This window comes from Heteronotia binoei, chromosome 14 (genome assembly GCF_032191835.1).
Source record: "Heteronotia binoei isolate CCM8104 ecotype False Entrance Well chromosome 14, APGP_CSIRO_Hbin_v1, whole genome shotgun sequence".
Classification (NCBI taxonomy): Eukaryota; Metazoa; Chordata; class Lepidosauria; order Squamata; family Gekkonidae; genus Heteronotia; species Heteronotia binoei.
This window is the reverse complement of record NC_083236.1, coordinates 51,947,353-52,019,441: the sequence shown is the minus strand read 5'-3', so window position 1 is coordinate 52,019,441 and position 72,089 is coordinate 51,947,353.

Sequence of the window (72,089 nt, the reverse complement as noted above, 5' to 3'; positions counted from 1 at the left end):
TCACCTATAAAGGCATCTGCCTATGTATATGAAACATTAACTTCCATTTCAATGTATCTGAGGAAGTGTGCTTGTACGCGAAAACTTGTATCTTGCATAAACTTTCATTTATTCAGCATAAGAAACTTAAAGGTGCCACTGGACTCAAAATTTGTTTTTCTGTTTCAGACCTACACGGTTGCCCATCTGAAGTTTCACTGGTCAGAGGGTGCGTTCACACGCACACACACCAAATAACACACTTTGCAACCAGTGTTCCCTCTGAGCTGAGTTGTTGTGAGTTAGCTCACAGTTTTTTAACCTCCGGCTCACCCATTTTTGTTTTAGCTCAGGAAAAATGGCCCAGAGCAAACTAATTTATGCCGTAGCCCACAGCTTCGATGCCAGTAGCTCACAAAGTGGAATTTTCGCTCACAAGATTTCAAAGCATAGAGGGAATATTGTTTCCAACTGGGTTTTTACTGAGTAAGAACAGCAAAATCCACTTGCTAACAATTGCTGTGTGAAAATACCCAGAGTCTAGCACTTCATCCATTGCACCACACACTCTCTCAGTGTCAATGCAAAGACCCTGAATGTTGCTTATTCTCCCTTCCCTTCCCCTCCCCTCCCCATTTCCCTTTTCCTTCTAGACCTTCCTTCCAAGTCCCAGGCCAAGCAATCCATCACTGTGTCACCTGGTGTACAAGGCCAAGGCCCTACACAACCGCTTAGGCCAGCATTTGAGCATTGCCCGGGTCGCAACAACCTGCAATCAGAGCCTTCAAACGGTAAGCTGCCATTTCAAAGCGGCCGGAACAGCCAGGCAAGCTCTCTCAAACCCTGAATCAGCAGCCGGCGATCGGATTTTACCCTTCATGCCACTTAGTGGGGGAGACCGAAGCAGCTGAAGGTGTCAATCTCATAAATTAATTACAGCCAGCTCGGTGACCCGTAACCGAGATCCTTTCTTCAATCATTGTCAATCGACTGTTTTCCAATTGCACTAGAGCCAGTATCTGACCTGCCTTCCACCACGGGGAGCCTTCCGATGGCAGACGTTGACCCGTTGACACCAGATATGAACACCTGATTAGAATGCCGTTCCGGTTGCCTCTAAGCCTTGGAAGGGGTCCAGCCCCTATGACAGATCCTTCCCGATGTTGCGCAAAGGAGGCTGCACAGAAGGTATGTAGCCAACAGGCAACTTTTTTGAAACTGCAAAGATGTATCAGGAGGAATCCTCGAATGAAAGCAGCCGCTAACGAGAGTCGATCTGAACAGGGAGAGGAGAAGTGCTCTGGCTAAAAAGCTGGATTCCAGCCATTCCTACTATCGGAGCCATTAAAACGGCTGTACAGCAAACAGCTTCAAATGCTCTCTGTGTAAGGTTTCGCCCAAGTTCAGTCACAAGGCTCCTTAGGTTGGTTCAAAAGAAGCTTTTAATGATGAGGCTTGGAGCACACCTAACGACATGCATTGCAAGCTCAGGTCTTGCCAGACCAAATTGAACCAGCAGACCCTTGGCACTTAGAGCAGGGGTCTCAGACATGTAGTTCAGGGGCTGAATCAGGCACCTGGAGGGCTTCTATCAGCCCCCCACACCAAGCAACTGGCTGTCATCTGCTTCCTTCTCCCTATATCTTGCTTCCTTCTGCATAACAGCTTGCTTTGCAAGGCTTGCTCAGTTGCTACAGAGCAAAACCTCTATTTTCTCCATTGGCTTAGGCTCTTCCCTTGGGGAGGAAGGTGTGTGTGTGGGGGAGGAATAGCCTGCTTTGCCAGGCTCTCTCAATTCCACAGCGGAGCTACTGAGACAAGCCTCTCTTCCTTCTATTAGCTGAGGTTCCCCCCTGTCCCCTGGGGAAGGAAGGAAAGAGCCAGAGCTTTCTTTGCCCAGTTCCCTGGATCCCATGGGAGAGATACAAAGAAAGCATCTTTAAGACCAAGGCGTGCTAATGTTTTTAGCATGTTTTAAGTTTTTTTTAAAAAAGATATATTTGTGTTTGTCTGTGTTCTTTATAAAATTTGTATCTTTGCTACTTTATCTTAAATAGGTACATGCATGGCCCGTCCCAACATTGCCTGGCCTAACCCGACATGACCTGGCCCAACAAGGTCTCATTTATGTCAGATTCAGCCCTCATAACAAATGAGTTCGACACCCCTGATTTAGAAGTTACAGCATAACGGCTCCCCTTTTTCCCATGCCCAATAAAAGTCTTTTGAATTAATTCTTTTATGGCCTGGGACCTGTTTGCCTTTCCCCTTACGTACCCCGGAGAGCACTACGTTCAGGGTCCTTAAGATCCCTGGACTGAAAGAAGCTCGATTGACCAGCATTAGAACCAGAGCGTTCTCGGAAATAGCCCCCGCTTTGTGGAATGCCCTCTTGCAAAACATCAGGGCCCCGTGGGTCCTGCAACAGTGCCGCAGGGCCTGTAGGACCAAACTATTCAAACTCACCTTTAATGGTTAGGGGAAGGTGGCGATTACCTTCAGCACCGACAATCTCACTGAACTAATATAACGGAAATCAGAAGTTTGCCGTCTTGGATTTTCAATATGTATGAAAATGTTTTTTATATATTTAATTTTAACGTGTTTGTAAATTGCTAATGCTTTTAAACTGTTGTCAGCTCCCCTGGGGGAGGGCGGGATATAAATCTGATAAATAAAAAATAAAATAAAATAATAAAATCGAAAGTTCTTTTCCCCGGCCTCAGTGTTGCTCCCAGTCAAGGTCACGTCCCACATGCTCTAGTTCTGTTGGTTCCTATCAGCGTTACCCTGGGAGACTAGATTCGTGGTGTCTCCTTCCACCTGCAGGCCTGGAACATCTCATAGAATACAAAATACCAAATGCCTCCAACAATCAATGGGGTTAGTCTTCATGGATACACTTGCAGTATGGAGTTAGTCCGTCATATAAATGCAATGGCCATAACATGGGAAAAATGGAGCATTAACAAGCAAAGGAAATAATACCAGTAGAAGCAACAGTCATAACTGTCAGGGACTTGTTCCTGACACCCTGCAGTGTTAGTGACACTGTAGAGACCACGGAGTTCTGGCCCATTCCGCGGCACTGATAGCAATAGGAGTAAGGCTTGGCAGGGACAAGCCAGCCCAGGAACTATCACCATCATCACAACAATGTGTCTGAGCCATGTAGGGCCACAAGGGGGCGTTTGGATCTGCTTCCTCCTGGGAGCCAATGGGAGCAGCTCTCCGGGAACTTTCCCGGTAGGTTAAAAGGCCAGTCCACCCTGGGGTTGCCAATCCCCAGTTGGGTAAGTAGTCGAAACAATGGACTGCGGTGTGGAGAATACAAATCAAAAATACACTGCTCCAGGCACAACAATATAATGATAATTTAGTGGTAGCCAGTCATATGCAACAAAAACATACAAATTCCAAATATAAATTCCAAAGATATGGACAACAGTCGATCCAAAGTGCACCGTTTCAAATCTTCATCGGGTCCAAGAATGAACGGATGAACATTTTTGGTATCACTTTGAAAGGGGCTTTTAATCTGAACTGCAGACAGCTTCCAATCTTAATGATCGTTATCACTTTTGGAGTGGGGCCAAAGTAGGTTCTGAAGAACCTGCAGTCTTATATACAAGAACTTGTATTTGTATGGGAATCACTGCAAACATTCACCCGTAGCTGAACCCTACAATAATTACACAGGGGAGGTGGAGGAGATTGGATTTATATCCCACCCTTCGCCACCCAAAGGAGTCTCAGACCAGTTTACAATCTCCTTCCCCTGAGAGAGCTGAGAGAGCTCTGACAGAAACTTCTCTTCAGAGGATCAGCTCTGCAAGAACTTGTGACTGACTCAAGGGCACCCAGCTGGCTCCATGCGGAGGAGTGGGGAATGAAACATGGTTCTCCCAGATAAGAATCCACACACTTAACCACTACACCAAACTGGCTCTCAGTTCAGTTCCACTGGAGAAAATGGATCCTTTGGAGCAGGGCTTTGTTTTTTAGCAGGAACGTACAAGAACGCAGTTCCGGTTGGCTTGGCACCAGGGTGTGTGGCCTAATATGCAAATGAATCCCTGCTGGGCTTTTACCTAAAAAAAAAAGGTCTTATATGAAACATTGGTGACATCAGGGGTGTGGCCTAATATGCAAAGGAGTTCCTGCTGGGCTTTTTCTACACAAAGAAAAGCCCTGCTTTGGAGGGTGGACTTTATGGCATTGTACTTCACTCAGGTTCCTCTCTGCCTCAGGCTCCATCCCCAAATCTCCAGGAGTTTCCCAACCTGGAACTGGCAACCCTACCCCTCCAACACCCAACCAGTGTCCAGGGAGCACTGACTTGTGGCAGTCTGGACCAAAGAGAATACACTTGACCTGGCAATTTTTAACACGGTCATTTTTTTAACGCTGCTTGAAATATATTTTAGTTGCTACTCTTAATTATGTGATTTTAAGTGGTTTTCTTATGGTTTAACGGAGTTCCTGCAACAAAAAAAGCCCTGCATTTTTTTAAAAAAAACATCCTTAAAATTGTCATATGACCCAGGTATTTCCTGGATGCCGTTGGGCCAATTGCTCTTTCTCAACCTAACTCCAGGGCTTTTTTTGAGCAGGAACGCACAGGAACACAGTTCCGGCTGGCTTGGTGACAGGGGGTGTGGCCTAATATGCAAATGAGGTCCTGCTGAGCTTTTCCCACAAAAAGCCCTATGTAAAACAATGGTGACACCAGGGGGTGTGGCCTAATATGCAAATGAGTTCCTGCTGGGCTTTTTCTACAAAGAAAGCCCTGCCTAACTCATTTTCCTTGTGATGACAAAATCGCGAAGGGGGAAAATAAACGAAGAGTTGCTAGGCTATTAAATGCCCCTACCTCCTCCCTTTTGCCACAGCTATAGATTAGAACCAGTTAATCACCTTCTTTTGTTAAAGAAATAAGTTTCTAATGGGGAGAAAAACTGTCCCCCATCTTAGGTCTTCATCTGAGAATCCCAAAGCTCGAAAAGCCCCATTGTTGCACTTGGCAAAATCTTTTTTGGGGGGAAAGGCAGGGAAAAAGATGTGTTGTTGCAGCTGTTGTTCAAAGAGAGCAACCTGGGTCTTCCGTACATCAAAGATGGCAGCTGTAATGAAAAAAGTGAGACGGGGGAACCTTACGGCAGGCTTAAACCTCTTAAACGACAAACCTATAATTTGCAGGAGAAAAATGATTCCCTGAATGCACGTTATATCTCTGAGTTCCAAATTGCTGAGTTCTTGTAGAAATTGGTTTCTGCCCAGGAGGAGATAATGTCAGTCAAGTCACTTGCTTTCCAGGGTGCCTCTGGGGAGGAGGGGGGGAAGGCGGAAGAAGGGAGTCCTCCCCATTCATGTAACAGCAGTTGTCGGGAAGCTAAACATTAAATTCAATTTCAGCTCTTTAGCTGGGGCTTCACCGTCACTTCAGAGCACAAAGCTCGGCTACAAAGCAAGAAGTCGGGTTGAAGGGACGCTCTGATGGATTGGAGGAGCCGAATGCAGCATCTCACTGGGCAGGAGGCTAAGAGTTGGCTCGAGCAAGGATGCTCTCCGCCTTCAAATCTCAATTTTGCAAGGGCTCTCAAAGCAGACGTTCTAGCCAGCAGGGCCGGCCCTGCCACTAGGCCAACTCGGCGGTTGCCTAGGACGCCGGCCTTCTGGGTGCGCCAAATTGGGCACCTCCCATGTGACTCGCTGACATTATCAGTGTGCAGGGGGGCAGAAGTTTGTCTTGTTTGGTGTAGTGGTTAAGTGTGTGGACTGGGAGAACAGGGTTTGATTCCCCACTCCTCCACCTGCAGCTGCTGGAATGACCTTAGGTCAGCCATAGGTTCTTGAAAAGGCAGCTTCTGGGAAAGCTCTCTCAGCCCCATCCACCTCACAGGGTGTTTGTTGTGGGGGAGATAAAGGAGACTGTGAGCCACTCTGAGACTCTGATTCAGAGAGAAGAGCGGGGTATAAATCCAATGTCGTCGTTGTCTTCTTCTTCTGTTCCAGAAGGTCTAGGGCCAGTCCTGCTAGTCAGACCGTTACAGGAGGGATGTTTCAATGCCTGATCTGAACTGATTCCCATACGTATGTCTGTCACTTGACAATGGGCAGACCCAACCGTACTGGTCTCCCGTTTATAGACGTGAGCAGCTGGATAAATAGCAATGACTGGAATGAAAAAAGCCTAGTCCTAAGTAGAGTTACTCCATGTTGGGATGTCAGCCTCCAGGTGGTACCCGGGGCTCCCCCAGAATTACAGCTCGTCCACAGATTGTAGAGATTCTAGAAAAATCAGATGCTCTGGAGGGCGGGCTCTGTGGCACTGTCCCCTACTGAGGTCCCTGTCTTCCCCAGGTTTCATCTCCAAATCTCCTGGAGTTTCCCAACCTGGTATTGGCAACCTTAACCTCCATCCCCGCTGATGGCTGGGGGAACCTGACAAGCCTGCATTCCAGCCTAATAAGCAGAGTGACTACAGCCTAAGTCAGGGGTGTCAAACTCATTTGTTATGAGGGCCGGAACTGACATAAATGAGATGTCGGGCCGGGCCAGGCTGTGTCGGGCTGGGCCATGTGGGTACCTATTTAAGATTAGCTAGCAGAAATACGAACTTTTAAAAGGACACAGACAAGCACGACTAAAGGTTTTTTTATTTTTTTTTAAAAAACCCCTTAAATAAAATATGCTTAAAACATTAGCACTCGTTGGTCTTAAAGGTGCTTTCTTTGTATTTCTCCCGTGGGATCCTGGGAACTGGACAAAGGAAGCTCCGGCTCTTTCCCTCCCTCCCCAGGGGACCAGGAACAGGAGAAGCTTCAACCAATGGAGAAAATGGAGGTTTTGCTGTGTAGCTCCTGTGCGATTGAGAGAGCCCGGCAAAGCAAGCTGAGATGCAAAAGGAAGCAAGAGAGAGGGAGAAGGAAGCAGACAAGAACCTGTTGCTCGGGGGCCTGATAGGAGCCCTCTGAGGGCCTTTTTGAAACTTGGAGGGTGTTTTGAGGAGAGGTAGTGGATGCTATGCTGAAAATTTGGTGCCTCTTTCGCAAGAAATAGGGCGGGCCCCAGAGCCCCAGATTCCTGCAGATCAATTCTCCATTATAGCCTACGGGAATTGGTCTCCATAGGGACTAATGGAGTGCCCAGCCAACATTTCCCTCCCTTTCGCTTTTTGATGACCCTGAAGCATGGGGAGGGCCTGCAAACCAGGGGATCCCCTGCCCCCAGCTGGGGTTTGGCAACTCTAGTTCTCCCCAGACTCCACCCCCAAAATCTCCAGGAGTTTCCCTACCTGTATCAGGGAACCCTACCAGCCCATCATCTTGCTGGTTGCCAGGGGCGCTGACAATCCTATTGCAGGAGGGGTGATTGGTTAGTTTCAATTAGCAAAACCCCATAGGGGCATGGCTGGTGCGTGGGAGTAGGCCAAGTAGGCAGCTGCCTAGAGTGCCACCTGGCCTAGGGGGCACCCCAAGGTGCCCCCTCTCCCTACAAGAAGCATGTGTGCTCCTTGGAGCCTGCCTTCCCCAAGAGATAGCAGGCTCCATGGAGCACGGATGCTGCCCAGCTGGCTTCGCATTCCCTGCGTCTTTTACAAACCTGGGAAATGCAAAAGCGGATTGTGCCTGCGCAGTGCCAAAGATGCTAAAAACAACAAAAAGGGTTCTTTTCTTATGTTCAGAGTAAGAAAAAGAGCAAGGACATGGTAGGCCCATTGCGAGGGCAAGAAAGTGAAATTGTAACAGGTAATGAAGAGAGGGCGGAACTGCTCGATTCCTACTTTTCCTCAGTCTTCTCTTCTGTTGCTCAACATGGCAAAAACAGAATATGTAAGGAGGGTATGAAGTTCCAACCTAGGATCAGCATAGGGGTAGTACATAAGCAGTTAGTTTCTTTAAATGAAACTAAGTCCTCAGAGCCAGATGAATTGCATCCAAGGGTTCTAAAAAAGCTTGCAGATGTAATTTCTGAGCCTCTGGCTATTATTTTTGAGAATTCTTGGAGAACAGGAGAGGTGCCGGAAGATTGGAGGTGGACGAATGTTGTCCCAATCTTCAAGAAGGGGAAAAAAGATGATCCGGGTAACTACCGACCCATCAGCTTGACGTCTATACCTGGAAAAGTTTTAGAACAAATAATCAAACAGTCAGTCCTGGAACATTTAGAAAGAATGGATGTGATTACTAAGAGCCAGCATGGTTTTCTCAAGAACAAGTCATGTCAGACTAACCTGATCTCTTTTTTTTTTGAGAAATTGACTACCTTGCTGGATCAGGGGAATGCTGTAGACATTGTTTATCTTGATTTCAGTAAGGCTTGTGATAAAGTTCCACATACTCTCCTTGTTGACAAGTTGGTAAAATGTGGTTTGGATCCTGTTACCGTTAGATGGATCTGTAACTGATTGACAGATCGCACCCAAAGAGCGCTTGTGAATGGTTCCCCATCCTCTTGGAGAGGAGTGACAAGTGGAGTGCCTCAAGGATCTGTCCTGATACCTGCATTGTTCAACATCTTTATAAATGATTTGGATGAAGGAATAGAGGGAATGCTTATTAAATTTGCAGATGATACTAAATTGGGAGGGGTTGCAAACACAGAAGAAGACAGAAACAGGATACAGGATGACCTTGACAGGCTGGAAAACTGGGCTAAAATCAATAAAATTAATTTTAACAGGAATAAATGTAAAGTTCTGCATTTAGATAGGAAAAATCCAATGCATGGTTATAGGATGGGGGAGACTTGTCTTAGCAGTAGTATGTGTGAAAAGGATCTAGGGGTCTTAGTGGATCATACGCTGAACATGAGTCAACAGTATGAGGTGGTAGCTAAAAGGGCAAATGCAGTTTGGGGCTGTATCAACAGAACTATAGTGTCCAGATACGTGATGTGATGGTATCGCTTTAATCTGCTCTGGTAAGATCTCACCTGGAGTATTGTGTTCAGTTTTGGGCACCACATTTTAAGAAGGATATAGACAAGCTGGAACGGGTCCAGAGGAGGGCGACAAAGATGGTGAGGGGTCTGGAGACCAAGTCCTATGAGGAAAGGTTGAAGGAGCTGGGGATGTTTAGCCTGGAGAAGAGGCGGCTGAGAGGTGATATGATCACCTCTAGTACTTGAAGGGCTGTCATATAGAGGATGGTGTGGAATTGTTTTCTGTGGCCCCAGAAGGTAGGACCAGAACCAATGGGTTGAAATTAAATCAAAAGAGTTTCCTGCTCAATATTAGGAAGAAATTCCTGACTGTTAGCGCGATTCCTCAGTGGAACAGGCTTCCTCGGGAGATGGTGGGCTCTCCTTCCTTGGAGGTTTTTAAACAGAGGCTAGATGGCCATCTGACAGCAGTGAAGATCCTGTGAATTTAGGGGGAAGTGTTTGTGAGTTTCCTGCATTGTGCAGGGGGTTGGACTAGATGACCCTAGAGGTCCCTTCCAACTCTATGATTCTATGACTCCTCGGAGCCTGGCGGGGATAAATTAACCAATTGTAAAAGCTGAAGATGAGCCAATTATAGTTTCTAAAAACTGGCTCCAGTTGACGTATGCTGCCACTGGTCCTTCCTTCTCCACTTTAACAGAGCCATGGGGTGGGAGCCATAACTCAGTGGTAGAGCATCTTTCTCGCATGCCCAAGGTCTTGTCCCTGGCACCTCCAACTAAAAGGATCAAGTAGAAATGGTCATGTGAAGGTCTTATTCCTGGCACCTCCAGCTAAAAGGATCAGGTAGTATTCTCACAATTTGTATTGCTTAATCTCACTTTAAAAAAAATAATATAAGAAACTGTTTCAAGTTTCTTCATTTCTCCTACAATTATCTGTTTTAAAAATTTTGGGGGGGACGCAAGTGGGCAGCTTGCCTAGGACACCAAAAACGCTAGCACCGGCCCTGCATAGGGGAGGAAGGACGAAAGCTCCTCTCAACTCCTCACGCAGCCCTTATCCAAAGCTGGATTGCCTTTCAGCTTTAAAAGATTCCAGGAAGATCTGAATGTGGATTGCTCTGAGCTTCATTGGTTTTGAGCTTTGCTGTAAGCCGCTCTCTTTTTCAAGCCGGCTCGAGATATTTTTTTTGCATGCATTGAACCCTCCAAAGCAATCTCTCGGATTTGGGTAGCATTTCCCTCTAAATTTTGCCACCTCTAGCCCAGCCAGAACGGTTACGTTTTCATCACTTTGATATTTCAGGAGTGGGTGAACTCAATTGACCTTACAGGGGAGGAAAAATCTAGTGAAAATCCCAACAGACCCCCTTTTTTATTGCAAAGTGATAAGAGCCTTATGGGAAGAGGCAGCGCACGCCACGCTGGGAAGAATTCGTAACATCGGAGAGGCTGTCTAGCAATATGCGAGTGGAGGGGAGTGCATATTAATGCGTACAGACGCATGCCTCATTTGTACCGTCGTAGTGCGTAGTGATAACAAAGGGAACATTAACACTGAAAAACGATTTGATAACTAAAACTTGTGGGAAAGATAAACGAGTGGATTAAAGCAACAGTTCTAGCGGGAATTGGCTCTTTCTTAAATGCGCTGTGTTTGATCCTACAAAGCGATGCTTTTCAACCGGTGTTTTGTGGAACCCTGGGACTTCCTGGAAACATATCAGGGCTTTGTGAAGGAGAAGATCTACTATTTCTTGAAAAAGTTGCCTACTCTTTGGTTATTACGTGACGTGGGATTGTGGCTTGGGGGCTGTGCCTCTGCTTTACATGCTGCAGGTCTCCAGGTTCAGTCCCTGACATTTCCAGATAAAAAGGATCCACTAGTAGGTGATATAAAGAGCCCTGTGGCGCAGAGTGGTAAAGCTGCAGTACTGCAGTTGGAGCCCTCTGCTCACGACCTGAGTTTGATCCTAGCGGAAGCTGGTTCAGGTAGCTGGCTCCAGGTTGACTCAGCCTTCCATCTGTCCGAGGTCAGTAAAATGAGTCCCCAGCTTGCTGGGGGGAAAGTGTAGGTGACTGGGGAAGGCAGTGGCAAACCACCCTGTAAAAAGTCTGCCGTGAAAACGTTGTGAAAGCAACGTCACCCCAGAGTCGAAAACGACTGGTGCTTGCACAGGGGACTAACATTTTTCCTTTTACTAGTAAATGATAAGATAGATTCGCTAGTAAGTGATAAGGTGGCCAAAGTTGCTTCATGTAAGAGCCACATAGAGCAAATGTCAGATGTTTGAGAGCTGCAAGACATGGATGTCAGATGTTTGAGAGCAGGAAGGAAGGGAGGAAGAAAAATAGATGGGGAGGGAGAGGTGAAAAGAAAGCAACTTTAACCTTAAATCCTTTTTCCAAGATGCTGGCTGTCTTGGCTTGGAGAAGAGGAAGATATTGGATTTATATCTTGCCCTATACTCTGAATCTCAGAGTGGTCACAATCTTCTTTACCTCCCCCTCTCCCCCGCAACAGACACCCTGTGAAGTAGGTGGGGCTGAGAGAGCTGTTACAGCAGCTGCCCTTTCAAGGACAACCTCTGCCAGAGCTATGGCTGACCCAAGGCCATTCCAGCAGGTGCAAGTGGAGGAGTGGGGAATCAAACCTGTTTCTCTCAGATAAGAGTCCGCACACTTAACCACTAAACCAAACTGGCTCTTTAAAGGTTAAAAGAGAGAAATGCCTTCCCCAAGCCAGCCGACAGGGTGGTGGGGGCTTCAAGAGCTGCAGTTCGGCCACCCCTGCTCTTTGACAGCTTATATGGTGCTGGTGATGGAGGAAAGTTCTGTCAAGAGACAGCTGACTTACAGTGACCCTGTAGAGTTTTCAAGGCAACAGGCAAACAGGTGGTTTCCATTGCTTGCTTCTACATCACAACCAGGCTTTTTTTTTTTTTGTAGCAGGATCTCCTTTGCATATTAGGCCACATCCCCCTGAAGTAGCCAATTCTTCAAGAGCTTACAGGGCTCTTATTACAGGGCCCACTGTAAGCTCCAGGAAGATTGGTTACATCAGGGGGGTGCGGCCTAATATGCAAAGGAGTTCCTGCTACAAAAAAAAAGCCCTGATCACAACCTTGGGCTTCCTTAGCATTGTTCCATCCAGATACCAAACAGGGCTGACCCTGTTTATCTTCTGAGATGTGATATGATTGGGCTAACCTGGGCCATCCAAGTTGGCAATTGTGTGGCTTCAAGTCACAGCTGGCTTATGGTGACCCTGTAGAGTTGTCAAGGAGGTGGTGGCAGTTACAAGCATAGATGGCTTCAAGAGGAGCAGAGGTTCATCAGTGGCTATTAGCCACAAGGTATAGATGGAACTCTCTGTCTGGGGCAAGTGATGCTCTGTATTCTTGGTGCTTGGGGGGGCAACAGTGGAAGGGCTTCTAGTGTCCTGGCCCCACTGGTGGAGCTCCTGATGGCACCTGGGGCTTTATTTTTTCCCACTGTGTGACACAGAGTGTTGGACTGGATGGGCCACTGGTTCAATCCAGCATGACTTCTCTTAGGTTCTTATGTTCAAGGCAAGACATTCAGAGATGATTTGCCAGTTCCTGGGTCTGGACTTCCTTGGTGGTCTCCTATCCAAATACTAACCTGGGCTGACCCTGGGTGCCTTAAAGTCACAACTGATCTATTGTGTCAACGCAGGTGACATTCAGAGGTGATTTGCCATTTCTTGCCTCTCTGTAGCCACCCTGGACTTCCTTGGTGGTCTCCTATCCATGTCCTAAACAGGCCTGATCCTGCTTAGCTTTTGAGATCTGGAGAGACTGGGCTAACCTGGGCCAGTCAGGCAGGTCTTAGATCAGGGATGTCAAACATGCAGCCCAGGGGCTGAATCAGGCCCCCAGGCTCCTATCAGGCCCCTGAGCAACTGGCTATCATCTGCTTTCTTCTCCATCTCTCCTCCATCTCTCTTGCTTCCTGCTGCATAACAGCTTGCTTTGAAAGGCTTACTCAATTGCACAGAAGCTACAGAGTAAAGCCTCTATTTTCTCCATTGGCTGGAAGGGGGGAGGAATAGCTTGCTCTCAATCACACAGCAGAGCTAGTGAGCCAAGCCTCTCTTCCTTCTGTTGGCTGAGGCTCCTCCCCCTCCTGGTCCCCTTGGGGAGGAAGGAAAGAGCCAGAGCTTCCTTTGCCCAGTTCCGTGGATCCCATGGGAGAAATACAAAGAAAGCACCTTTAAGACCAACGAGTTCTAATGTTTTAAGGATGTGTTGTTATTATTTTTTAAAAATATTTAATTGTGTTTGTCTGTGTCCTTCATAAAGTTTATATCTTTGCTATCTAGTCTTAAATAGGAACACACATGACCCGGCCTGATGCGGCCTAGCCCGACAACATCTCATTTATGTCAGATCCAGCCCTCATAACAAATGAGTTTGACACCCCTGTCTTAGATTGTGAGTTGCATCCTGTGACAAGTGAGCACCCTTGGGCTCTGCAGGAAGGAATAATGAAGACTCCTCACTTTGAGGAAGGGAGTCATAGCCTCCAGGAGAATGCAGTGGGAGCTTGATCCTACTATCTGGTGAGTTATTTCTTGCTTTATATAGAAGAAATTCAAACACCAGGAACGGTTCCATGCTTTGCTTGTCTTTCTCTCCACTATCAATTTTTCTATTGCAACTTCTACTTTATTTCCATGACTTTCTTAAGAGCCCACCTTTCTCATTACAAACAAACAATACTCCAATTGCACTATGAGCCCGTCTGCCTTTGTTATACAGCACTGTGCCGTGTCAGTGTTTTAATTGTATTTTAATGGTTTTATTTGGATGTAACCTGCCCTAAGCCCACCTGGGAAAGAGCAGAATATAAATTTACCAAAATAAATAAATAAATAATAAACAAAAATGCAATCTGATTATTTCACTCTTCCCTTTGTCCCCTGGTGTCCATAAGGTGTAAACATTTGTCTGGAGTTCTGCCAGGAACGAAGCTCTTCAGTGACGGGATTTGGAATAGACAAGCTTTAGAAGAAGATGATATTGGATTTATATCCCACCCTATACTCTGAATCTCAGAGTGGTCACAATCTCCTTTACCTTCCCCCCTCCCACAACAGACACCCTGTGAAGTAGGTGGGGCTGAGAGAACTCTTACAGCAGCTGACTTTTCAAGGACAACTCCTGTGAGAGCTATGGCTGACCCAAGGCTATTCCAGCAGTTGCAAGTGGAGGAGTGGGGAATCAAACCCGGTTCTCCCAGATAACAGTCTGTGCACTTAACCACTACACCAAACTGGCTCTCAAAATGAGGAATGGATTAAGAAACTTGGCCCTTTCTTTTCCCCAGGCCTTTTTTTGTATACAAAGTCCAGCAGGAACTCATTTGTATATTAGGCCACAGCCCTTGACACCACCATTGTTTCACACAGGGCTTTTTGGCCGACAAAGCCCAACAGGGACTCATTTGCATATTAGGCCATACCCCCTGATGCCAAGCCAGCCGGAACTGCCTTCCAGTGCGTTCTTGCTCAAAAAAAAGCCCTGCTTTCCCCCTAAAGTCAGTTTTTTCTCAGAAAAGCCATGGGTGTGGTTTTGTCCCTGCTATTGGCAGCTACCATTTTAATTCTGCCCTGAAACCCATTATAACCGAAGGAACGCCTTAATCGCGGCTCTGTCCCTTTCAGTGGCTCTTCCCGTGCTTCATCGAAGTAGAACATCATTATTCCCTCGTGAGGTGATATTTCTTGCATTAGATGTTTACAAGTGGGGGCCCCAAGAGACTTGTGTGTGATAGTGGGGGGAAATTCCATCTCCCTCCCAATCTCTCACTGAGCCCAAGTGCAGCTCCCAGGCTCTCTGGCAGCAGCTGCTGGGCCCAGTGTGGAGTCTTGGTCCCTGCCAGCTCTCCCTTACTGAACTGTTGCTGACAAGAACAGCACCTGGGCTGCACTGCCACCACCACTAGGCCTGGTGCAGATCTCCGGGGTGCGCTGCTGCCGAGCCTGGCGCAGCCCTTTGGGTATTTTAGGCTTCCCAGGTCTGTGTTGGAAAATCCCTGAAGACTTTGAGGGGTTGGATCTGGGAGAGAGTGGGGTTTGGGGAGGAGAGGGGCCTCAGCATGAAACAATTTGGAGTACTGTGTGCAATTCTGGTCACCACACCTCAAAAAAGATATTATAGCATTGGAAAAGGTCCAGAAAAGGCAACTAGAATGATTAAAGGGTTGGAACCCTTTCCCTCTGAAGAAAGGTTAAAGCACTTGGGGCTCTTTAGCTTGGAGAAATGTCGTCCGAGGGGTGACATGACAGAGGTTTACAGGATTATGCAAGGATAGAGAAGGCAGAGAAAGAAGTACTTTTCTCCCTTTCTCACAATACAAGAACTCGTGGACACTCAATGAAATTGCTGAGCGGTCAGGTTAAAATGGATAAAAGGAAGTACTTCTTCACCCAAAGGGTGATTAACACATGGAATTCACTGCCACAGGAGGTGGTGACAGCTACAAGAATAGACAGCTTCAGGAGGGGATTAGATAAATTTATGGAGCAGAAGTCCATCAATGGCTATTAGCCACAAGGTACAGATGGAACTCTCTGTCTGGGGGAGTGATGCTCTGTATTTTTGGTGCTTGGTGGGGGGGCAGCAGTAGGAGGGCTTCTAGTGTCCTGGCCCCACTGATGGACCTTCTGATGGCACCTGACTTTTTGGCCACTATGTGACACAGAATGTTGGACCGGATGGGCAATTAGCTTGATCCAACATGGCTTCTCTTTCGTTCTTAGTTAGGGTTGCCTGGTCTGTGTTGGAAAATACTTTGGGGATGGATCCAGGAGAGGACGGGGATTGGGGAGGGGAGGAGCCTCAGCATGGTACAATGCCATAGAGTTAGTGTTGCCAAGTCTGTGTTGGAAAATCCCTGGAGACTTTGCATCCCAGAGAGGGCGGGGTTTGGGGAGGGGAGGGGCCTCAACAGGGTACAATGCCATTGAGATATTATTTGGCACCTGCCACTGGGTCTGCTGTGGCCCTCATAGTAGCCCAGGTTGCTTTGCCACTGCAAAGACCAGTGTGGCTCCCCGGTTCTGTGGTTGCTACTACCTAGGGTTGCCAATCCCCAGGTGGGGGCAGGGGATCCCCCGGTTTGGAGGCCCTCCCCCTGCTTCAGAGTCATCAGAAAGTGGGGGGGGGGAGGGAAATGTCTGCTGGGAATAGGGTTGCCAAGTCCAACCCCAGAAATATCTGGGGACTTTGGGGGTGGAGCCAGGAGACACTGGGGTGGAGCTAGGGGGGAGGGGGAAAACGGCGCCGGGGAGCGTGGCGAGCCGCCCCGCAGCTGCCGCCTCTTCTCCGCTCGCTGTGGCTGCTCCTCCTAGATGGGCTCAGCCTGAGCCCATCTCGGAGGAGCAGCCACGGCGAGCGGAGAAGAGGCGGCAGTGGCGTGGCGGCCTCGCCCGCTCCGCCTCTCGGGTGGAAGTGGAGGGGGGGTGTGGAGGCGGGCCGGGGGTGTGGCGAGCCGCAAGTCTGGGTCCTAGAAGGGCCCGGATTCGCGGCTCGCCATGCTCCTGGCCTGCCTCGCCCTCCCCTTCTCTGGTTTTGCCTGCGCTGCTCTTGGCTGCTCCTCCGAGATGGGCTCAGCCTGGGCCCATCTCGGAGGAGCAGCCACGGCGAGCAGAGAAGAGGTGGCAGCGGCGCGGCGGCCTCTTCTCCGCTTGCCATGGCTGCTCCTCCGTTTCCCCCTCCCCCCGCTTCCATTTTTTTGGGGAGCAGGGGAAGAGGGTGGAAAACCTGGGGTCCCCCGCCAGGGCGGGAGGGTTGAGAAGCCTAGCTGGGAACTCTGTTATTTCCTAGGGAGATTTATTCCCATAGAAAATAATAGAGAATTGATCTGCGGATATCTGGGGCTCTGGGGGGGGGCTGTTTTTTGAGGTAGATGCACCAAATCTTCAGTACAGTATCTAGTGCCTCCCCCCAAAATATTCCCCAAGTTTCAAAACGATCGGACAAGGGGGTACAATTCTATGAGCCCCAAAAGAAGGTGCCCTTATCCATTACTTCCTATGGAAGGAAGGCATTGAAAAGGTGTGCCGTCCCTTTAAACGTGATGACCAGAACTCCCTTTGGAGTTCAATTATGCTTGTCACAGCCTTGATCTTGGCTCCACCCCCAAAGTCCCCAGATATTTCTTAAATTGGACTTGGCAACCCTACTACTACCAGGCCCGGCATGGAGCTCTGGCCCTGGACAGCTCCTGGCCTCCTCCTACTGCTGAGCACAGAGAATGCTGTTTCACTTTGGGTGGAATTTACCCTCCCATGTATTTTTATTTGAAGATCGAAGATTTTTCTTCCAATCAAGGGGTCCCAAGTATGCAGGAAATCTCTTTAGCGTCCATGTGGCCCTGATCTGTTGGCTTAGGTATCTGCAGATGGAGGCTGTAGGAGCCAAACTGTACAGATTTTAATGTATATTTTAATCCTAGCCTTCCCATAAGGAGTTTGGTAGATGGTTCCTCCCTTCCTCATCCTATCTTTGCGTAGTCTTATCCTTCCGCAGGCAAGCCCTGTTGCTTTCCGCAGATCCAAGCAGCTGAAGGGGTAAACAAAATAAAAAAAACCCAGCAACATAAAAGTACAGTATTTCGGGGGATTCCTAGAGCTCCCTATGCTTTTATCTGGTTTTACCTGGAAGTGACATAGCGATAGGGTTGTCAGACCCCTGTTCTAGGCAGGAGTTTCCCCCAATTTCAGAGTCTCCAATCCACTGCTGGCCAGCTGGCTTGTAGGGGAAGCCCCACCCCCAAACAGCCCCTTTCCAAATTGACATTGTTGGTGTGACAATGTCATGAGGAAGTGATGTCATCACACCAGGCACGTTGCATGGTGACGGTCTAGCATTTTGGCCAAAACTCTATGGCAAGCGTAGAGTTTTGACCAAAATGCAAGAATGTTGCTGTGCAATGTGCCTGACGTGATGGTGTCACTTCCATGTGAAGTCATCACATTGACAACATCGCCTGCAGCAATGATGACCCACCCTCCCCACTCCCCGAAGGCTCCCTCCGACCCCCTGCTGGCTGGGTAAGTAGACCAGGCAACCCTACATAGTGATATCAAGGGCACTGGTGAGGCCACATACACCCCTATGACCCTGCCACCAGTAGGGTTACCGAGCTCCAAGTGGTGGCTGGAAATTCCCCCCTATTCAGGGGTGGAATTCTAGCAGGAGCTCCTTTGCATATTAGGGCACACTCCCTGATGTAGGCAATCCTTCAAGAGCTTACAAAAAAGAGCCTTTAAAGCTCTTGATTGGCTTCATTAGGGGGTGTGGCCTAATATGCAAAGGAGCTCCTGCTAGAATTCCACCCCTGCCCCATTACATCTGTTCTCCAGGTGTCAGAGATCAGTCCACCTTGAGAAAATGGCTGCTATGGAGGGTTGGACTGTATGACATTGAAGTCCCTCCTCTTTCCTAAACCCCACCCTCCTCAGGTTTCACCCCCAAATCTCCAAGTATTTCCCAACCCAGAGACAGCAACCCTATCCCGCCCCCAGCCATCCTACTGATTGCCATGTTCAGTCTGGCAAGCCACTGGACCTCACCACAATCCTGTGAAGTTGACTAGGCTGAGTGACTGCCTGGATTCACCCAGTGAGCTTCCAGGGCATAATGGAGATCTGAACCTGGGCCTCTTAGATCTTATTCAAACTACTCTAACCCAGGGATGTTGAGCTCACTTGTTATGGGGCCGGATCTGAAATAAGGGCCAGGCCATGTTGTGCCGGGCCATGTGTGTACCTATTTAAGATTAGGCAGAAGAAGAAGGAAAAGAAGAAGATATTGGATTTATAGCCCGCCCTCCACTCAGAATCTCAGAGTCTCAGAGAGGCTCACAATCTCCTTTATCTTCATCCCCCACAACAGACACCCTGTGAGGTGGGTGGGGCTGAGAGGACTCTCACAGCAGCTGCCCTTTCAAGGACATAAGGAGATATACGCTTTGTAAAGGATACAGACAAACACAATTTTTTAAAAATAAAATAAAATAAAACATGCTTAAAATGTTAGCATTTGTTGGTCTTAAAGGTGCTTTCTTTGTATTTTTCCCATGGGATCTAGGGAACTGTGCAAAAGGAGCTCTGGCTCTTTCCTTGCTTTCCCAGCGGACCAGGAGGGAGAGGAGCCTCAGCCAATAGAAGGAAAAGAGGCTTGGCTCAGTAGCTCTGCTGTGTGATTGAGAGAGCCTGGAAAAGCAAGCTCTCCCTTCCTCCTCAAGGGAGGAGCCTCAGCCAGTGAAGAAAATAGAGGCTTTGCTCTGTAGCTCCTGTGCGATTGAGCAAGCCTTGCAAAGCAAGCTATTATGCAGAAGGAAGCAAGAGAGATGGAGAAGGAAGCAGATGACAGCCAGTTGCTCCAGGGCCTGATTCGGTTCCCGGGCCGCATGTTTGATACCCCTGCTCTAACCGCTTCACCGCATTGGTTCAGAAATCCCACTTGTACCTGGTGTGTGTTTGGCCAAAACATCCTACTTTGCTTTGGGCGCATCGAGGGGCCATAGGGGTAACGCAACAATCAGACTTCCTTAAGAGACTAAGGGGTTGGGGGGAGGGAACGACAACCCAACAACTTTAGAAGAGCCAGATCATGAGCAGAAAAAAAATATTCTTAATTCCCATTTCAATGGATTTAATTGTTGCAGTCGCCTCAGCAGAAAGCAGCGCCATAAATAAAGTGCCTTCCGGAATTCCGTAGCGTTCAGCAGACCTGCCTGACAGGGTAATGGAGCTATATTTTGTGGGAAATGCGAATTAGTGATGGGCTGTATGCTTCATTTTCGACTAATAAGCAAACAACTTTTAAAGATATATAATTGGCGTGCCAGGTGCCCTTGAAAAGCTCAGTGCTTGAGGGACTGCGAGCGGAAAAGGCAGCCAGAGAGATGCGCGTCGAGGGGCCGTAGGGGTAACACAACAATCTGATATAAAAATTTTAATGAGCTCTCGCTTGACACCCTCATTTGTCTTAGCAAGTTACGTTAGCGAGCGAGGCCAGAAGCCATATGCAGATGAGTTTCTGCTTGTGACTGGGGCTTGCCAGCCGGCTGCAGCTGGGAGAAGGATTTGGGTGATGAAGTGATATTACCCGTAATGGGGGTTGAAGAAAGCTACCCTTCTTCTCCTTCAGGGGAATGCACCGGGCTCATTTTTTAAAGCTCTGGCTCGCGCGGAGCGTCGGAGGTTCCGATTTTTCTTGGAGTGTTGTAAGAAAAAAAAAAATCTAATTCAGTTTCAGGAGGCAAGGAAAACAAACAACGATGCTGGGGTTTCCAGTCAGGCTGTGGTGATTCTTGATGAATGATTGCGGGGTTGCCAACCTCCAGGCAGGGCTGGATGAGCCGTTAGGTAAACTAGGTGATTGCCTAGGGCGCCAGCCTTCTGGGGCGGGTCAAATTGGGTGCCTTGCATGTGACTCAGTGATGTTATCAGTGTAGGGTTGCCAAGTCTAATTCAAGAAACATCTGGGGACTTTGGGGGTGGAGCCAGGAGACTTTGGGGGGGGGGTAGAGCCAGTAGCAAGGTTGCAACAAGCATAATTGAACTCCAAAGGGAGTTCTGGCCATCAAATTTAAAGGGACCACAGACCTTTTCAATGCCTTCCTTCCATAGGAAATAATGAAGGAAGGGGCACCTTCTTTGGGGGCTCATACAATTGGACCCCCTGGTCCAATCCTTTTGAAACTTGGAGGGTTATTTGAGGAGAGGCACTGGATGCTATGCTGCAAATTTGGTGCCTCTACCTCAAAAAAAGCTCCCCCCCTGAGCCCCAGATACTCACAGATCAGTTCTCCATTATACCCTACGGGAATCGTTCTCCTTAGGGAATACTGGAATGCCCAGCAGACATTTCCCTCTCCCCCTTTCTGATGACCCTGAAGCAGGGGGAAGGCCTCCAAGCCAGGGGATCCCCTGCCCCCTCCTGGGGATTGGCAACCCTATATCAGTGCAGGGGGGTGGTTTGCCAGAAGTTAGCCTTGACTAGGGTGCCAGATAGTTTAGGGCCGTCCTTGCCTCCAGGTGGAAACTGGAAGACTCCCAGAATGACGGTGGATCTCTAGGCTACTGAGATCAGCTCCCTTTGAGAAAAGGGGAGCTTTGGAGGGTGGAATCGATGGGATTGTATTTTGCTGTGGTCCTTTGCCTCCCTAGGGTTGCCAAGTCCAATTCAAGAAATATCTGGGGACTTTGGGGGTGGAGCCAGGAGACATTAGGGGTGGAGCCAAGATCAAGGCTGTGACAAGCATAATTGAACTCCAAAGGAAGTTCTGGCCATCACATTTAAAGGGATGGCACACCTTTTCAATTCCTTCCTTCCATAGGAAATAATGGATAGGGGCACCTTCTTTTGGGGCTCGTAGAATTGGACCTCTTGGTCCAATCTTTTTGAAACTTGGGAGGTATTTTGGGGAGACGCACTAAATGCTATACGGAAAATTTGGTGCCTCTACCCCAAAAAACAGTCCTCCCAGATACCCATGGATCAATTCTCCATGATTTTCTATGGGAATAAATCTCCATAGGGAATAACAGAGTTCCCAGCAGAGATTTCCCTCCCCTCCCCCCGCTTTCTGACGACCCTGAAGCGGGGGGAGGGCCTCCAAACCGGGGGATCCCCTGTCCCTACCTGGGGATTGGCAACTCTATGCCTCCCCAAGCCCCCACCCTTCCCAGGCGCCACCCCCCAAGTCTCTAGGAATTTCCCAACATGAAATGGGCAGCCTTGCTGCTATGTATGGGGCAGCATGATGGGGAGGATTTTTGGGTGTCCCCGCAGATGCGGCATAGACAGCATGTGTAGGTCTGCCCTCCACTCCACATTCACAACAACAGTATGAGGGAGGTTAGGCTTAGAAAATGTGACTGGCCCACAGTCACCCAGTCAGTTTCAAGGCAGAGTGGGGGCTTGAACCTGGATCTCCCAGGGGTGGCCAGACTTGCTTAACACAAGAACCACGTAGAATAAATGTCAGATGTTTGAGAGCCACAAGACATGGACATCAAATGTTTGAGAGAAGGAAGGAAGGAAAATAGATTGGGGGAGGGAGAGGTGGAAAGAAAGGAGCTTTAACTTTAAATGTGAACTCCAAGCCAGCCAATGGGGCACTTGGGGCTTTGAGAGCCACACAATATGTGTGAAAGAGCCACATGTGGCTCCCGAACCGCAGTTTGACCACCCCTGCTCTAACCACTATGTCACACTAGTCCTATTCACACATTACACATTACATCCTGCATGTACATACATGCATCTGTTCATAAGAAAGGCTTAAGATACATTCTCTTTACAAACAAAACTGGGGAAGCATGTATAAAGGGAAACCAACTGTACACTGTACCTGGGTTGTATGTGTGTTGACTGTAATGTGTGAACAGGGCTACTGGTTCATCTTCTTCCACTGCTCAAAAATCTGTTGGGAAAGTAGCCATTATTCTATGGCAGGGGTGGCCAAGGGTAGCTCTCCAGATGTTTTTTGCCTACAACTCCCATCAGCCCCAGCCAGCATGGCCAATGGATGGGGCTGATGGGAGTTGTAGGCAAAAAACATCTGGAGAACTACCCTTGACCACCCCTGTTCTATGGGGGGGGGGGGAAATTGTCATAAAATCCCAGTAAATTGGAGCCCAAATGTTCACTTTTCCCATGGATTTCTGCTCCCCCACAGCCCACCTGATGCTCAGTGCAGTTCCTTGGGAGAAGCCTTGGGGAAGGGGAAAATGTAGGGTTGCCAGCCTCCAGGCAGGTCCTGAAGATCTCCTAGTATTACAGTGGATCTCCAGGCTACAGAAATCAGTTTCCCTGGAGAACATGGTTGCTTTGGAGGGTTGACTCTGGCACTGAACCCTGATGAGGTCTCTCCCCTCCCCAAAGCCCACGCTCCCCAAGCTCCACCTCCAAAATCTTCTGGTATTTCCCAACTCAGAACTGGCAATAGGGTTGCTAATCCCCAGGGGTCAGGAGATCCCCCGGTTTGGAGGAACTCCCTCTGCTTCAGCATCATTAGAAAGTGGGGCGGCGGGGGGGGGGGGGAGGGAAATGTCTGCTGGGCACATCATTATTCCCTATGGAAATCAATTCCCATAGGGTATAATGGAGAACTGATCTGCAGGTATCTGGGGCTTTGGGGGGCTGTTTTTTGAGGTAGAGGCATCAAATTCATAACATAGCATCTGATGTCTCTCCTCAAAACACCCTCCAAGTTTCAAAAGAATTGGACCAGGGGTTCCAATTCTATGAGCCCTCAAAAAAATTACCCCTATCCTTCATTATTTCCAATGGGGGGAAGGCATTTAAGAGGTGTGCAGTCCCTTTAAATGTGATGGCCAGAACTCACTTTGGAGTTCAATGATGCTTGTCACACCCTTGCTCCTGGCTCCACCCCCAAAGTCTCCTGGCTTCACTCCCAAGGTCCCCAGATATTTCTTGAATTGAACTTGGCAACCCTAGCCAGCAGCCCTATAGTGGGCTGCAGCAGAAGGGTGGGAAAATGCCATCATTTGTCAATAAAAGATGAAAAGAAGGAAATGGAAAAAGCCTTTGACAGGGTTTCCTGCTCTGTGTTGGGAAATACTGGGAATTTTGTGAGGTGGAGTCTAAGGAGGAGCTGTTGGGAAGGGATGGACCTCAGCAGAGTATAATGCCATAATGTCCACCTCCCAAAGTGGCCATTTTTTCCATGAGAACCTTGAGTGCTGGTTGAAATGCAAGAGCAGTCTGTATTGAGACCATTAGCCTAGAGCACTGATTCCTTTCTAAAGAAACATATGGAGCAGATGTCCATCAGTGGCTATTAGCCACATCTCTGTCTGGGGCAGTGATGCTCTGTATTCTTGGTGCTTTGGGGGACAACAGTGGGAAGGCTTCTATTGTCCTGGCCCCACTGGAGGTCCTCCAGATGGCTCTTGGTTTTTTTTTTTGGCCACTGTGTGACACAGAGTGTTGGACTGGATGGGCCATTGGCCTGATCCAATATGGCTTCTAGTATGTTCTTAAGTCTGGGGCAGTGATGCTCTGTATTCTTAGTGCTTGGGGGGCATAGTGGAAGGGCTTCTAGCTTCCTTGCCCCACTAATGGACCTTCTGATGGCACCTGGGTTTTTTTGGCCACTGTGTGACACAGTGTTGGACTGGATGGGCCATTTGCCTGATCCAACATGGCTTCTCTTATGTTCTTAAGAGTGCTTCTGAACCTGGGACACATGTTGTCACATATGTAAATGATGGATGAAACATTTATTCTTGTCTTCATCACCTGCATCAATTGTGAAATGGACAGCAGTTGTTCTGATCAACACAGAGTACTTAAGCAGGCTGGTGACTGTTGCATTTTCATTTTTCAAGAAAAGACTAGATTGATTGTGAATTAGTGACATCAATGCTGAGAATATACATTGAATTTAAAAATGAGAGCGACTGTAATGCATTTTTTGAATCATTGAAATGTATTATAGATGTAAGGTTTTGTCCAAGTTCAATCACGAGACTCCTTTATTTATTTATGATATCTTTGTATCCCGCCCATTCCATACAGACTGAAGGTGGCTAACAGCATAAAATAGACAGTTAACAAAAATAATATTAAAACAATAAAACAATCAGATAAATAACAATGGTGCTACTTCAGGCAGATCATGTTATTTATTGGTTCAAAAGAAGCTTTTAATGATGAGACTTGAAGCAAACATTCATGGGAGGCATTTGCAAGATCAGGTCTTGCCAGACTGAAATAATTTGGAAGTTCCCAAGCAATTATAGGTTACAACGTAACGGCTCCCCTCTTTCCTGCACCCACCAAAAGTCTTTTGATTTAATATGAAGTTCTTTCTCAGGCCTCAGTGTTGTCTCTCATCATGGTCACATTCCATGTACTCTTCCCTTTTCAGTTGGTCCATATCAGTGTTACCCAGGGAGATCAGATTAGAGTTCTCTTTCCGTGTTCCTCTTCCACCTGAAGGCCTGGAACATCCCACTACACATTAGGGTTGCCAATCCCCAGGTGGAGGCAGGGGATCCCCTCATTTCGAGGCCCTTCCCCTGCTTCAGGGTAATCAGAAAGCAGGAGGTGGGAGGGAAATATCACTCAATTATTCTCTATGGAGACCAATTCCCATAGGGTATAATGGAGAATTGATCTGCAGGTATCTGGGAGGTGTTTTTTGAGACAGAGGCACCAGATTCATAGCATAGTATCTAGTGCCTCTCCTCAAAATGCTTTCCAAGTTTTAAAAAGATTGGAACAGGGGGTCCAATGCTATGAGCCCCCCCAAAAGGTGCCCCTATCCTTCATTATTTCCAGTGGAGAAAAGGCATTTAAAAGGTATGTAGTCCCTTTAAATGTGATGGCCAGAACTCCCTTCGGAGTTCAGTGATTATTGCAACCTTGATCCTGGTTCCACCCCCCACCCCCCCAAAAGCATCCTGGCTCCACCCCCAAAGCCTCCAAATATTTCTTGAATTGGACCTGGCAATTCTACTACACACAAAATATGAAATGTCTAAAAAAATCAATGGTTGTTAGTATTCATGATTACATTTACAGCATGGGGTTAGTAAAGCATGAAGGTGCAGATACAATAGCAAAAAGATAGATCATTAACGAGCAAGGATAATAATACCAGCAATACAAACAGCAGTGAGCCACCAAAGCCATAACTGTCAGGGACTTGTTCCTAATAATAGATATACATAGTATGTTGTTGAAAGTTTTCACAGCTGGAGTCCATTGGTTGTTGCAGATTTTCTGGGCTGTGTGGCTATGGTCTTGGCATTGTGAGACCTGACGTTTCAACAGCAACTGTGACTGGCATCCTCAGAGGTGCAACCCAGAAAACTGGAGTTCTCTCTGGGTCAAATGAGAAGAAGTTGTTAAGCAGGTAACTTATATCTACTCAGGCAGGTGGGGTAAGGCTGAGTCATTGTCTTGTGAGAGCTTCCTGGGCTATGACAGGAAGCTTGTGAGAGCTTCCTGGGCTCCTCCTAATAGAGGAGCTTACCTGAGGGGATTCTTTTATATATGGATTGGCTATAGAAATTCTAATCTTATCCGTAGTGCTGTTGTAAGCTGTAGGGCATGTTGTGTTTTTCAGGACTGGAAGCCATGCCCTATTCATTTTTAAATTTCCTTCCTTCCTGTTGAAATTGTGTTTGTTTATGGATTTCAATGGCTTCTCTGTGTAAACTAATATGGTAGTTGGATGTGTTGTTTAGCATTATTCAGCCCTGCTCCACCTGCCTGAGTAGATATAAATTACCTGCCTACCAACTTCTTCTCAATTTGACCCAGACAGAACTCCAGTTTTCTGGGTTACACCTCTAAGGATGCCAGTCACAGTTGCTGGCAAAACGTCAGGTCTCATAATTCCAAGACCATGGCCACACAGCCCAGAAAATCTACAACCAAAGATATGCATAGCTTTGTAACACAGTGTTTTGTATAGTTTTGCCAAATCACCTGGGGATTGGCAACCATAACCATTGCCCTCTGACCCAGCTCTGACAGAGAAGTTTAATAATGGCTGCCAGTTTGGTGTAGTTGTTAAGCGTGCGGACTCTTATCTGGGAAAACCGGGTTTGATTCCCCACTCCTCCACTTGCACCTGCTGGAATGGCCATGGGTCAGCCATAGCTCTGGCAGAGGTTGTCCTTGAAAGGGCAGCTGCTGTGAGAGCCCTCTCAGCTCCACCCACCTCACAGGGTGTCTGTTGTGGGGGAGGAAGATAAAGGAGATTGAGAGCCACTCTGAGATTCGAAGTGGAGGGCGGGATATAATTCCAATGTCTTCTGTCTTCTTCTTCTGCTACGTACAGTGACATCTGAGAAGTTCCCTGTAGTATTTTTGGTTCTTGCTTGGCTACATCCGTTGCAGCTGAAGCATGCAGGGCCCAAATTGTCACTTGTCCTATACATTTCTAAGACTTCTTAGATGACAAAGCCGCTTTTGCTTCACCAAATGTTTGCAGTCACAACCAGTTAAATTTACTGTAATGAAGTTATGTAACCTGACATGAAATATCAGAGGATACGTGACTCCCCCTCCCATCACGCCAAAAGCTAAATCCAAACGCAGGTTCTCCTAATGTAGAAATATGTTAGTTCAGTGAGAAAATGCCTTCATGTTTTGAAGTAAACTTGTGATTTATTTTTAGCGTTCTGGAGCATGGATACTTTCCGACCAGCCTCAGAAAACCAGTTTTAAATACAGAAATAATGTCTCTGTCCTAGTTTTAACCCTTGCATATGAAACTTCCTTTTCCCTATTGAGCTATGCAACACTTCTGTGAGGAAAGCCACCCTAGGGGAGGGAGGACAATTTGCGAAAAATTACCCTATGAGGGCTATAGCTTAATGAGGATCTGAAATGTGATCTACCCAGTCTAAGGTTGCCAACCTCCCGGTGGGACCTGGTCATCCTGTGGGTTTATGATTAGGGTTGCCAATCCCCAGGTGGGGGCAGGTGATCCCCCAGTTTGGAGGCCCTCCCCCCGCTTCAGGGTCATCAGAAAGCGGGGGGAGGGGAGGGAAATGTCTGCTGGGAACTCTTATTATTCCCTATGGAGATTTATTCCCATAGAAAATACTGGAGAATTGATCTGCGGGTATCTGGGGCTCTGGTGGGGGCTCTGTTCTTTGAGGTAGAGGCACCAAAGTTTCAGTACAGCATCTAGTACCTCCTCCCAAAATATCCCCCAAATTTCAAAACGATTGGACCAGGGGGTCCAATTCTATGAGCCCCATAAGAAGGTGCCCCTATCCTTCATTATTTCCTATGGAAGGAAGGCATTGAAAAGGTATGCCATCCCTTTAAATGTGATGGTTAGAACTCCCTTTGGAGTTCAATTATGCTTGTTGCAGCCTTGATCTTGGCCCCACCCCAATGTCTCCTGGCTCCACCCCCAAAGTCTCCTGGCTCCACCCCAAAGTCTCCTGGCTCCACCCCCAAAGTCCCCAGATATTTCTTAAATTGAACTTGGCAACCCTATTTATGATTGATTTCCAGACTGTAGCCACTCCTTTGAGAGCCACACAATATGTGTGAAAGAGCCACATGTGGCTCCCAAGCCACAGTTTGGCCACTCCTGGGTTAATGTAATACTGTTTGGATGACAGCAGATCTCATGTGGTAACAATCCCTTGGTCCAAGGCCCACCAATGTCTAGAATCCATTCCCTTTGTCTTTAGAAAATCACTATGTCTGATTCCCTTTCCTGCAATTCTGCTTACTCTCCTTCAATTTTGCATTCCTACACACTCTTTTCTCCATCTGTTCTGACATTTTTGGGAGTGAGGTATCGATTGCGCATTTCATTGTTTTTAAATTTATGACTTGTTCTTTCCTCATGATGTCTTTTCCGTATTGTGGTTTACATATTTGTTCCCTACCTTTCTGATTACCAATGCTGATTCCTCCCCCACCTCCCCTCTTTCATGGCACATTTGAATTATACTATATAAATAAATCTCACTTGATAGGCTTCCCGTAAGCTGTGCAGATTGTTATGGGGATATTGTTGTTTCTGAGAGACTTGATATTTTAGGAAAATAAACTCGAAAGACATTTTGCAGACGGGATCCATTCGTCTTTTTTGGGAAGCTGTTCCCCTGCAAGAGGATCGGAACAGTGAAAGGCAGTGAGAGATTCTATGGCACTCCTTGGAACTACTTACCAGAATTCTGTAGCTCCGAATGTTTACAACCAGGGCTTTTTTTGTAGCAGGAGCTCCTCTGAATATTAGACCATGCCCCCCTGATGTAGCCAATCCTCCAAAAGCTTAGAGGGCTGATAGTACAGGGCCTACTGTAAGCTCCAGGAGGATTGGCTACATCAGGGGGGCATGGCCTAATATGCAGAGGAGCTCCTGCTAGAAAAAGAGCCCTGTGGCTGTTTACATCCTCTTGCCAGCCCAACGGATCAAAACAGATCTAGCCGTGCTTATCTTGCTCACTTCATAATATGATTATTTAATATCTGTAAGAGTAGGGCTTTGGCTCCATGGAAGAGCCTCTGCTTTCCATGCAGAAGGTCCCAGGTTCAATCCAGTTGAAAGTTTATATCTCCACTACATTACATTTTTTAACACACATGGCCCAATAAGGTCTCATTTATGAGAGATCTGGTCCTCATAACAAATGAGTTTGACACTCCACCTTACAATATCATTCACTCCCCTCTTCCATTTTGTTAAGAACCCTGTGAGGTAAATTAGGCTGTGAGAGACTGGCTGGCCAAAGGTCACCCAGGCTGCAGTCACACACCCTAAATAATGCACTTTCAATCCACTTTCAATGCACTTTCCAACTGGATTTTATGGTCTGAACCGGCAAAATCCAGTTGGAAAGTGCATTGAAAGTGGGTTGAAAGTGCATTATTTAGGGTGTGTGACTGCAGCCCCAGTGAATCTGCACAGAGTGAAGAGCTGAACATGACTCTCTCTGATCCTAGTCTCTTACTCTACCCTCTACACCACACACAAACACATGAGCACCTGCAGCTGTCTTATATCGAATCAGACCCTTGCCCCACCAAGGGCAGTATTGTCTTCTCAGCAGAGCTTTTTTGGTAGAAAAAGCCCAGCAGGAACTCATTTGCATATTAGGCCACATCCCCTGACACCAAGCCAGTCGGAACTGCGTTTCTGCTCAAAAAAAGCCCTGCTTCTCAGACTGGCAGCAGCTCTCCAGGGTCTCAGACTGTGGTCTTTCACATCACCTATTTCCCGGTCCTTTCAACTGGAGATGCCGGGAATTGAATCTGGGGCCTTCTGCATGCCAAGCAGATGATCTCCCACTGAGCCACTGATCTTTCCATACACTCAGTGTTCATTCAGCCAGACCCTGACAAATATCGTATGACAGTAACCTGTGCATTTAAATGCCTGAAGCTAAGCATATTGAGATGGGAGACCACCTCTCATGGGTCAGTCAGGGCTCAGTGAGGACTCCTCAGGAAAAGAGGAGCCATGTGTAACCAGCTCTGAGTCAGCAGAAGCCAGCGAGCAGAAGGAGGAACTGCAGGCTGGTGCACAGCCAGCAGCTGGTGCACAGCCATCCACAGTCTCTAGCCCTGAGCCTATAGGTGAAACTAAGCTGATCATTTCCATCCCTCCAGCATCATCCACACTCTTTGAGCACCACAGACAAAGACTGTGAGCAGAACTACAAGAGAGAGTGCTCACCTCCTGGCCTGATGCTAGCTGCTTAAGTAGTTGCTCTCAAGCAGCTAGCTATAACTGCACCCTTAGGCACATGCCTATAAAAACCAGTCAAGGGAGGCTGTCAGGTGTAGAAGTAATGTTATTCTAATAGTGTGGTCAAGTAGCAAGTCACTGTGGTCACTGCCTTGGAACCTGCCTTGCTTGTGTGATCTTTGGACTGGCTTCTGACTATGGCTTTTGGCTGTGCATGACTCCTGCTTGTGAGTAATCTTTGGCTGTGCTTGACTACACCTCCCGGACAACCCCTTGGTAATAGGGTTGCCAAGTCCAATTTGAGAAATATCTGGGGACTTTGGGGGCGGAGCCAGGAGACATTGGGGGCGGAGCCAGGAACAAGGGTGTGACAAGCATAATTGAACTCCAAGGGAGTTCTGGCCATCACATTTAAAGGGACAGCACACCTTTTAAATGCCTTCCCTCCATTCGAAATAATGGATAGGGGGGCTCATAGAATTGGACCCCCTGGTTTTGAAACTTGGGGGGTACTTTGGGGAGAGGCACTAGATACTATACTGAAAATTTGGTGCCTGTACCTCAAAAAACAGCTCCCCCAGAGCCCCCGAAACCTCCAGATCAATTCCCCATTATACCCTATGAGAATCGATCTCCACATAGGGAATAATGAAGTGCTCAGCAGACGTTCCTCCCCTCTCCCCTCACCCCTTTTCTGGCGACTCTGAAATGAGGGATTGGCCTCTCTACTCACGAGTTGCAGCCAACTTCTTCCAAGTAACACAGACACCCCATCCCAAGAGGAAGCCTTTCCAATCGGAGACTGGAGCCTCCGGAGGGAAAAAAAAATCACATGGTGGCTTTGGGGGCGGGGCTTCTCCCCCCCCCCCGCCAGCCAGCTGACTGGGGGCGGGAAGGAGTCTGGGAAAGTGGAAGAACCCCTGCTGGGACCTGGGGATTGGCAAGCCTACTTGGTAATGGCTCCCTTGGCTTTGCACTCTTGGACTGGACTCTTGATTTGGCCTCCCATACTCGGACTCTGACTGTCTTCCAGTAACCCACCCTTGTCTCTGCCTGACCTGTGACACCACCAAGGAATACCAGGATCACCGTGTAGAGGCAAGCATTGGCAAACCACCTCTGAACATATCTCTTGCCTTGAAAACCCTAGAAGCAGGCCTTGCATTCAGCAGGAGCTCACAGGAGCACAGCTCCTGAACCTTTCTGATGGTTGCCCCTCCCCCCCACCTTGTCCATTGAATAATAGGTGCAGCTGCATAACAATCCGTGGATGAGCTCCACCACCTATTTTTCTACAAAATGACCCCTGCCTACAAGGTCATGAGAAGTCAGCTGTAACTTGCATTAGTGCCATTCATATATTTTATCCTATGGTTTCTGATGTTTTTATCGAATGTTGTACATTGCCCAGAGCTCTGCAGTAGCAGGAATTGGTGATTCATAAATTTAATAAACAAATACACACACCAACTTGATGGAGAGAGAGAGAGAGAGAGACCCAGCAATGATGATAATGGAACTTAATGTGATTATTAGCTGCTTGTATGTTTCTGTAAAGAAGATCCATCTTGTATTAAAACCTCAAAAGTCCCATACAGTCTCTTTGCTACATCAGATTGAAAGCTATCACTCTCTCCCAGCTTGACAGGAAACAATAATCCTATCATTGATAAATGTACCTGCAGTATTTTCTGTTTCGAACAGATCCTTATTCCAGATTGATGCAATTTTTTTTTGCACCGTTTAGAGGGGGAAAGCAGTCTCAGTGTTTTGCTAATGCTTCAGAACTGTCAATAACTTCGCTTTTATTTTCCTATTGTATCCCAAATGGTCTCTTTGTAGCTATTGTTAATAATTTAGTATGGGTAATTTGAGCTTGTGATGCGGTGGTCAATATCTTAGCAGAGGAGGTAACAGGGCGCGGGGGGGGGGAGAATGTGTTTTTCATGTCCAATAGGATGACAACCGATTTCAAACATCACTTCTTTCTATGATTGCCGGATATTGGAGACTGATCTTTAGCGCAAGGCATGAAATGTGAGGCACTGAATCTTTGGCTCGGATCCAAAGCACTATCAATAGAACGAAGTGAGCAGAGCAGACTTCCCTGCCTCCTCCTATCTGGGAGAACCAGATTTGATTCCCCACTCCTCCACTGGCAGCTGCTGGCAGCCATAGTTCTCGCAGAGTTGTCCTAGAAACGACAGCTTCTGGGAGAGCTCTCTCAGCCCCACTCACCTCACAGGGTGCCTGTTGTGGGGGTGGAAGATAAAGCTGCTCTGAGACTCTGAGATTCGGAGTGAAAGGATATAAATCCAATATCTTCTTCTCCTTTTGCTGCTGCTGTTTCAGTCCGCTGAATTCCCTGCAAGTCTGCTGGTGGGGTTTAGTGATGGAACAATGTGGGAGGGCAAATTGGCAAAGTTTGCTGTTAGAGGAGAAATCAAGGGAAATTGCTCTCCTCTTCTCAAGCAATGGATGAACCCAGGGCTTTTTTTGTAGCAGGAACTCCTTTGCATATTAGGTCACACACCCCTGATGTAGCTAATTCTGCTGGAGTTTACAGTAGGCCCTGTACTAAGAGCCCTGTAAGCTCTTGGAGGATTGGCTACATCAGGGGTGTGTGGCCTAATATGCAAAGGAGTTCCTGCTAGAAAAAAAAGCCCTGGATGAACCATTCCAACAGCCAGGGCCAGATCTAGGAGGGGGCAGATGGGGCGCCTGCCCCAGGTACTGCCAGGGCGTCAAATCGGATATGGAGTCCATTCTATTCTATGGGTCTATAAGATATAAAGGGGCATCATTTTTTTAATTTTGCCCCCCCCCCTCAAAAAACATGTAGATCTGGTCTTGCCAACATCATAATGACCTGGGCTTTTTTGGGGGGGGGGGTAACAGGAACTCCTTTGCATGCTAGGCCACACACCCTTGATGTAGCCAGTCCTCCAAGAGCTTACAGGGCTCTTCTTACAGGGCCTACTGTAAGCTCTTGGAGGACTGGCTACATTGGGGGTGTGCCTAATATGCAAAGGAGTTCCTGCTACAAAGAAAGCCCTGATATAATGACAACTTTTGATCCAGCCCTTGGATCCAGTTGAGGTGGGGCTGTAGTTCAGTGGTAGAGCACCTGCATGGCATGCAGAAGGTCCCAGGTTCAAAACTCCACATCTGTAGTTCAAAGAATCTCTCTTTTTTGCTGTTTTTTATATTTTGTGTGTATATGCGTGCACACACATGTCTGGAAGTCATGACGACTTCTGGCCACCCCTACTGAGCATGGAGGATGTTCAGAGAAGTGGCTTGATACAGCCTGCCTCTCCCTCCTGCTCTTGGTATTCCTTGGAAATCTCCCATCCAAGTACTTGCCAGAGTTGGCCCTGCTTAGCTTCCAAGATCTGATGAGATTGGGCTTGCCTGGGTTATTTAGGTCAGGGTCAACACAGTGGTAGAGTATATGAATGGAACACTGAGGAAAGCAGAGACGCTGTGGGAAAAAGAAAAGCCATGCTAACTGTAGAGTTTTGGTGTAGTGGTTGAACTGTTGCTTAGGATCAGGGAGACCCAGGAATGAATCCCCACTCCGCCACGGAAGCTTGTGGGGTGACCTTGAGCCAGACACACTGTCTCAGCCCAGCCTACCATATAGGCTGCTGCCTTTTTTTTTTTATTATTTTATTGTTGTTTTAAAAACCCCACATGTGAAACCCCAGTGCATAAAATTACAATAGTTACTCAAGTTAAACATTAATAGATATCAGAAAGAAGAACATCAACCTAACTTTCATATAGTGAATACAAGAAAAGTAAAGCGATACAGTTTACAACGATATCAAATCAAATCAGCTAAACATTCATCATTTGCATAAATGGACTCCAAATCTCATTAAAACGACACATTTGTCTACGACCAGAAAACGATATTTTTTCAAAAGCTGCAAGTTTCAATAAATCATCTTCCCAAAGAAGAATTGGAATTACATCATTTTGTTTCCAGTGTTTAAGAATTTGGCGTTTTGCTATCAACAGAGCCCTTCCTAACCATAATTTTTGCCCCTTCTTTAATTTCCATTCTTTCGGAAAAAAGTTTAGTATTAAGTGACTATCTTGCCATGGTAGTTGACGTTTAATTGTATCCTTTATTTTCAATAACACCTGCTGCCTTGCAACTGATAATGAAGCTCAAGATGATGCATTCTCCTGGACTAAATCAAGACCTAGGTTTCCTGTCTTATTACCGATGCTGATTTCTCCATGCCTACTACCCCTCTGCATATCACGCCTAATCCAATCACATCCGCTATCGTCATTTGCCTGCTAATGTCCTTCAGCATCTGAAATCATCTGAAATCACTCTGCTCTCCAAGATATAAGGACAGACGAGCTCATGTTCTAGTTGAATTTGAAGAACTGAGCTGTGACTCAGGAAAGCTCACACTCTGCCCCAAATGGTATTAGTCTTTAAGGTGCTACTGGACTCTTGCCCTTTTCTACTGCTATGAACAGACCAACAGGGCTACCCATCTTGACTTAACTTAAAAGGTTTTTGCAAGGATAAAATGGAGGGGAAAATGCTGCTGTCAGCTATTTTGGGCCCATGCTGGGGATGCGAATGGGATATAAATATATAAATCAATGATGCAGTAAACATTTTACCATAATTTGATATGTTATTTTTGCTCGGCTGAGCTCAATTTTCTTTAGTTTTGCATTTTGACTCCAAAAGAGTGATTTCAGGGAGGAACCCTTTCTTTGAAAATACAACAAAATACGACCTTACTGTCATAGCTAGAAGCTGCTGTTGACATTCTTTGCTGCTGCTTTGGCACTGGGCATTTTTCTTTCTTTTTCTAAAACTGATGCCATATAATCTGACATCAAAAGGACTGGTCACTGACACTGCTGTAGAAGAAGAAGATGAAGAAGAAGAAGAGTTTGGATTTATACCCTGCCCTTCGCTAGCCAAAGGAGTCTCAGAGTGGCTTACAATCTTTTTTCCTTTCCCCTCCCCACAACAGACACCCTGTGAGGTAGGTGGGGCTGAGAGAGCTCTGACAGAAACTGCTCTTGAGCAGAACAGCTCTGAGAGAACTTGTGGCTGACCCAAGGTCACATCAGCAGGTGCATGTGGAGGAGTGGGGAATCAAACCCAGTTCTCTCAGATAAGAGTCTGCACAAATAAGCACTACACCAAACGGCAAGTGAGGTCCATTCAGAGGCTGACCAATGTGTTCAGATGATCCTAGTTCATAAGTGATCACAGATGGTTAGGGAATCACAAAACAAGCAGTTCTGGCACAGTTTCAAAATGATCCTTGATTCTGACAAAGTGGTTTCCCCCCTCCCCTCTGGAAATTGTACGTTGCAATAGATGGGTGGGTGAGTCTTTCAGTTGCCACAAGATTCTTAACAGTTTTTAAATGTTACTTTGGCTGTTTCAGCATAATTCTAACCAGCAGCATCCAAAACAGTGCAATCCTAATCCAGTTCAATGGATTTAAAAAGGTGTTGCTCTTCTTACAGCTGTGGCATCACATGTCAAGAATGTGGCGGTAAACCTTTGACTACCGGTGCCTGGGGGTGACAACAGGGAAGTCCTCAGCCTCTATACACTGTTGTTGGACCTCCAGAGGAACCGGCTGGCCATTGTGGAAGACAAGATGTGGAAGACTAGATAGGTCACAGGTGTAATCCAGTAGGACTCTTATGTTATTTTGTTCTGCTGCTTGGCATGCAGAAGGTCCCAGGTTCAATCCCTGGCATCTCCTGTTGAAAGGATCAAGTAGAGGGTGATCTGAAAGACCTTGATCTGAGACCCTGGAGAGCAACTGCCGGTCTGAGTAGACAACACTGACCTTGATGGATTAGTGGTCTGATTCAATAGAAGATGGATTAATGTGTAGATGTATCTGAGGTACTGAATCAGGGGCTTATTTCTGTTTCTCTTGATAGTGTACTTTCAGGATCTTTATTAATGCTGGATAGAGCCTGACAAAAGAATGTTACACACAATGGTGAAATAAAAATGACCCATAGCACATGTTTCATATCTAATGTCAAGATCCCTTGCCATTTTTATGTTTTACTGTTTAACTGGCTTGCTATTCTGTCTTGAAACACCTGCTATGTTACTGGGAAAATGAAAGTATCTAAGCCATGGGTGTCAAACATGTGGCCTGGGGGGCCGAATTAGGCCCCTAGAGGGCTCCTATCAGCCCCCCAAGCAACTGGCTGTCATCTGTTTCCTTCTCCCTCTCTATTGCTTCCTTCTACATAACAGCTTGCTTTGCCAGGCTTGCTCAGTTGCATAGGAGCTACAGAGCAAAGCCTCTATTTTCTTCATTGGCTGAGGCTCCTTCTTTGGGGAGGAAGGAGGGAGGCAAAAATTGTTTTGCCAGACTCTCTCAATTGCACAGCAGCTACTGAGCCAAGCCTCTCTTCCTTCTATTGACTCAGGCGCCTCCACCTCCTGGTCCTCTGGGGAAGGAAGGAAAGAGCCAGAGCTTCCGTTGAACAGTTCCCTGGATCCCATGGAAGAAATACAAAAAAAGCACCTTTCAGACCAACAAGTGCTAATGTTTTAAATATGATTTATTTTAAGGTTTTTTTAAAAAAAATTAATTGTGTTTGTCTGTGTCTTTTATAAAACTTATATCTCTGCTACCTAATCTTAAATAGGTACACATACGGCCTGGCCCAATACGGCCCAGACAAGGTCTCATTTATGTCAGATCTGGCCCTCATAAACAAGAGTTTGACACCCCCGCTCTAGGCCCTTTAACACTGTCTGCCTTTCAAGGTCAGCACTATCTGTTGGAGTGTTTTGCTAAGGAATATCGTGATGTGAGAATGTCTGCCTTGTAACTGTTTAGTGCTTTGAAATTATCTCACGCCAGAAAGTTTGGTGCACATGTAACAGCTAACTGCTTCTATATATATATTCGCTCACCCGCATCCCACCTTAATTTCGCCACTGGCCTTGCCAGAGGTACGATCCTGTTTTACAATAAACACTAATCCTGATGAAATGGAGAGTTGTTATTATTGAAGATAATCACAGACCTGACATCTAATTCATACTACTTTTGGTTTCATTTGAGTGAAAGAGATCCATTTCCATTAAAACTGCTCATATTAAAAAAATCATGGTTTTTTGACAAGTACATCTGAGGAATGACCTTTCTTTGTTATAAATATTATTTAAAAAATGACATTTTTGTAGAACATGGGCACATTCCAGGGAGAGATTTCTTAATATACTGAATATTGCTTTCAGTGTACACTAATTGACTAAATTAACAAATGGCTTTTCTTCCCTTTCAGTTCTTAGAAGGGACAAGTGAATCAGAATGGGTCTCTGAAGGATTGTATCACTGGCTATCTCTTTTTGATTACTTCTTGCATTCATTATACAATTAAAAAGCAGAAGCCAAGGTCACCTTTTATTGGGAGGGGGGGAATGGTGTGATTTTGTTTGTGAAAGAAGCAGACTCATGTTAACATTTTTTTGAGGGGAGGGAGGGTTATAGATCAATAGCACTTGCTTAGCATATAGAAAGGTTCATAGTCAATCCCTAACTCACAGTCACAGAACCTTTATTGCCATAACAATCCCTAACTCAGTACAGTCCTAAACAGACTAAGAGGGCAATCCTAAGCACATTTACTCAAAATCCTACTATGCTCTGTTCCAGGGGTGTAAAACATGTGGCCCAGGGGCCAAATCAGGCTCCCAGAGGGCCCCCAAGCAACTGCCTGTCAGCTGTTTCCTTCTCCCTCTCTCTTGCTTTCTTCTGCATCACAGCTTGCTTTGCCAGGCATGCTCAATCGCACAGGAGCTACAGAGCTAAGCCTCTATTTTCTCAATTGGCTGAGGCTCCTCCGCAGGGGAGGTAGGGCGGATAGCTTGCTTTGCCAGGCTCTCTCAATTGCACAGCAGAACTATTGAGTCAAACCTCTCTTCCTTCGACTGGCTGAGGCTCCTCTCCCTCCTGGTCCTCTGGGGAAGGAAGGGAAGAGCCAGAGCTTCCTTTGCCCAGTTCCCTGGATCCCATGGGAAAGATACAAAGAAAACACCTTTAAGACCGACAAGTGCTAATGTTTTAATCATGTTTTATTTGCAGTTTTAAAAAAATCTTTAATTGTGTTTATCTGTATCCTTTATAAAGTTTCTACCTCTGCTACCTGACATTACATTTTGTGACACAGATGGCCCGGCCTGACAAGGTTGCATTTATGTCAGATCCAGCCCTTATAACAAATGAGTTTGACATCCCTGCGATGGGACTAACTTTTAGGAAAGTAATCCTTAGGATTGTGCTGTTACATCCTTCTGGTGGTGGTGGAAAGTACCATCGGATCACCGCTGACTTATAGGGAGGATACACATCAGCAGCTTCAGGCTGCAGTCTCCCATCCCAGAAGAAAGCTGCCCTGGGGGTGGTCAGACAGTATGCGGCCTGCTGCTGGAACAGGGACAGGCTGTGCTCGCCGGGGAGGAGTGGTCACACTGCTCAAGCGAATGGGAGGGACTTCCCTGGTGCTCCCCAGCCATTCAGATAGCCAGGAAAGATGCCCCGGAAGTACTTCAACAATTTTCTACCACTTCATAAATGGCAGCTTTCTGAAGTGGGAGGAAGACGGCAAAGGATGAGGTACGGGCGGGACCGTGGCGGGACCCAGGTGTGCATGTTTGAATGTGCAATTTAAATCCAGATGCGGGGTGTTCCTGTGGTGGCCTAAATCGGCCTTCTGGATTCAGCCATAGTGACCCTGTAGGGTTTTCAAGGTAAGAAATGTTCAGAGGTGGTTTGCCAGCGTCTGCTTCCATGTCACAACCCTGGGATCCCTTGGAGGCCTTGCATCCAAATACTAGCCTGGGCTGACCCTGCTTAGCTTCTGAGATCTTAAGAGATAGCCTGGGCCATTTTAGGTTCATTGAAATCAATGGATATTAAAGGCAGTCCCCTGTGCAAGCACCAGTCATTTCCAATTCCGGGGTGACGTCACAGCACAACGTTTTCACAGAAGACTTTTTACGGGGTGGATTGCCATTTCCTTCCCCAGTCATCTCCACTTTCCCCCCAGCAAGCTGGGTACTCATTTTACCGACCTCGGAAGGATGGAAGGCTGAGTCAACCTTGAGCCGGCTACCTGAACCCAGCTTCCGCCGGGATTGAACTCAGGTTGAGAGCAGAGAACTTGGACTGCAGCAGGGCTTTTTCTTTTTTCCTAGCAGGAACGCAATTCTGGCTGGCTTGGTGTCAGGGGATGTGGCCTGATATGCAAATGAGTTCATGCTGGGCTTTTTCTGCAAAAAAGCCCTATGTGAAACAATGGTGACATCAGGGGTGTGGTCTAATAGGCAAATGAGTTTCTGCTGGGCTTTTTCTACAAAAAAAAAAAGCCCTGGACGTCAGGAGAGCCAGTTTGGTGTAGTGGTTAAGTGTGTGGACTCTTATCTGGGAGAACCAGGTTTGATTCCCCACTCCTCCACTTGCAGCTGCTGCAATGGCCTTGGGTCAGCCATAGCCCTGGCAGAGATTGTCCTTGAAAGGGCAGCTGCTGTGAGAGCCCTCTCCAGCCCCACCCACCTCACAGGGTGTCTGTTGTGGGGGAGGAAGATAAAGGAGATTGTGAGCCGCTCTGAGACTCTTCGGAGTGGAGGGCGGGATATAAATCCAATATCTTCTTCATCTTCTTCTTCTTCTACTGCTGCTTACCACTCTGTGGCATGGGGCTCAACGGATATTAGAAGAATGTAACTGTGTCTAGGATTGCCCTGTAAGTCATCACAGGAAATGGTTCCTTCCGTCCCAGGGACACTTGAGAGCTGCCATCAAAACAGGAAGAAGGAAGTGGTATAGGAAAACGACCTGGTTGTGGATTCCTCCCCCTCTCCATTCTTAAATCTGGGAGGGAAAAAAAAAAAGATTTCCAACAATAAATGTTAGATCATAGATTAAATCCCCCGTGATTAGCTCCCTGGCTTAATGTGACTAATCCTGAATAAATATCTTTAGAATTGCAGTTTAATAGCTTGATCTCAAAGCTGACATCAAAAGGCCTGAAAATTGGGTTCGAGACGCCCTGTCCATAATGTCCTCTGCCTTTGAAATTGTTTTCAGTTCCAGAACTCTCTGCGGGTTCGGTGTCTTGTCCCACAAACCAGGAAGGTCTCTCAGACCCCATGCCACGTTTTATTCATTATATTTGTTATCATATCCTTCTTCCAAAGGACTCAGAGAGGTGGGAGTTTGTCTCACAAGAAATGCATAAGGCTGAGAGAGATTCCCCCTCCCCATTTTTCTCAACCTTCTTGAAATGGTAACAGGCTTATTATTAATCAGGCTTTAAATCAGTGTTTAGTATTCTTTGTAAACCAATAGAGCCACCATGGATTCTGACTGCCAACTAGTTAAAAGCAATGGATTAACTTTCATATACCCCTCCTTTTAGTCAAACCGATTAGAAGGTCTTGTCTTTTTCATGCCTTTTCTGAAGACGTTGGCCAGTTCCAACCAGTGGCCTTCTTTAGAAAATCTACCTTTGTTAGTGATTGACATAGCCAGGACTTTTTTTTGTAGCAGGAAGTCCTTTGCATATTAGGCCACACACCCCTGATGTAGCCAATGCTCCAAGAGTTCACAGTAGGCCCTGTAAGAAGAGCCCTGTAAGCTCTAGGAGGATTGGCTACATCAGGGGGTTCATGGCCTAATATGCAAAGGACTTCCTGCTACAAAAAAAGCCCTGGACATAACCTTTGGGTTGGACCTATTTATTCACTGTTGGAACAAACTGTTTATACTATGCCCCTTAGATCAAATGTTTCGGGGAGGGTTCACCAAGATAACTTTAGTTCAATGGGGTGACAGATGTTGCAGCCAGGTCGCCCTCACATCCGATAACTTTAGTTCAATCCACAGAACCTTCTGTTAAGTCCCAATGACTTCCTCTAAGGGCCTCCTCCAATAGATCTTGACTTGGTTCAGAGGCAGCGTTCCTCTGTCATGGGATATTTGTTTCCATCAAAGAAGGAGAAGGTGAACATTGGATCCAAGTTGGTGAAGGAATCCTTGTGCTCAACCCTTGGATTCAACTGATCTGGAGACTCTTTCCAAACAAGGAGGGCATAGCTAAGAGCCAAGCTTTGATTACAGAAACAGGTTGCCAGTGTAATATTGCCTTAAGGATTGGATTGAGACCAGGGCTTTTTTTTTTAGTAGGAATGCACAGGAACGCAGTTCTGGCTGGCTTGGCATCAGGGGGTGTGGCCTAATATGCAAATGAGCTCCTGCTGGGCTTTTTCTCCCAAAAAAGCCCTTATCAGGACTAATGCTTCCACGAATGGAAGAGGCTTCCATGAATGAAACATGGCGTTTTTGCCCCGCTCTCCCGTGGCAGCCCACTGATCTCTGAAATGCTGCTCTTCGGGGTAGGGCATCCTCAGGAATGGTATGAAGGGGAAAAATACTTCAAATACTTGAATAGTTGCCATATAGAGGATGCTGCAGAATTGTTTTCTGTGGCCCTGGAAGGGAGGACCAGGACCAATGGGTTGAAATTACACCAAAAGAGTTTCCGGCTCAACTTTAGGAAGAACTTCCTGACCGTTAGAGTGGTTCCTCAGTGGAACCAGTTTGGTGTAGTGGTTAAGTGTGCGGACTCTTATCTGGGAGAACCGGGTTTGATTCCCCACTCCTCCACTTGCACATGCTGGAATGGCCTTGGGTCAGCCATAGCTCTGGCTGAGGTTGTCCTTGAAAGGGCAGCTGCTGTGAGAGCCCTCTCAGCCCCACCCACCTCACAGGGTGTCTGTTGTGGGGGAGGAAGGTAAAGGAGTTTGTGAGCCGCTCTGAGACTCTTCGGAGGGGAGGGCGGGATATAAATCCAATATCTTCTTCTTCTTCTTCCTCGGGAGGTGGTGGGTTCTCCTTTCCTGGGAGTTTTTAAACAGAGGCTAGATGGCCATCTGGCAGCAATGCAAATCCTGTGAATTTAAAAAGGTAAAGGTAGTGCCCTGTGCAAGCACCAGTCTTTTCCGACTCTGGGGTGATGTCGCATCACGATGTTTTCATGGCAGACATTTTATGGGGTGGTTTGCCATTGCCTTCCCCAGTCATATACACCGCCCCCCCCCTGCAAGCTGGTGCTAATTTTATCGACCTCAAAAGGATGGAAGGCTGAGTCAACCTTGAGCCAGCTACCTGACTCCAGCTTCTGCCAGGATCAAACTCAGGTCATGAGCAGAGAGCTCGGACTGCAGTACTGCAGCTTTGCCACTCTGCGCCGTAGGGCTGTGAATTTAGAAGGTCCTATTTGTAAATTTCCTGCATTGTGCAGGGGGTTGGACTAGATGACCCTGGGGGTCCCTTCCAACTCTATGATTCTATGAAATATGGGGTCTACAGCAGGGAGAGGGAATTGATAGAAAATACAGCTTCCCTTCTGTTAGCAGAAAATGTAGTCTCGATCTAACCTTATGAACACTCTTATTAGCGTAAATCCAACAAAAATTGTCTCATAGGGTTTCTGATATTACGTTGAAGATTATAAATTGAGAACGGTTAATTAGTTAATCTCGCTTGTTTTTTTTTTTTTTCCAAAGGTTAAAGGGAAGATGGGTCAGAAGGAGATTGTTCCCCAGGTTTCCCACCCACCTCAGCTCTAAGCCTTGTGTATTAATGTGCAAATCTGCAATACGCAATGTAGATGAATTTGTTGCACTCCATCTGGCAGCAGAGGAGAGAGAGAAAGAGAGAGAGAGAATTAGTCAGGAACTTTATTAATCACTTGGGGATCAACTGAGTGCTGCAATTAGCCTGGAATGGCATTTAAAAAATGTTGCAGATAGTGTACTGTAAATCAGCCCTCTTAGTAAATCAAGGCTCACTGAGAAAATTTGACTTTGGGAAGTCAGTAGTCCATGTATCATATGCACTCAGTGGGGCTCAGTTTGTTTGGGTCTGTGACCATTCAAGGAACAAGCAACATTCTGTAAAAGTTGAACTGGAATGAGGGAAAAACAATATGGTTTTAGAGTAATAAGATATATGTCTTTGTACTCCCAAGAAAGACACAAGTCTTGTATATTAATATGTAAGGTTTAGCACACTCTCTCTTTCTGTAAAATACTGTCCCACTGAAGCCAGCTTATGAAGAAGAAGATATTGGATTTCTACCCTGCCCTCCCCTCTGAATCTCAGAGCGGCTCACAATCTCCTTTATCTTCCTCCCTCACAACAGACACCCTGTGAGGTAGGTGGGGCTGAGAGAGCTCTCGCAGCAGCTGCCCTTTCAAGGACAACTCCTACAAGAGTTATGACTGACCCAAGGCCATTCCAGCAGCTGCATGTGGAGGAGTGGGGAATCAAACCCAGTTCTCCCAGAAGAGTCTGCGCACTTAACCACTACACCAGACTGGCTCTTGAGATATCCTAGGGAGGGTGAGTGGGTCAGAAGCCAGTGGCAAAAGCCTGTGGCGAAGGGCTGAGACTTGATTATATAGCCTCTTCCTTCCATCTTCCATTGGATGGCTACTATTCATGCAGCCAATCCCACCCTTGTGCCTTCTTTGAAGAGAAACTAGGGCAAATTAATTCCTGGCTTATCAGCCATGAATGCTTCTTGTAACAAATGGCAAGAGTGTAAGAAGGAATCACTAGAGGGACAATTTCTTACCCTGGGTATATGCTAACTGGTGGTGATTGGGGAATTCATTTAAAGTAGATTTCTTAATGGCTTTCGCTGCTTCCCCCGGATGGAATTTGGTTGAAGTGAAATGAAATCAATGGAAATGTTGTGGATGTTTGCTCTAGTTCATGGCTTGGATCTAGTGATAAGCAAGGGAAAACACAGATGAGAGGAACAATTCCACTGTGGAACATCTAGCACATCCATTCTGGTATATTGTAGTTCCCAGGAATTGAGTGAGCAAGATCTTCCAGAAGCAAAAATGCAAGTGGGGATAAATTAAGCCTGACTTTGCGCAAATGGCTACCAAAGTCGTCTTTTTTGCATTTTTGCTTGACAATGTTCCTATTCCTTCCTCTCTCTCTTGGGCATTTGCAGAGACCGTGGATATGCATGATTAATTTTTAGTTCCACGAGGGTGTTCTTCCACAACCATGCGATTTAAGGACTACAAGAAAGGAAAGAAAAGAAAACAGGGTGCTCGCTAAGGTTCCCTGATGCCTGACAAACTGAAGAGATTTGTTTGGAGTCCGTGGGTGTACATGTTTGTTTTTGCAAATGCCAGCGACTGAAACTGGGACATTTTGCATGCAATACCTGTGCTCTGCCTGCTTGTGCTGTGATCCCAATATTTCTAAAAGAGCTCAGAACTTCTTTAACTTTGTCTTGAAAACTTACAGGGAAGAAGATTCTGTAAGCTCCCTTATCCGCTTATCTGATCGCTGTACTGAGCTGACTGCTTTCCTCCTGATGTTTTACCGCAGTATTTGTAGAATCATAGAGTTGGAAAGGACCACCAGGGCCATCTAGTCCAACCCCCTGCACAAGACAGGAAATTCAGAAGTACCTCCCCCCCTACACACACACCCAGTGACCCCTGCTCCAAGCCCAGAAGATTGCAAACCTCCACAATAACCTCTTCAGAATCCCTGTCAAAACTGGCCTGAAGAAAAATTGTTGCCTGACCCCAGAGTGGTGAACAGCAGTTCCCTGGGTGTGTAAGAAAGGGCCATGAGAACTAAGCACTGATTCTTCCCTATAAGTTAAATTCCTTGCTGCTTTATTCAAGAGAGCCAGTTTGGTGCAGTGGTTAAGTGTGCGGACTCTTATCTAGGAGAACCAGGTTTGATTCCCCTCTTCTCCACTTTCAGCTGCTGGAACGGCCTTGGGTCAGCCATAGCTCTCATAGGAGTTGTCCTTGAAAGGGCAGCTTCTGGGAGAGCTCTCTCAGCCCCACGTACCTTACAGGGTGTCTGTTGAGGGGGAAGAAGATAAAGGAGATTGTAAGCCACTCTGAGATTCTGATTCAGAGAGAAGGGTGGGATATAAATCTATGTTCCTGTTCCTCCTCCACCTCATCTTCTTCTTCAAAATCTGACTAAGTGGTAATGCTAGGAGATCTGTGGATAGGCAAATACATGATGTTGTCACATTTGGGTAGCACCAAAAGAAACGTTTTCATACTAAGGATGTTGATTGTAACTCCCATTTCACCCAGGTATGTCCTCCCACTGTCCAGCTGAGCAGCAGCAGGCAGCAGGAACTGTGGGGTAGGATATGCTCCACTCCCATCAGGAATCTGGCAACCCAAGGTGGTAGAAAGTTGCATGAGGGTTGCTGCTGGCCCTGACCATGATGAATTTCCCCTCAAAGACCAAAGCAGCCCTGAAAAGGACCCTGCCCCCTTCTTCTTCTTGTTACTGACAGAAACCAAGGTTTGGAGGCAGGCAATACTGTCATGGTTGCCTACCAGTGACCACTAAGAATGTTAATTTCTTAAAGATACAATTACTATTTCTATTTTTGGGTGGGTTTTAAAAAAGATTTTTCTGCAAACCTGAGAATTTTTTGGATTTCTAGAAAGATCCATTTTCTTGATTCATGGCTCTGGCTCTTTGAATTTAAGTATCTATAGATTTGGCCATGCTGAGAATTAGATATGTTGATAACCAAAGGATATATGGGTAAGCAGGGGTCGCTTTGTAGAAAAATAGGTGGTGGATAGGCTTCCCAACCCTCCCGCCCTGGCGGGGGACCCCAGGATTTCCAGCCACTTCCCCCGCTCCCCCAAAAAACGGAAGCGGGGGGAGGGGGGAAATGGCGCCAAGGAGCGTGGTGAGCCGCCCCATCTCGGAGCGGGCGATGCCGCTGCGTGGCTGCCGCCTCTTCTCCTCTTTGTCACGGCTGGGGCCGGGTCAGGCAAAGTCCAGAGGCAGTCCGAGGTCTTTAGCCAGTAAGCAGGAGGGTCCGAGGTGCCAAATCCGAATCACTGTAGAAGTATCGCAGGTCTGAGGTCCAGAAGCCGAGGTCAGGGAGTCCAGAAGTCCAAAGCCAAAGTCAGGGAGTCAGGAACCAAAGTCAAGCCGGAGTGGATGCTAGAATGTCAGGGAGATGACTAGTTGCTTCCACAAAGCTTCCTCCCAAAGCCCACAGCTATATAGCCCTCTGCTGGCTGTTGCCCGTTTGGGCTAATTGCTGGCTCAGGGAGGCAGCCAGGATCCTGTTACCACTCAAGCATCCTTGCTCTTAGAAGGGCCAGAATCCTCTCAGAACTCAGGGCTCAGGGAGCGTCTTGCTTGTGAGCGTGCCGCCCTCCTCCGATCCCTGAGGTCCTGCCGGAGGCGGTCACGCACACGAGCCACCCGAGAGGGCGAGGCAGGGGGGCTGGGATCTTCTCCAGCAGGAGGCAGGGGCACTGGTGCAGGTGGCAGGGGCACAGTTTCCTCATCAGACTCAACTTCCTCTGAAGGGTCCCCAGCACCCATGACACTATCCCCCCCCCAGGGCCCCCCTCCGTCGAGGGACCTGGAAGGTCGGGGTGGTCGTTGTGGAACTGGTGCACCAAGTCCGGGGCATGAAGATTGTCCTCGGGCTCCCAAGACCGGTCTTCTGGGCCGTATCCCTCCCAGTCCACCAGGTACTGGAGGCCTCCACGATGGTACCGGGAGTCCAGGATCTGGCGCACCTCATATTCTGCCTCGTCATCCACCAACACTGGTGGTGGCGGCGGTGGGGAAGGAGTCCGAGCTGGGTCAGGGGGTGCAGCCGGAACAAGGAGGGAGCGATGAAACACGGGGTGAATGCGGAGGTGGGGTGGCAACTGGAGCCTGAAGGCGACGGGGTTTATTTGTTCAACGACGGGGTAGGGTCCAATGAACCGTGCATCCAGCTTGTGAGACCGACCAGGCCGGCGCAGGTAGCGAGTTGAGAGCCACACCTGATCCCCCGGCTGCACTGGAGGGCCTTCTTGCCTCTTTCGGTCCGCAGCCCGTTTATATGCCTCCTTGGCTTGCTGTAGCTGCTCTCGGAGCAAGTCTTGGCTGGCACGGAGTTCCTGCAGGTAGGCATCGACGGCGGGGACATTCGTGGGTGGTAGGATCGCTGGGAAGAACCGAGGGTGGTACCCGTAGGTTGCAGCAAACGGGGTCATTTGGGTGGATGAACGGACCGCATTGTTGTATGCAAACTCCGCTAGGGGCAATAGAGTGGTCCAGTCATCCTGCTGGTAACAGGTGTAACAGCGGAGATATTGCTCTAGCGTGGCATTGGTGCGCTCTGTCTGGCCATCTGTCTGTGGGTGGTAGGCCGAGGACAGGTGCACTCGAGTACCCAGGCTGGAATGGAGGGCTTGCCAGAACCGAGAGGAGAACTGAGGGCCCCGATCGGAGATCAGATGGGCTGGGAGTCCATGCAGACGAAAGATGTGTTGCAGGTAAAGCTGGGCCGTCTCCTGAGCTGTGGGGAGTTTCGGGCACGGAACAAAGTGGGCCATCTTGGTAAATAGGTCGACGACCACCCAGATACAAGTCTGACCCTTGGAGCGTGGAAGTTCCGTGATGAAGTCCATCGAGATGGTATCCCAGGGTCCTGAAGATGTGGGCAAGGGCTGCAGCAACCCTGAGGGTTTGGCTGGGATGTCTTTGGCCCGTCGGCAGACGTCACAGGAGCTGACATAGCGGGCAACATCAGCGCGAACTCGTGGCCACCAGAATTCCCTTGTCAGCAAGTGGGTGGTCTTATGCTGTCCAAAGTGCCCGGCGGGTAACGAGTCGTGGGTCAGGCGTAGCACTTCTGCCCGCAAGGGCCCGGGCGGCACATAGAGGCGTTCGCGGTGTAGCAAGAGGCCGCCTCGAGTCGTGAACTCCCCTGTTGGGTCATCTTGGAGAGCCTGGAGGTGTTGCTGGACCCAGGGATCATTGGCCTGGCTAGCCCGAATGTCCTCCACGAGTGCTGGTGAAGTGGAGGTGGCTGCAAATACTGAGGGCGGCAGGATTGGAGCAGCGGGCGCGGTCTCAGTTGAGGCAGGGGCGTATTCCGGTTTCCGGGAGAGCGCGTCTGCTTTCCGGTTCTGGGTATGGGGGATGTAGGAGATCCGGAAGTCGAAGCGAGAGAAGAATAGGGACAACCGGATCTGGCGCTGGTTGAGACGGCGGGTGGTCTGGAGGTGTTCCAAGTTCCGGTGATCGGTGAGCACTTGAACAGGGTGGCGAGCCCCTTCGAGGTAATGTCGCCAAACCTCAAACGCCGCCTTGATCGCGAGCAACTCCCTCTCCCAGATGGTATAGTTCCTCTCTGCAGCAGTGAGCTGCCGCGAGTAATAGGCGCAGGGCTGTAGTGGCTGGGACGGCTCCTCGCGCTGGGACAGCACTGCTCCCAGGGCCACGTTGGAGGCATCAGCTTCCACCGTAAAGGGAAGCTGGGGATCGGGGTATCTCAGGAGCGGCCCGGTGGCAAAGCGAGTCTTCAGGGTGGAGAAGGCGTTATCGGCCTCTGGGGACCAGTGGAAGGGTTCTTTGGGGCGGAGTAGTTGAGTCAGGGGTGTGGTCAGGGATGCGTAGGCCGGGATGAATTGCCGATAGTAGTTGGCAAAACCGAGGAACCGCTGCAGGTCTTTGCGATTCTGAGGAGCCTGCCAGGTCAGGACCGCTTCTACTTTTTTCGGGTCCATGAGGATCCCCTGCGGTGACACGATGTGCCCAAGGAACTCGACGGAGCGCAGGTCGAAGTCGCACTTCTCCAGCTTGGCGTAGAGACCATGGGCTCGTAGGCGCTGCAGGACCTGGCGGACGTGCTCGGCGTGCTGGGCAGGATTGCGGGAGTAAATTAGGATGTCATCCAGGTATATGATTGCGAAGCGGTCGAGCAGGTCCCGGAATATGTCATTCATGAACCTCTGGAAGACAGCGGGGGCATTGGTCAGTCCGAAGGGCATTACCAGGTGCTCGTACTGCCCGTATCGGGTCCCAAACGCGGTCTTCCATTCGTCTCCGGGCCGTATGCGCACCAAATTGTACGCTCCACGGAGGTCCAGCTTGGTGTAGATTTGGGCCCCCTTTAGGCGATCCAAGAGTTCAGGGATCAGTGGTAGAGGGTACCGGTCGCGGATGGTGATCTTGTTCAGGGCCCGGTAGTCATTGCACAGCCGGAGCTCCCCACTTTTCTTCTTCACGAAGAGCACTGGAGCAGATAGGGGAGAGGTTGAGGGTCGGATGAATCCGCGTTTCAGGTTCTTGTCCAGGAAGTCTCGCAGAGCTGCCAACTCCGGCTCCGACATTGGGTACAGACGCCCCACCGGGAGTGGTGCCCCAGGTACCAAATCAATGGCACAGTCGTAGGGCCGGTGAGGGGGAAGCTGATCAGCTCCTGTCTCTTCGAAGACATCAGCAAAGTCCACATACTTCTGAGGGAGCTGAGGACCACCACTCGGGATGCCAGCTGCTAGAGTGGTGGGAGGAGTCAGATGGGGGCATGGGTCTCGGAAGCGTAGTTCCTGCTGGGCCCAGTCCACGATGGGGTTGTGCAGCTTCAGCCAGGAAAGGCCTAGAATCAGCGGGAAGCGAGGCATGCGGGCGACATCAAACCGCAGCTGTTCTTGGTGCTGCTGGACGTGGAAGGTGATGGGACAGGTCTCCTGGGTGACGGGGCCAGAACGGAGGAGGCGCCCGTCAATAGCCTCCACCAGCGACGGAATCCCTTTTGTCTGCACAGGGATCTGGTGCTGCTTCACAAAGGCGGCATCTATAAAACAGTGGGCCGCTCCCGAGTCCAGCATGGCATACACGAACAGCCAGCGTTCGTCAGGCAGACGGAGTTTGACTGGTAGCAGGAATGGCCCTGGGGTATCAGCCCGCTGTTCGGAGGACCCAGCTAGTCGCCCCAGGCTGGGGGGTCCACTTACGCCTGGGGCTGCCCTTTTGGCGGCGGTGGCAGCGAAGGTCCAGGTATCCGATGCTTAGCAGGGCAGCCAGAGGCATAGTGGCCTGCCGTGCCGCAGTAGAGGCACAGATTCTGCGTGCGGCGTCTGGTCTTTTCCTCTGGGGTCAGGCGGGGTCGAGCAGCTCCAAGCTGCATAGGCTCACCCTTGGTGCTGGTACTAGCTGGGGACGGGCGAGGAGCCAGGTAGCACGGCACAGGGAGCTGGCGCCCTCTGGTCTTGGCTTGGCGGCGACTTTCCAGGCGGCCATCGATGCGGAGGCAGAGGGTGATAAGTTCTTGGAGCGTGGGTGGCTGCTCCACCCTGGCCAGTTCATCCAGGACCTCCTCTGCCAACCCCTCAGTAAACTGGTCCATCTGGGCAGCCTCATTCCACGCCAAGTCCTGGGTCAGGAGCTTGAATTCAGTGGCATATTGAGCCACCGAGGAGTTGCCTTGTTTCAGTGCCCTGGTCTTCCGGTTGGCTGTGGCTGCTTGGACTGGGTTTGAGAAAGCAGCAGACAGGTGGGCCTCAAACCCCTGGTAATCAGTCAGTAGGGGAGAGGACGCGACCAGTAAGGGTGTGGCCCATTTGGCCGCCTGCCCCTTTAACAGACTGATGACGAAACACACCTTGGTTTTGTCATTGAGGAAGTCCCGTGCTCTCAGTTCAAAGTACAGCCGACACTGTGCTAGGAAGGCAGGAAATTCTTCCACGGCACCCCCAAATCTGTCAGGTGGGGGAACTGGGCACTTGGCTGGAGCACTGGCCGCAGGTTGTTGCTGCAAGTGCACTACTGCCTGTGTTAGCTGCTGTACCTGGGCTTGGAGCGCAGCCAGTAGTTCTGTGGTTTCACTTGCTTCAGCATCCATCCTGTGGAGTGGGTGTTTGTCGGTGGAAGCAATCTGTCACGGCTGGGGCCGGGTCAGGCAAAGTCCAGAGGCAGTCCGAGGTCTTTAGCCAGTAAGCAGGAGGGTCCGAGGTGCCAAATCCGAATCACTGTAGAAGTATCGCAGGTCTGAGGTCCAGAAGCCGAGGTCAGGGAGTCCAGAAGTCCAAAGCCAAAGTCAGGGAGTCAGGAACCAAAGTCAAGCCGGAGTGGATGCTAGAATGTCAGGGAGATGACTAGTTGCTTCCACAAAGCTTCCTCCCAAAGCCCACAGCTATATAGCCCTCTGCTGGCTGTTGCCCGTTTGGGCTAATTGCTGGCTCAGGGAGGCAGCCAGGATCCTGTTACCACTCAAGCATCCTTGCTCTTAGAAGGGCCAGAATCCTCTCAGAACTCAGGGCTCAGGGAGCGTCTTGCTTGTGAGCGTGCCGCCCTCCTCCGATCCCTGAGGTCCTGCCGGAGGCGGTCACGCACACGAGCCACCCGAGAGGGCGAGGCAGGGGGGCTGGGATCTTCTCCAGCAGGAGGCAGGGGCACTGGTGCAGGTGGCAGGGGCACAGTTTCCTCATCAGACTCAACTTCCTCTGAAGGGTCCCCAGCACCCATGACACTCTTCACCGTAGCTGCTAAGATGAAGCGGAGAAGAGGTGGCAGCAGCGCAGCGGCATTGCCCACTCCGCCTCTGAGGTAAAATCAGAGAAGGGGAGGGTGGAGGCAGGCCAGGAGCGTGGCGAGCTGCGAATCTGGGTCCTTCTAGGACCCAGACTCGCGGCTCGCCACGCTCCTGGCCTGCCTCCACTCTCCCCTTCTCTGATTTCACCTCAGAGGCAGAGCGGAGCGGGTGACGCCGCTGCGCTGCTGCCGCCTTTTCTCCGCTTCATCTTAGCTGCTCCTCTGAAATGGGCTCAGCCTGAGCCCATCTCGGAGGAGCAGCTACGGTGAAGCGGAGAAGAGCCCCCCCCCCACATGCACTTGGCAGGCACATCCACTCCCTCCCTGGGCTGCAGAAAGGCTGTTGTGCCAGACTTTGAATTCTGAGCTCCCTTTCCATTCTGCACGAGCCCAGGCATCTCCGCTGCCCCCCCCATCTCCTTAGCCTCCCTCTCCTTCCTCAAAAGGCACCCTTGGTCCTCCCCCTCTCTCTGCCCCATTCCACATGTCTGCCCCTCCTTGCTGAATTCAGCAGCAGTAAAGAAACACAAGGCTTCCCCCTCCCACACCAGGTCCCACTCAAGAAATATCTGGGAACTTTGAGGGTGGAGCCAGGAGACTTTGGGGGTGAAGCCAGGAGCAAGGGTGTGGCAAGCACAAGAGTTCTGGCCATCACATTTAAAGGGGACCACACAGTAAAGCTGCAGTACTGCAGCTGGAGCCCTCTGCTCACAACCTGAGTTCGATCCCAGCGGAAGCTGGTTCAGGTAGCCGGTTCCAGGTTGACTCAGCTTTCCATCCTTCTGAGGTCAGTAAAATGTGTCCCCAGCTTGCTGGGGGGAAAGAAATCAGAGAAGAGGAGGGTGGAGGGAAGGAAGGCATTTAAAAAGTTGTGAGGTCCCTTTAATTGTGATGGACAGAACTCCCTTTGGAGTTCAATTGTGCTTGTCACACCCTTGCTCCTAGCTCCACCCCAGTGTCTCCTGGCTCCACCCCCAAAGTCTCCTGGCTCCACCCCCAAAGTCCCCAGATATTTCTGGAATTGGACTTGGCAACCCTAGTGGTGTAACTCATCCAGGGATTGTTATGCAGCTGCACCTACTATTCAATGGGCAAGGTGGGGAGGAGGAGGGGGAACCCTCAGGAAGGTTCAGGAGCTGAACTCTTACTGAATTCGAGGCCTGCGGGTAAGCCTGTGTTTATTCTCCGTTAATGTTTGAATCCCTTTAATCTGAAGCGGGGCCTAAAAGTTTTAGCCTATGTCTCTCTCTCCTAATGCACTTATTGTTGGCCTGCACAGGCATATTCCCATTTGGCAGTTTGCTCAGGGGAAAAAAAAGGGGGAAATCTGATGAAGTGCACCGTGTTAAAGCTACAATCTGGAAATGATTCCTGTTCTCTGCAATGCATATGCAACAGTTTCCGTCTTCCCCACTGTGGCATATTTTGATCAGATATTGTTTTGCAGGTTCATATTTCATAGCTGGGCAGCGGTTACGTGTTTGACTTTCAGCTGATCAGTAGCCAAGATACTGCATAAGAGGAAGAACAAACACCTTCTGTGCCTGTTGAATTGAGGACTGATACCTTCTTTCGTTTAGGGGAAAAGAACCCAGGGTTTGGGGCGGGGGCAGGCATTTTTAGTTCTGAGGAATGTAGATTTAAGGGAAGGGAACTTGTGTTCGACGGCTGGTGGGGAGCAAAGTGGGAGAGGGGCAGGTGTGAGGGACAGGCTGCTGCTGGGGTCAGGAGAGGTTGGACCAAAATCTACTCAAGGTTCTTATTTATTTCTTATTTCTTCATTTATTACTTTAAATTTATATCCCGCCCTCTCCGCAAGCGGACTCAGGGCAGCTAACAATTATGCAAAACAATTTAAAACCAATAAAACGCATTTAAAACATTTCCGGGATCTTTTCCTTTTCTGTTGATGATCCCACTATATTTGTAGCTCCTCAGCAGTGAGAGATGGTGGTTCTCTCCCGGATTCAGGTGTTGAAGGCCTGTCAAAACAGTTCTTCATCCTTCAATTCCTGCAGGCACTTTCAGGGACCAGAGAGTTCGGACTTGAGAGAGATGCGGAGATGGTCCTTGAAGGCAGTGAAGTTGGAACATGGGAAACTGCTTTCTAATGATGGACCTCTTTGGATTGGCAACCCAAAGGGGACAGGAGGCGCTGAAGGGGAGCCTCCCCATTGCTCACCCACACGCCATTCACCACCGTCACGTTGTCGTTCTCCTCCGCCTCAAAAGTGACTCTCAGCGAAGCGCTACTGCCGCCTCCCATCGCCCCGAGGTCGGTCAGTCACCTACAGCACCTGACTACGCTGCAAAGCAGCACGGGGCTCAAGGAGATTCACGCTCTGCCCTCAAGGCCCCCGCCAAGCGTGCCATTGGCCCGTCATGCTGCTCTTCGCGCCTCCCGCTCTGGAGAGCGCCTTTGCTATTGGTCGGCGCACGGTTGCCCTTAGCAACTGCCTGGCCCAGCAAGTGACAGGAGTGTGGAAACTTTTCCTCCCTCATGGGCGACAGAAGAGAGAAACTTCGTCGGGAAGCACAGAACTATGAGTCCCAGAATGCATCTAGGCAGGGGGTAAGGGTGGGTTGGCTCAAGGAAGGCTGGGAGGTGTGGTCCGAAGTGGATTATGGCAGCGCAAGATAGACCGGCGTGCCTTAAAGTCGTGCAGAATGCTGGGGTCTATAGTTCATACTGGAGGATGAATTGCAGAGTGACCGGGGCCTGGTGGGATGGAGGGAGAGGAGACCCTCTGCCGCTCTCCTCAGGCAGCCTGTAGCTCGGGCCGCAGCGGCGGCGATGGCGGCGGCTGCTGCCTGTGCTTGTGTCTGGGCCGGCAGCACTGGTGGTGGCGGCACTGGTGTTGCTGCGGCGGCAGGGGGCGCTGTGAGGGGGAAGCGCCGTCCCTGCCCCCGCTTCCATATTTTTGGAGAGCGGGGGAGGAGGCTGCAAATCCAGGGGTCCCCCACCAGGGTGGGGGCGTTGGGAAGCCTACCCAGGATTAAGATTTACTGAATTGCTCCACCCTGGTTCTTTTGCATTATATTTTTTAGTGGCCTTGGCAATATGTCCTGGGATAGCATTTTTGCTTATTCTGACAAAGATGTTGATAAAATTGTGGCAAATGTGGTACATACCCTAGAAACTAAGAATGAGGATAGCTTTTCAGATTGGAATCAACTTGAGTTTATGCTGAGAAAGGAGATTAGGATGGATTTACATTCTGTGTCGCTTACAGACTACATAAAGGCCAAACGTATTCCAAGAGGTTTGCGTATTCAGAAGCCTCCTGCTATGTTTAGTGAAGATGTGGCCTTCAAAAACAGGTGGATAGCGATACTTAATAAATGCTCCCTAGACCTTATGGTTCTAATTATAGAGAAATCTTTGGAGGAGGGTAAGAAAGTGAAAGAGGAAATATTAACACTGAAGGAATCCTTAAAGAGCAAGGTTTCTAATAATACGTGGGAGTTGAACATGAAAGAGTTAGAAGGAAAAGTTAAGGCTTTTGAGAAGAAATTAAGAGAAGTTAAAGTGAAAAAATTTGCAAGGGACCAGAAGGATTATAGTGAGTCAAAGGTTTATAACTGGTGGCAAACTAATACTACTCTAAAGAAAAAAGTTTCTTGGGCAGACCAGGCAGGACGTTTCTCTGATTTAGAATCAGAGGCTGATGATTCTACCTACACTTCTGGAGAGGAGGATGATACTGATCGTTATAGACCATATAGGAACACAAGAAGCAGATCTAGAGAGGGTCGGGATTTTTACAGAGGACCATCAGGAAGGAGGGGGAGACATCGGACTTAGTTATAAATTTATCATCCCACCATCTCTCTCATGATGAGCGTAGGGTTTTGAACCTGGGTCTTAGCTTTGTTCCCACTCCTTACTATGACTCTTTTTCCACTAGAGTTGATTTATTTAAATTATGTCGCCTGTTAAAATTGAAACATATGTTTGGACAAGATGAGGGGGGGGGTGAACAGAGGACACCTTTTAGACGTAGGTCTTTGTTTATTCCTACTAATGATGACCCACGAATTATTGTTTTTGAGAGAATGGTGCTTCAGGATCTTGAACAACTAGAGCGTCAACAAAACCCTTACTTCAACAATCTGAATAAATATGAAAGGGACATCTTATCCCAACTATCTGATAATCCCGATCTTGTAATTAAATCAGCTGATAAAGGAGGTGGGATTGTGATTCAGGATAGGCAGGACTATCTCTTGATGGTAGGTTCATTATTATCGGATGTGGAATACTATACACGTCTTAACACTGATCCAACTGAAAGAATATCTAAATTGGTGAGGATGGTACTTGTAGACGCTAGAGAAATGGGGTATATCTCCAAGAAAGAGTTTGAATTTTTGGATAACCCCCACCCTAAAGTACCTATTTTTTATGCCCTCCCGAAGGTACATAAAGAAATCAGACCCCCTCCTGGTCGTCCAATTGTGTCAGGAAAGGGTTCGTTACTAGAACCCCTATCTAAATTTGTGGATCACTTTTTGAAGCCTTTTGTTTGTAAGATTCCCAGTTTTATTAGAGACACGACAGATTTTGTCTCTAAGATTGAGGATTTTTATATCCCTGCAGATGCCTCATTAGTAACATTGGATGTTCAATCATTATACACTAATATTCCCTTTGAGGATTTGAGAAGTACAGCTCAGTGTTATTTGGATCAGAGAGAGGACTTGGATCCACCGACACCTTTTTTGTTGGAGCTAGTGGACCTGATTATTGAAAATAACTATTTTCGTTTTGACCAAGAATTTTTTCTGCAACGTAAAGGGGTTGCGATGGGCAGCGCTCTGGCGCCATCTATTGCCTGTTTGTTTATGGCTGTGCTGGAAAATGATTTTTATTGTAACAGTGACGTTAACCCTTTCTTTGAAGACATATTGTTTTTTGTTAGGTTTGTGGACGACATCTTTTTGATTATGAAACATGCAGAAAGATTGGAGAGTTTAGTTGAATGGATGGACTCTTGTCACCCTAGCATTAAGTTTTCCTTTAATAGAGATCCTGACACCATTGTATTTTTGGACACAGTGGTGTATCGCACTGCCAATAATACTCTAGCTATTAAGAACCATAGAAAGGCGGTGGCTAAGAATGGGTATCTACATTATGACTCTTTCCATCCTCCCGTTTTGCGGAATAATATACCCTATGGGCAGTTCTTACGCATGAAACGAAACAGCACCTCAGTCACTGAGTATAAAAAATCGTGTAATCAACTGACAGTGCAGTTTAAGGAACGGGGTTATCCAGAAACAGTCATCAAAGGGGCGGAGACGAGGGCTGCCAAACAAGGACGTTCCCTTATGCTTCAGCGTACGAACAAACAGAATGGAGAGGCTAGGGAAAATCAAAGATTATTTTGTTCATTACAATATACTCCGAAGGCATTAGCGATTAAAAACATCATTTTGCGCCATTGGGGTATTGTTTCCAGCATTGCAGGATGTGCCTCCCCACCTATAATTGGTTTCCGTAGATCTAGGAATCTAAGGGACTATTTGGTACATACGGATTTGAATACTGCACAGACGTCTTCTCGATTGCCCCCTGGTCATTTCCGTTGCAAGGGTTGCAAAGCGTGCAAGTACTCTCTACAAATAAAAGAGTATGTGGATCCTAGATCCCAAACAACCATTAAATTGACAGGTTTCACTAATTGTGACTCTAAAGGGGTCATCTATGCCCTGGTCTGTGGAGATTGCTCTAAAATGTACATAGGATGTTCCCGTAGGGCTATTAAGACACGTGTTCTGGAACACATCTCAAGGGTTCGCCATCAAGTTCCTGGTGTTCCTCTCCTTCAACATTTTACTGAGACTGATCATAACTTAGAAGCCTTAAAATTCTTTGTGATTCAGAAAATTGGTGATAGTAGAGGTGGTGATTTACAAAGGACCATGTTACAAAAAGAGGCACGGTGGATACATCGTTTAAACACCATTGAACCCTCTGGCCTTAACCAACACAATGATTTCTCTTGTTATATATAATGTTTGGTGTTTCTTGGGTATGTTGGAGAGTGTGGTGTGGTCTCTTTTAAATGGTTAAACAACAACAGCTGTGTCCGTCCCTTTAAAAAAAGCCGTGGGCTCTGGCAGCCCAAGCTGCAAATTAAGATATCAAAATGGGCGTTTGAGAAAGAACTTGGCTGGATTTTTCAGGTTGTTTTACCTACTGTATCTGTATGTTTTTGTTAAAATCACTTGGGTTTAGGGTGGTTTTTATCGGTCACTTTTGTTGTTTACAGTTGACTTACGAGGAAGCTGCAGGAGCAGCGGAACGCAATCAAATCCGGGGTTTGCGTGAAGGCTAGAATTTGTCCTTCAGAAGTCAACAAACAACGGAGGGACTCCTGTGGAACTTTATTTTTGAGTCATTGTACTCATTTTGAAAACTCTGTGACTGTGTGGGGTCCTCCTTGGAATATTGTTTTGAGACTGTTGTTTTCTATTTCTATTTATACTGTATGAATGTATGCCCACTGTTGTAGGCTGTTCATTTCATTATAATAGAACTTTATTTACACCAGTTAAGAGTATTTGTGCACAATATTTTGTATTTTTGTATTTTTGTATTCCACCCTGGTCCAAAGCAGGCTCTTGGTGATGTGCCTCAGATAAAAATACATAGATTAAAACAATATAGTAATAATAGATTAAAACAACACAATTTCAAAAGCCCTGCTGGCATCCTGCTAGTTATGTTCTTTGTTCAGATCACCTAGGAGGTTGGGGGGCAGAGGAAACACTTTGGGAGTGTGTGTGGAAAAAGGAGCTCCTTTGCATATTAGGACACACACCCAATGTAACCATTCCTGCAAGAGTTTACAGTAGGCCCTGTAATAAGAGCTCTGTAAGCTCTTGGAGGATTGGCTATATCGGGGGTGTGTGGCCTAATATGCAAAGAGTTCTTGCTATACAAAAAAAAAAGCCCTGTTAAAACCAATACCTTGAATCTGACTCTGTACTCAACTGGAAGCCAGTGTAGCTGGTGCAGCTCCAGTTGTATGTGTGCCGTCCATGGCATTCCTGACAGGAGTTGCTCTGCTGCATTCTGGACCCATTGGAGTTTTCAGACTCCTCCTACAAACAGAGACAATGCTAATTAGAGGAGGAACCAGACGCCTCCCCCTTTCCCTAGAGCTTCAGATCTTCTGCTTATATTAGAATAAGAAATAGCTTCTATGGAGAAAAAGTTTTGTGAAAGGGAGTCCAAATTTACCAGCTTGCCTGAATGTCTGGTGCATCCAATCCCTGCATTTGTTTAAGAGAAGGAAATAAAATTTCTCAGATTATGATTCAGGCTGGGTTTAAGACGATTAATCTCATTTACAATGGGAAGGATATCTGTTATCTCAGAATGAACATGCGGGAGAAACAGGCAGCTACAGCTGGGAGTCATCATAATACCACAGTTTGCCTAATTGCTTTACCGCTGCTTTTATAATTAAGGCCCATTAACTTGCCGTGTATTGATAACAGGGATGACCCTGAAAAGACAGCCAGATTAAAGTCTCCTGGAGGTCTGCATTTTTGTATGACTGTGTTAATTATTTTTTGTCATTGGCTAAATGACATGGGAGATAAGCGCAAAACAGATTTGGAGAAAGGACTGGTGCTTTTGTTGCTAGAACAGGCATGTGATGCTAGGGTTGTGGGGGTATATGCCGAAATTCCTGTCACTTTAGTTCAAGTACTACTCACAGGTCATAAGCAGGGACCAATAATTCAATGGGCTGTACAGATGTGTCCAAATGAATTTGGATGAGTCAATTTGCAAGATTTTGTTGCATGGTTAGAGGCCTTTTCAGAGCAGCTGCCCTCACCACTTATTCACTGTTGTCAACTTGTGCGGGGGAGAGACTTGAAATTCTTCAGTTGCGACTTACTACTGAATGTTTCCACGTGCCTTTATTATCTGCCCGTGAACTCTGCTAATCTTGCAGTCGGTACTTGCAATCACTTCTTGAATAGATGCTGCCAGAAAAGCTCTTTTAAAGGACACATCTGACTCTGCAGCCACAAATAAGCTCAGCAAGCATCTGGCAAGGCCAACGGCCCCAGAAGATACTGCCTCTTTGATATATGAGATGATGTAGTTCTTGGAATGTGCAAAAGCACCTGTAAGCTGCAGCAGCAATGTTTCTGTGCAAGTGCAAAGCTGCTTGGCAACGTGCTGTCTATGCTCATGACACACTTTGTCTGGAATATCGAAGTGATCCTATCAGAAGCTTACAACAGGGCTTTTTTTTTTTAGCAGGAACTCCTTTGCATATTAGGCCACACACCCCTGATGTAGCCAGTCCTTCTGGAGCTTATAGTAGACCGCAGATATATATCCCGCCCTTCTCTCTGAATCAGAGTCTCAGAGAGGCTTACAATCTCTTCTATCTCCATCCCCCGCAACAGACACCCTGTGAGGTGGGTGAGGCTGAGAGAGCTCTCCCAGAAGCTGCCCTTTCAAGGACAACTCCTGCGAGAACTATGGCTGACCCAAGGCCAATCCAGCAGCTGCAAGTAGAGGAGTGAGGAATCAAACCCAGTTCTCCCAGGTAAGAGTCTGCGCACTTAACCACCACACCAAACTGGCATATGAGATAAAAGCATTTAAAATTACCATAAAATCCAAATTTAAATAATTCAATTTAGATAGATGACAGCCGAACATTTTCCAGAAATCCGATCGCCTTGCAGGAGGGCGAGAGTGAGTAAGAGTGCCTGCCAGATGGACACCATTTCTGCCCTCAACCAAACACCTGGCAGAACATTTCTGTCTTACAAGCCCTGTGGAACTGCATCAGGTCTTGCAGGGCCCAGATGTTACTTGTCAGAGAATTTCGCCTGGTTGGGGCCAGGCTACTAAAAGCCCTGGCCCTGATTAAAGACAGCCAGCTATCTCTTGTTCTTGCCTCTTGTGTGTATGTCCTTATAAAGCTTCAGAAACCACACATACACATAAAACTCCTAGCCAGTTTTTCTCCTCTGGTGAAGAAGAGAAGACCCCATGGAGAATTCCTTTGGTTCAAAGGCTTTCTAAATAATGCCAGTAAATTTGGGTAGGGGCTGTGGCTTAGGAGTTGAGCATCTGCTTTGTATGCCAAAGATTTCAGGTTCAATTCCTGGTATCCCTATCTAAAAGGATCAGGGAGTAGGTGATGTGATTGACCTCATCCTGAGACCCTGGGGAGCTTCTGCGAGAACGAACAACCAATTCTGACCTTGGTGGATCAAGGGTCTGGCTCACTTGAAGGCAGCTTCGTCTAATTCAGCCCTATAAATTCAGCACTAGATGTGTGGACATCTCCCTTACTATCTTGTTTATAGGAAATGATTAAAGCCATTTTTTAGGTGTAAGACCTTAACATAAAATACCATGTAAAAATCCCTAAATAAATAACCTGGTGACCTTGGAGAGCTGCTGCTGGTCAGAGCGGGCAATATTAACCTGAACAGAGTTATGGTCTAGATCCAAGTGGGAAGCCGTGTTGGTCTGAAGCACTTTAACCTTCCAAAGCATTCAATGGGTGACCTCAGGGTAGCTGGTTTACTGCAAAGGAACTTCAGGATCAGAATGGAGAGAGAAATTTGCTGAATTACAAATTTTGATGAAACTTGGAACAAACACTTCCCCAGGACTGAACAGGGATAGTGGGTTTTTTTTTTATCTCATTACGGATGCTAAACCCACTCTCATCCACTGTACCTGATCCCTTTGTCTGAAGAAGTGTGCTTTTAGTACACAGAAGCTTACATTCTGAATAAAACTTGGTTGATCTAAAAGGTGCGACTTGACTCCTGCTTTGTTCAAGAGTTATGGTCTGACACGGTATAAGGCAGCTTCATGCATGACTCTGAGTGACTCAGAAACAAAAGTCAAAGCCAAGGTAGACTGGCAAGGAAATTCAATCTATGCATGAGCGGTTTTTTTTTCTTTAAAAAATGCTCCTGCACTTGTACTAATTAAATATGAGTGTAAGGCGCAAAGGTTGACATTAACAGATGTGTTTTTATACAGCAGCAGTTCCTCTGACTTACGAGCTGACATTGGCTTCAGCCACGGGGTGTTGTCTGTAGGCGTGTGGAATTCATGCTGTTTGAGGGACCAGTTAATTAGACTTAAATTCCCTTCCCCCTGGAGCGTTTGGGGTGCACAGACAGGTCACATTTGCATCGCGGTGTTGACTGCACATTCCATCTCATCGGTAGGGACGGACAGACCATCCTGCTTATATCAATGCCTTTGAATTTAGCTTTCCGTTTTGGGTTCTTTGGATCATTGAACACCGATCACAATGACTGTTTTTAAGGCTGCCTTCAAATCTCGTTCAAATCAAGTCTTCCTTGGGAGTAAGGATCAAACCACATGCGACGCTACGTTGCAGCTATCTGAAATTCAGGCATGATCCAGCTCTATAAGGTAACAGCAGACATGTCCGGAATGGTCTGAGCTGTGAGGCAGAGAAGGGGTTCCTTAATTTCTCCCCTCTGTGCTGCTTCTCCATTGGAAAATGGCCTTCTGGCTGAGTTTATTTATTTAGATATTTATACCTGACTTTTCCCCCTGCTGAGGACACAAAGCTTCATACATCATTTTCCCCTCATCTGTTTTATTCTCACAACCACCCGGGGGAGGGGGAGAGAGAGAGAGAGAGTTTCCCAGGGCCACACGGCAAGCTTCTATAGCTGAGTAGGGAAATGAACATTGTATGGCTTTCATTTTTACCTTAAAAAGCCCCTGAAGATCTTCCTGTATCTCATCTATAAGGGAGAATAATTAAATATTCCAGAACTGTAATTGGGGAAAATTAGGGGTCTATGTTTTCTCCATATTTCACATAATCAAGAAGAAGAAGAGGAGGAGGAGGAGGAGATTGGATTTATATCCCACCTTTCACTCAGAGTGGTTTATAATCTCCTTTCCTTTCCCCTCCCCACAACAGATACCCTGTGACGTAGGTGGGGCTGAGAGAGCTCTGACAGAAACTGTTCTTGAGAGAACAGCTGTGACACAACTCGTGACTGACCCAAGGTCACACTAGCAGCAGCGTGTAGAGGAGTGGGGAATCGAACCCTGTTCTCTCAGATTAGAGTCTGCACTCTTGACCACTACACCAAACTGGCTCTCTTTTCAACCTGAGAGCAACACTCCTGTTTGAAAGTGCTCTGTGGTCAAGAAAAAATAATGAATAAAAGTCATGAGCTGGTCATTGAAAAACACTCCCCTGGGTTTTTTTTTTTGGGGGGGGTTGCTATTTCAGGGTAAACAGTGAAAGCACATATGAGAGTATTCAGCTGAAAGCATTTGGTTGTATAATTTCTTAAATTACATTCTCAGCTTCTGAAGAATATTTTATCTCCTGTATAGTCTGAGCAAGACAGACATCTGGAAATAAATTAGCTTGCCAGATGTCAAGTTATGACTCTTGCAAGTGACATCTTATATAGCACTTTGCGCTCCAGAGTGATTCACATACTGTAAGGTGGCAGACAGATTAAGCAGCGGAATCCAAGCAACTGCTTTGGGTACCACTCTAGCAAACTGTCAGAAGAGAACTTGTTTGTCTGCTCTGACACAGCACCACCAATGGTGGTGGCCAGATGATGGGACTGCAGGTGCCTCCCTAGTAAGAATCAGATGATAGGCCTGGTCTACTCTGATTCTGTCAAGATGTTGATTCTGGTACATCTATCATACTTTTAACCCTCTCATCCCTCCTGGGAGCTCACGGTGGCTCCCCTCTTTTCCTTACCTAATTTTGCTCTTCACAGCAACATTGGTTAGGTGAAGAGAAAGTGATAAGGTTGAAATCACCCACTGAACAAAGCCTAACCCAATACTGTAACCATTCCATCACACTGGCTTCGGTCTAGTTCCGCTGCCCAAGCAATTTACAAAAAGTTTTCTACCCCTGCATGCATTCAGACTATCAACCTTGGCATACAAATAATGAATCAATAATCCCTACACCCAAGGATTTTTTTTGTAGCAGGAACTCCTTTGCATATTAGACCATACGCCCCTGATGTAGCCAATCCTCCAAGATCTTACAGGGCTGTTAGTACAAGGCCTAATGTAAACTCCAGGAGGATTGGCTACAGCAGGGTGTGTGGCCTAATATGCAAAGGAGTACCTGCTAAAAAGAAAAAAAAGCCCTGCCTACTACTCTATATTATTGTTCCCATTTTGCAGCTGTGAGGTGTGGAAGAAAAGCAAGAGGCTGAGAGAGAATGACTCCTTAAAGGTCACCTTGTGAATGAGAGCTGAACCAAAGACTTCGATTCTTGTCTACTACCAGAACTCTTTGCTCAAAATTCTACTGCATGGACGGTAACACACAAAAGAAGGCTGCTCCCTGAAATGTTCTTTGTTAAATAAGCAGTGCATCATGATTGCGCTAATCTCCATCAACCACTGTCTGTTGGTCCTTGTGGAAGGTTTGTAACTATAGGATATGTAGATAGTGCTTTCCAAAGAGCCATACAGATGATCAGGGGTGGAATTCTAGGAGGAGCTCCTTTGCATATTATGCCACACACCCCGGTGTAGCCAATCCTCCAAGAGCTTACAAAAAAGAGCCTTGTAAGCTCTTGAAGGATTGGCTACATCAGGGGTGTGTGGTCTAATATGCAAAGGAGCTCCTGCTAGTATTAAACCCCTGCAGATTATGTGGAGAAGGCATAGCTCAGTGGTATGATATTTGCTCAGAATGCAGAACATCCTAGGTTCAATTCTTGGCATCTCTAGTTAGAAGGATCAGGTTCAATGTTCCCTCTAAGCTGCAGAGCCTTGTGAGCAAAAATTCTAGATGGCGAGCTACTGGCGTTAAAGTTGTGAGCTACTGCATAAATTAGTGTGCTCTCGGGTCATCTTTCCTGAGCTAAGACAAAAAGGTGTGAGCTGGAGGCTAAAAATCTGTGAGCTAGCTCATGCTAACTCAGCTTAGAGGGAACACTGATCAGGTTATAGGTGATTTAGAAGACCTCTTCCTGAGACTTTGGAGAGTTGCTTTCAGCCAGAGTAGACAACCAGTACCTGAAGAATCCAGTGATCTCATTCAGAAAAAGGTTGCAGTAAAAGGCAGGCTCAATGTTAGAGCATCTTCTTGGCAAAGTAGGAGGTCCTGATTTCAACCCCCAGCATCTCCAGCTCAAAAGACAAGATTGCTGGTGATGTGGATGAGCTCCACCTGAGACTCTGGGGAGCTGTTCCCAGACAGAGTAGGGAGATACTTGCCTGGATGGACTGAGGATCTGATTCAGTGAAAGGCAGGTTCAGTGGTAGAATATAGTCCAGCTCCTTTTTTTGTATCAAGAATTCCTTTGCATATTAGGCTACACACCCCGATGTAGCCTATCCTCCTGGAGCTTACAGTAGGCCCTGTACTAAGAGCCCTGCAAGCTCTTGGACGATTGGCTACATCAGGGGTATGTTGCCTAATATGCAAAGGAGTTCCTGATATAAAAAAAGCCCTGTGTCTGGTGAGTGGGAGGTCTTAAGTTCAATTCCTGACATCTCCAGTTAAAAGGACCAGGGCAGCATGTTTCCATCCAAAGTTGACAAATACTGACCTGAATATACCAACGATCTGAGCTAGTAGAAGGCAGATTTTTTTTTTTTTTTGGTGAGCAAACTCTAGACTCATTTTTATGCACTCCTTTCTGCAGCTGAAAGTGTTAAGCTGCGTTCTACGTCTGTTTTCCTTTTTTCCCTTTCTCTGTTGAGTGAAATTGCTGGAGGCCTTGATCATTTCGACCCCATTGAAGGAAAAAGGAACAGATGAAGGCGAGGAAATCCTTCTGGCATTGCATCTGTGCCCCCTCTTGTACTCGCTTCGGCGTGCAAGGCTGAGAATTATCCCAAGCAGCTGACGTGCCTCGAGGTTTCTCCTCGGCCCATGGAAGTCAATAAAACCAAATCGGAAATGAGTTTGGTCCTAACAGAATTGGCTCTTGCTCCAGACACGCTGCTATGTTCCCCCCAGTCATGACATCGTTTGGCCAAGAACGACATTTGGTGATTGCTTGTTCTCGGAGATATTAACTTGAGGACTCGAGATGCGTTTTCTAATCAGGACTTTTAGACCGAATAGCGGGGGCCTTTCAAAGGGACTTGGGATCAGGAGAGAACACTGTGCTGGGGGGACCACTTCATCACAGCCTGTAGAGGCCTAACTGTCAATCAGCAGAGTTAGTGAATGATTAGGCTTCGATTTTCAACCAAAAGAAAGAACAGGACGCATGAACCACGGAGGCAGCTGACGTCGTATGGGAATCAAAATACTGGTGTGAACCCTGCAGTCATTCCTTCTAGAAGCAGATATTGGATTTATATCCCACCCTATACTCTGAATCTCAGAGCGGTCACAATCTGCTTTACCTCCCCACTCCCTCCCCACAACAGACACTCTGAGGAAGGTGGGGCTGAGAGAACTCTTGCAGCAGCTGCCCTTTCAAGGACAACTCCTGCGATAGCTGTGGCTGACGCAAGGCCATTCCAGCAGGTGCAAGTGGAGGAGTGGGGAATCAAACCCGGTTCTCCCAGATAAGAGTCCAGGCACGTAGCCACTGCACCATACTGGCTCTCTAGCAGAAAAAGTGCTGCTACATCCAGAACGGGGCTGGCCCTAGACTGTCGGGCACCCTTGGCAAGGCTAACTTCTGGCGTAGAGGTCCATCAGCAGCTATTAGCCACGAAGTATAAAGTGAACATGATGTGTGCGGCAGTGATGCCCTGTATTTTTGGTGCTTGGGGAGCAACAGTTCGGGACCTGCTGGTGGACCTTCTGATGGTTCCAGGGTTTTGGCCCCTGTGTGAGACAGCGTTGGACTGGATGGGCCATTGGCCTGATCCAGCATGGCTTCTCTTATGTTCTTAAGCATGGTTTATAACTCCCAGACCCACCCAGCCACCAGCTGTGTCTCTTGCAAATGTGTGAGATGTTGGCAGTGCTACTGGGCTTGTGCTTCTAGCCAAGAAAGACCCTTCTCTCCTCAATTTTATTTTCTGTCACACCAGCATCCATCTACACAGGTAGATCCAGTTTGGTGTAGACTAGTGGTTAAATGTGCAGACTCTTATCTGAAGAACCAGGTTTGGTTCCCCACTCCTCCACTTGCAGCTGCAGGAATGGCTGTAGGTCAGCCATAGTTCTTGCAGAGTTGTCCTTGAAAGGGCAGGTCCCGTGAAAGCCCTCTCAGCCCCACCTACCTCGCAGGGTGTCTGTTGTGCGGGAAAAGGTAAAGGAGATTGTAAGCTGCTCTGAGACTCTGTTTCAGAGAGAAGGGCGAGGTATAAATCTATGGTCTTCTTCTTAGACACTTTTTTTTTTGCATTTGGGCCAAAGAAGGTTTTGTGTCTCTGGTTTAGGGCTAAGACCAAGTTGCTGTGATATCCCTACTTATTTTGCTTCCAGATCATCAGACCTGAGACTCCAGGTCATATTTTTTGATGGTGCTTCTCTGCAACATTTTACAGCATTCACAATTTGGAATGTTGAAAAACCTCCATATGGGGAGAATATATCCAGGTGCATTTTTAAAAAGATTTGCTCCCTATCTGAGTAGTTTAAGTTCTCATTTTTTGTTAAGAGCAATACAGACTGGGGGGGGGGGGAATTCTTTGGAAGCTCCCAGTGTATCTGGTCCCCCCCCCCCACCGAAGGGTGGCTAGGAAAGAAAAATAGCCTGTGTTTTATTGGTCAATGGATACTCAGAGCAACTTGCATTTTAATCATTCTTTAATATTTTAAACCCAAGAAAGATGTGATGTATGAGATCATGTTTTAATGCGGAATTGTAAATCTAAAGCAAATAATGGAGAACCTGAAGAGCAGGACGTATTTTCTCCTGGGCAGAGCCCCAAATGGTTGCCTTTGCCCAAATGAGAAAAAAAAGTCCTCATTCGTCTTTATGACAGATGGAACATCTATGGCAAATCGGACTCGCGAGATATCAGTTGACACATTTCTCCTCTGCGTTGACTGATTACCTCTGAGAAATTGGGGGCCCTCATGTTCACTCTGCTCAGGAGATCTAGCCAGGCATGCTCCAGCATCTGTGAGCCCCAAAAATCTTGCAGTTCTTGCTAATGATCCCTTTTTGAATGCACAGACCCAAGTGTTTGGGCACAAAAAGAAAACAATGCAAATTGAGCCAGTTTGGGTCACATCAAGGATGCCTTTGACTGTGCAGGGCCCCAATGGGGATGAACTGCATGCAGTCCCCTGCTTTGCAATAGAAGGGGATCACTTCAATGGGAAGGTTGTTCCAGAAGCAAGGGGCTGCCACCAAAAAGTCCCTCTCTCATGTGCCCACATGATGAGCCTCTTCCTGTGATCATAATAGGGGAGAAGATGGTCCTTCAGATGCCCCAGTCCTAAGCCATTTCAGGCTTTAAAGAACAAAACCAATATTGTGAATTGGACCTCAGAATGGACCAGTAGCAAGTGTAGTTGCTGTAGTCCTGGCAAAAAGTCCATATAAAGCGATGGGATTCCCTGTAGTAATGTATGGCTGTGAGAGTTGGACCATAAGGAAGGCTGGGAGCAGATGAATAGATGCTTTCAAATTGTGGAGCTGGAGAAGACTCTTGAGAATTCCTTGGACTGCAAGATCAAATCAGTCAGTCCTAAGGGAAATCAACCCTGACTGTTCCCTGGAAGATCAGATGCTGAAGCTGAAGCTCAAGTACTTTGGCCACCAAATGAGAAGGGAGCACTCCCTGGAGAAGACCCTGATGCTGAGAAAGACAGAAGGCAAAAGAAAAAGGGGACGGCAAAAGATGAGATGGCTGGACAGCGTTACTGATGTAACTAACACGAATTTGAGCAGACTGGAGGATGGTGGACGGCAGGAGGGCCTGGTGTGACTTGGTCCATAGGGTCGCAAAGAGTCAGACTTGACTGCGCGACTGAACAACGACAAAGCTGACCCTGATGAACAGTCTAGCTACAGCATTCTGCACTAGATGCAGTTTCCAAACATTCTTCAAAGGTTGCCCCAAGTAGAGGGCATTACAATAGGTCAGTCTAGATGTACTAAGGCATGGATCATGGTGGCTAGATAGGAATGGGCATGGCAAAAGCACTCTTAGCCACAGCTGTCACCTGGTTTTCTAAGGTGACTGCTGTGTCAAGCCGCAGAACCTGGCTTTTCAAGGGGAGTATCCGAATTCCGAATTCCAAACCTTTAATGGCATAACAATTGCAAATAAGAGTACACAGAATGTAAAAAGTTAAACATAGGAGATAAAATCAAAAAGAAACAGAGATTATATGTGCATTTATACAAGGTCAGATTTACGTTTAAGAATGTCAGCCAGAAATTTTGCCACAGCCTCAATAATCTCCCACTCAGTGTCATTCAATAAATAATGACAGAGTGGCAGAGTAGATGGATCTGGGATCCAAGGACAGCATCACTCCATCCAAGGCAGGAGAGATCTAAAGCCCCAGGCCTGCCTTTCTACTGACCCAGAGAATGTCTGTCTTGTTGGGATTACACTGAAATTATGTCCATCAAGGAAATTTAGTACTCGGACTGAGCAAAAATGACAGCAATGACCTGGCTCTGTAGAAAAAGCTCTGCTACGCAGGTGCAAAACTGCTCGAGACAAACTTCAATGACAAACTTGTGTGCAGTCACGGGAACTGAGCAAGATAAATGCATCTAGTCTGCAGTATGCCAAGTTCTGAACCCTGAACTTGTGACATCTGGGAAGTTATTTTTCCAGTAAGCTGAACATCAGCTGTATACCCCAAATGAATAAGTGTCCCAATATCTTACCTCAACAACACAATATGACCGAACCAAACTACACCAGTTTTGTGTAGTGGTTAGTGTGTAGACTTTAGTCTGGGAGAACTGATTCTGATTCCCCATGCCTCCACCTGCACCTGCAGGTATGACCTTGGGTCAGTCATAACTCAAGAGCAGTTCTGGGAGAGCTCTCTCAGCCCCACCAACATCACAGGGTGTTGTGGGGGAGGGGAAGGGAAAGGAGATTGTAAACTGCTCCAAGTGAAGGGTGGGGTATAAATCTAATCTCCTCCTCTTCCTCCTTCTCTTCTTCTTCTTCTTCTTCTTCTTCTACTACTACTAATATGAGTGGGCAAACCCTCAAATGTTTTGAGTGATAACCTGAATTTCACCTTGCAAAGGTTTCCGGTAACCACATGGATGATCCTAACCAATAAGGGAGAACTCAGTGAATGGGATGATGTAGCCAATCAGATTTGGTTATGGTGATAACTACACTGGGGGGAGACTGGGAAGATCATAATTGTAAAAGAATTAGCAACATATTGGGGGCAAGGAATTTTTAAAAATCCCCCAGACAGAGGAAGCTTTTTGGATACTCCAGAAACGTGAAAGAAAATGTGTAACTTTGACTCAGCTCTAAACAAAATTATTATTATTTTAAAAAAATTTCCCCGTTAACCTTCAAAAGAACAGAGTTAGTTACAGATTAATACCTTTTGACACTGCATGTAACTTTCCCTCTAAAGGATCTTTAAAACATAGCATTAATCACCAATGACAAAGCGTTAACCTCCTTGTAGCCTCCTTTAATTAAGGAAAATAAAGAGCTATGGAATGGTAAATTGCTTAAATTAATACTATTGAGTGCTGGTACGTCACCTCCATTTTGTTTAAACTTTCTAGAGCTGGGAGAGGTCAATATTTCCTGGAGTTTGGATTGGGAGGCCCGAAGTTTTTGGGCCTTTCTATGGAGATACATCCCTTCCTTTCCTACCATGAAATGACTTCCTGTTCTTCATAAACTTCCAAAGAGTGCTGGACGGCAGCAGATGTTAAAACAGGGGGAGCTGTTTCACTCATGTTGTGGCTCTTTCACAAACATTGTGTAGCTCTCACCCCCAAAATGTGTTGCTCTCAAAGCCCCCATTGGCCAGCTTGGAAAAGGCATTTAAATCACTTCTCCAAGACAAGCATTTAAAGTTAAAGTTGCTTTCTTTATACCTTTCCCTCCCTCTCCTCTCCATCTATTTTCCTTCCTTCCTTCCTTCCTTCCTTCCTTCCTTCCTTCCTTCCTTCCTTCCTTCCTTCCTTCCTTCCTTCCTTCCTTCCTTCCTTCCTACAGCTGATGTCTTGCGGCTCTCAAACATCTGCTGTTTATTCTGTATGGCTCTTACATTAAGCAAGTTTGGCCACCCCTGTGCTAGAATATCAGCAATTAGATTTCCCCAGCATCCATTAGCGCCACAGTGTCTTCAGTTGAGATCATGATGTGACCATGTGAGTGTTTCTGGGTTATGGTACAATGAAGTTGCTTCTGGTGATTTGTTCTGGTGGTTTATTGGGGGTTTCATTACTGTTGATTTGGTTTTATTCTGTTGTGTAAGCAGTCCTGAGAACTGTTTGGTTAGGAAGTGGGGTAGAAATATCTCAGATAACTGTTATTATGAGAGACTGATTTCTATCCTCTATCCATCCGTTCTCTTTTCACTCTATCGATCTTCCCGTAGAGATATTCATGAAAGCATTAAGAAGCAAGACAAGAGTTCCATGGTAGTTTGCCCCTTCCATGGAGCAATGGACATTGTGGCAGAATAGGCCTTAGGGATGCAATGAAGCAGTCACAAAGCCCAGTTTACTGCAGGATTTTGGTACCTCCCTACGGAAGAGATGAACTGAAAACATGGATGAGGTCTGGATTCCATAGGCAACTCAGAAGAGCACTGCTGGCATCCCCACAGAAGATCTGGAAGAGTCGTAATAAATACAGAGACCTCTCAGAATGATGAAAGCAGTCTTGCTAACTCCTTGGACTCTGTGTCATTCCTCTGTTAGCACACCAGATCCTGAGACAGCAGAATACACAGTATCTTTCCTGGGGTGCCAGGAGTTTGGCTGTTTAAGGTCATGCAAACTTCAGGGAGATAAAGTTTGAGAAGCACTCTTTCTTGTAGGACTAATTGAGCCCTCATTTGAGTTCAGACCTCCGCTGGGACAACAAATGTGGAATTCGTTGCCAGAGGATGTAGTGGCAGGAGTGGAATTCTAGCAGGAGCTCCTTTGCATATTAGGCCACACCCTCCTGATGTAGCCAATCCTCCAAGAGCTTACAAAATAGAGCCTTGGCTACATCAGGGGTGTGTGACCTAATCAGAGGATTGGCTACATCAGGGATGTGTGACCTAATATGCGAAGGAGCTCCTACTAGAATTCCACCCCTGTGTAGTGATGCCCTGTTGTTGGCTTTCCAGAGGAACTGATTGGCCATTGTGTGAGACAGGGTACAGGACTGGATGGACCACTGGTCTGATTCAGCAGGGTTCTTCTGATGCTCTTATGTTAACACTTTTCTGAGCTTGCCAGTGGGCTCAGAATCAACTCGCACAATGAACCTCTGGTGGTCCTGATTTCTGTCTCCTTTTTGGGACTCTCGCCTTGAAATACCCTACTTTACAAAGACAGTGATTAACGTGTGAAATTTGCTGCCAAACATGTGAGGGCCATGGAAATAAACAGCTTTATAAGGAAA